The following is a 61,860-nucleotide window of genomic DNA, read 5'->3' as shown; positions in this document are numbered from 1 at the left end:
CCTAACCACTACTCCACACTACAGCAACAACAACAACAACAATAATAATAATAATTCTCATGCTAGCCAATCAGTCAATTTCAGGCACAACTGAAAGTCTTTGGTTTAGGAGGTCTTTGATGACAGAGACAGGTGTACTTAAATGGTGCTGTAAACAGGGAAGATTTATTTATTTTTTTTAAGAAAAAACGTGAATTTAGTTTTTAAAACTCAACTAAGTAAGGTTTTGGTAGTTTCAAATGTGTCATCGTAACAAAGAAGTCCCAAGTCCCATGCAAGTTCATAACCCCTCAGCTCCAAGCTAGTGCCAGTGGAAGCACATACTGTTACTTTTTCCTCTAGATCAATCCTCAGAGAATGCAAAGTTGAATAGCCAGTTTGGACAGAACTATGTGGCACTTTAGCCTCACCAAGCAATGCTCGAATGCATGACAAATGCAACTTCAAAAATCTGCCAAAAATCCAAAATCCCTGGATACCATAATATTTTGCTTGATGCTTGTAGATCCCATCAACATCTATCCAAACACATCTTTGAGTGATTTTTTGGAGTCCCCCCACGCAAGTTATTATGGCCTAAACTTGGTACAAATAGCAAAAATTCAAATTTCAAGGACGTTTAATGACCAGTGGTGGGACTTTAAACCAAAGTTTTTTCACAGAATTTGGAAGACTGGTACCTAAGGGTCTTACAGCAATTAGGACCGACATCCCCTACAGGGTAAAGGGTTAGGCTGAAGTTTGAATAAAACTTGTCAGTTACTCCTCGTCTTGCAATTTTCCAGGAGTGAGTAGGATGCTCCTAGTATTTTTCTCTGAAAAGCCCTATTCAATACGAGTAGAACGAGGTGCTACACATGATGGTAGCATCTACACTGCGTCCAGGGTGATCTTTCTGGTCAAGGTCACATTCTCACTTTAGGTTGACATTTACAAGGTCACAGGTCGAAGGGAAAATTAAAAAAAAAATGATGGCTATCATTTCTGTGTGTCAGAAAACTCCCAGGTGAATTTTTCTAGGAAAATCTGAGACGGACGAGCAATGAAATGTCCCTTTTCTGGTTGAGTTGGCTTGGAATGACCCTATACAAGCTTTGCTTAACTCAATCAGATATTTTAAATACAGGGTTCTGTTACAAACAGTTTTTCTGATACAAATTTCAAGGACTTTTCAGGAACCTTCAAGAACCATTTTGACCATTTCAAAGACCTAATTTAAGGAGTTAGACATAATTTTCAATGTTGATAACTAATCACCAACTGTAAAAATAAAGCTTTTGCATTACCGTTTATTTTACTGTGTAATAACAAAAATGTAACTTATACCTCTTATTCAGTAACATTGAGTCAGTTTTGGTACAGGTGAGTGTTTCATTCTAAAAGCAGTACAACAATTCAGTGCTTTAATCAATGTCAGAAGCAATAGTCCAAGAATTTTGTGTCTTAAGCATAGGTGTCTAACTTGTGGGGGCAACCTGAAGGACTAACTGCAGAGCGTAGAGAGGCAAATTACTATTATTATTATTATTATTATTATTATTATTATTATTATTATTATTATTATTATTTTTTTTTTTTTTAATGGACTAACACTAACCTTTTTGTGTTCAATATCTTATTGATGGCAATGCATCAAAATCATGGTTAATATAAGGGCAGAAATGATTGACTTCATTGCTATAATTCTGGGTAAATCAGTGCAGGCATCAAGGATTATGTTCCTGGGTCTTGCGACGATTTTATCACGTGATGCGGTAACCTAATGGATGGATCAGTTCAGAGAAAGATATAAACATTTTATTAGTAACTGTCAATATTCAATAATGCTACCATATTACTGAATGATACTACAAAGACAGCCCTGACTCCCCCTTCTGCAACTGTGCAGTACTGTATGCCTCACCCTGCCTTAACTTAACATGCTTTTCTGTGCTCATGCTTTCACTAATCGTTACTACACTTAATTGCTATACTTTTAGCATTGTGTACTGCTGTATGGATGCTAATTTAAATCAGTCAGTTTAATGATATGACACAATTCAGATCATTAACAATCAAAACATCTCACTTGGTTTTGTGTCCCCTTTTAGCTCAATTTATAGAATCGATTTTTCTAAAAAATACGTTTTAAACACGTAAAGGACCAAGCTATGCCATGTATGTTGGAACAGTATATATTTTTTTTTAGGTATATTGTAATTATCATGAAATACTAGGTGCTCGAAACGATATTGATTTTTTAAAAATAAAATATTATGGGTAATTGAATCAAAATAATTGAAAGCACACTATTTTTTGGTTTTTCATATATTGTAATGGCGAGACGTAACGGACTGTAAAATGTGTGCGTAGGTTGTTAATAATATCAGCATACTGTAATATATTTTTGTCCCACTTCAATCTAACTATAGCCCTTTACGATACAAACAAAATATACATTTTAGTCTAGCGATGGCTGTCATTTCATTTACTTACGTACTATATTCAAACAACAATTTATAAATAAAGCTGTTTCTTTCCCAGTTGTCAAGAAGCCTGCGTGTAACACAGGAAGTGAAAGGAAGAGCAGGACTGATCCGGTTGTTGGCTTGTGGTAACCAGGAAACAAGGACTCGGCTTCTCCTACCGAAATCCACGCATCCAAACATAAACAAAGCGAGTGGGTTGCTACACAACGCATTTGTTTCAGTTAAATTGAAGTCGTATTTATGTAATTTTATTTAATGTGAACTGTTTAATGATCCTTCTTTACGCTGAACTTCCACGATGTTTATTTATCTCAGTAAAAAGGTGAGTTTGCAACAACTACAACTGTCTGCACCATTTCAGTTCAATAGGGTTACTCTAGGGTCACCCTTTTTACAATTTATCATGTGTAGAACTATAATTTACAGTATCTGGATTTACTGTCGCTAGTGGTGGTGACACCATGGTATTAGCTGCTGTTTTATTTATTTATTTATTTATTTATTTATTTATTTATTTATTTATTTAAAGTTTAACTAATTTCAGAAAATGCATTTAGGTAGATACGTAGACAATCAGCATAGTCACAGGTATGTTTGAGGCATGTTCACAAGAAACTACAGAAGGTATGCTCTTTAGAAAGTTTGTACCAGCATTCTAAATTTTGTTTTAAGTCTCTTTTGATGGGTTAAATAAAGCGTGGCATTCATGACTTTGGATTTATGCTCGGTTTAGAGGTCATGAGGAAGCAGGTCCAAAAGTGAGGTGCATATGTACGGACAATTTTGGAGAGCATACTGTATATTACCATCAAAGACTGGTCACTTATCCCTTCAGGACAATAAACAGCTTGCAAACTTAGTCAGACTTAGTGTTTCTAGATCCTAATGACGGTGTTATGGCAAGTGTCTAATTTTTGTCTAGTATTTAAAGTTAATGTTTATACCCTACGCACATTTTTCTTCTATTGAAGTGCAGGGGGTGCCCACATAATGTTAATTGTTAGATTTGCAGATACGACTGTGGTATTTTTCATCATATGAAGGCAACAGGTCAGTACAGTTCACAGTATGTGTCACTCCTCAGGATTGTACTGCAGTACTATTTAATTTTAAAGAGTTCAAAAATGCAGTTCACCATACTTTAATTAGACTTTATTGCAAACATGCACATACTGTGGCCTGGTTTTCTTTATTATTTATTTTCATGAATGGAAGTTTTCAATTCCCCAAATTTACAAATTCAACTTACAGAGGGACCTTCTGCTTTCCATCTCTGTTTACTCCTATAGCTCTTTGGATACAATTCAAACAAATAATATACAGTCCATGTGGATTACTTGAGAGAGTGACACATAAGCAGATAAAGCAAGGAAGTTGCTTGTGAAGTTTGTGGGTGGCTCTAGTCACATACATTGAGCTTGAGTTGTTTAGGACTTTTAATATCACAAATTACAAAAAAAATGACTCAAGAATTGTTTATGATTGTTGAATGATTATTTATGTGTACAGTAGCTTAATACCTTTCACCTAGGATTTTATGATTAAAAAGGATTAAAAAAGAACCTGTTTGAACATAATTTAGATATTTTGTTTAACATCATATAACCAAAGAAACTACCAAGTGATAAACTCGCAAAAGTCTACCAGAAGCCAGAATAGCAGTACAGTATTTCATGTTAGATTTCAAAATATCACATTTTTCAGTTGTCAGTTTTTTGTTAAGTGGAAAACTACAAAGCAGTATGTAATTCAGTATGTTAACGTAACATTATTCAGCAGGTTTGATTTGACTTTAGGAAGCAAAATGTGTTAATTCTATAGGGTGATGCAAAACCTTTGGCTATAGCTGTACACCTAAACCCTGGGTAAATGTGTTTCCAAGATTTTATTTTAGTAGAACCCTTGTATAATCTACTTTCATCCTATGAGTAATTTATTATAGTTTTATTTTGCTCTCATGTTTTCAGATTGCAATTCCCAATAACATAAATCTGAGATGTGTTTCATGGAACAAAGACCAGGGATTCATTGCATGTGGAGGAGAAGAAGGACTTCTTAAGGTTCTTAAACTTGAAACACAAGCTGGTATATCTCCTCTTATTTTCTTGTAAAGTAAAAATCAACGTGTGTTTTCTTTTTTTGTTTTTTTTTAAATCAAAATCAAATCTTCAGTGTGGAAAACCAGAAATGTGAGAAACAGTAGGCTACTATGGTTGGGAGCTTGGTTGTTGAATGGCACAACATATCATGAAACTTGATTACTAGTCATGAAATGTATATATTTAAAAACCTTGATTAAACCTTGTTATCAATGTTTATTCTTAAAACTAAAAACAAAGTGAAAATCATTGCAAATAATTATTTCCAGTTTTTCTGGTAAATATCGGGGGTAAGATTGGGGGAGAGGAGGATAGAATAAAGTTAACAGAAAATGAAACACAGTACCCCGATATAGTCAACGAAGAGCAACTTGTAGAGAGCAAATTGGAAGAACCGCAAGAGGGGGCAGTGATTAAAATAAAATACATTGTGATAGTGTGTATGATGTCATGAGGGGGAAAATGGAAATGCTTTTTGTACCGCAAGGAATTGGCAGCAGTGTGGAGTAGTGGTTAGGACTCTTGACCGGAGGGTCGTGGGTTCAATCCCAGGTGGAGGACACTGCTGCTGTACCCTTGAGCAAGGTACTTTACCTAGATTGCTCCTGTAAAAAAATCCAACTGTATAAATGGGTAATTGTGTGTAAAAATAATATGATGTCTTGTAACAATGGTAAGTCGCCCTGGATAAGGGCGTCTGCTAAGAAATAAATAATAATAAAATAATAATTGGGTGGTATGATGTGCCAGAAACACAAAAAGAATTGCAAAGGATCAGGGGGTAAATGGAGCAGTGTAGCCTGGGTATGAATTAGGGTGGATTATTATTCATAATTCAATTTCTTATTATTATTCAAATTCTATGTATTTTTATGTATATTTATGGTAAGGCAATTTTATTTTTATGTTAAAAGTGCTCCCGGCTATAATGCTTTGCCACCCAGCTATACAGAATTCCTGGGGAAAGACCTGAATCTGGACTGTGTAATATGGCCTATAGTTCTGAACATGCGTATGAGGTTTTAACAGCCGATACACTCACCAACAGAAACTTTAAGAACATATCAGTGTACTCAATAGGAGTTTCTCGTGACAGTGCTAAACACACAGGGATGTTGGCTACATTTCCCAGTGATGCGTATGTAGACCTTACATAGGTACAATATGTCAGTCATAATGAAAGTAAGAACTAGCACCATCTAGTGGACACCTACTGTGGATCAAGTTTCCTTTTGTATTGCTTTTGAATGTACCAGGCAGTTGTACTATAGATTTCTTGCCTGAAACCTTGCAAGCTTTCTATTATTTATTTTTAAATAACGGCTACTTATTTTATCTTTTTGGCAAGAAACTATATCTGCACAATAACTGTAGATAAAGCATCCCGTATTGGAAGCCACAAGGTTATTATTATTATTAATGGATCACAGAATTATCACTGACATAAACCCAACAGGATGTTGTTATGTTGTTTTCTTCGCGATTTAGTTCCTGAAAAGAATAGTCGCCGCATTTATTATTGAGCTGTACTTGCCGCGAATGCAAAGCTTGTTTTAACACTGTCTTTATTACACCGGCCAGAGACCCACACTTACAACAGCACTGTCATATTTTCCACATTTTCTTTAAATTCTCATGCCGACCTTTAGTCTGTATTAAGGTTTAACTGAGTTCAGAAACTACTCTTCAGACCTCTAAAACTAGAGAAAGGAAACAATATTTGAGTAACTGTGGTAAGAGCCACTTGGAATGATTTGTAAACACCATTACAGGGTACAATACAAATACAATATAAAAACATGATCCAATTGTAATTTGAAGCTACTTAATAATGCTTATTGTTTTATATTGACTACTAATGTTTTGAAATCTCCAGATGATGCCAAGCTGAAGGGACTGGCAGCTCCCAGCAATCTGTCAATGAATCAGACACTAGAAGGGCATAGTGGTAAGTTATATATGCAATGGAAGTATATTTTTGTCTACCCTGCTTACTGTTGACAGATCTATCATTGATGAAATTTTACTGTGACTATAGTTAAAGGTTTTTACACATTAGACTACAGTCTCTGCATTTCATTTTAAATGGATTATGCACATCTGTTCACAAAGCATAAATCCTACATTAGGTCTGAGTAGTGAACTACCCCATATGTGTTTATACAGGTGCTGTGCAGGTGGTGACTTGGAATGAACAGTACCAGAAACTGACGACAAGTGACCAAAATGGCCTCATTATTGTGTGGATGCTTTATAAAGGTACTGACTGGTGTGGCTTTTGTTCCAGCTAATTACAGGACAGTCCACCTGAATATTATTTTTGTTTTCACAGCGAACCAAAAATATGATCGTCCTGTAATTTTGTATATGAGAAGCAGAGACATTGACATTTATTTAAGTGCAACCATTTGCAACGCAACCACTTACTGTTTTTATTGTAGTATTTTTTATATTTGGGATATTTGTTTCATGCTTGTGACATTTGTGTCACCTTAGTAAAACTGTTTTCGTATTGTTTTGTAAATTAAATTAATTTAAAACAAATTTTCTTAAAGCAGCATTTTCAACACTAACACCATCAACAACGTATACAGTTATTTCATGATGCCCCAGCTGTAACTGCCTCAATCAACTGGTTCCCCTTGCGACTGTAGTTTGAATTGCACTTTTACGGGCATTGTGTTTAGTGATATTTATTTTGACAGGTTCCTGGTATGAGGAGATGATAAACAATAGGAACAAATCAGTTGTTCGAAGCATGAGCTGGAATGCGGATGGGCAGAAGATCTGCATTGTCTATGAAGATGGAGCTGTTATTGTTGGATCAGTAGATGGTAAATATTATGATACAGAGATTGTTGTGGTTTCTATAAAAAAAAAAAAAAAGTGTATTGATTTTTATTTATTACAGTTAAATTCTCTAGCAGTATCTGAGTCATAGATGCTCATTTACTGTGGTATAGAACGGTATTCAAACCATGCTCAGGTTTTTACTAGGTGAGCCAATTGGGAACCTTCAAACTTACATTTGTGCATTCAGTGGATGAAGGTCATGATACCGATGGCCTAAATCTGTACATAAAACATATTTACATATATCAAACTACAGTTTTTCATATATTGTAAATCTGAAAAGGTTATTGAGTGTATCATCATCTGGGGGCATATGGTGGCTGCCTATCTCTGACACATATCTAGAGGACTGTGTATCTAATTATGATTAAGCTTGAAAAGGACATTTATTTTTTTCTTAATTTCTAAAAAGAGTTCCAGTATCTAGGGGTAAGCACTGTATTTCCTTCCATAAGTCCATGTGTCATACAAGGTCAGGACATTCAGAAGTTACAGGGATATGTGGAGGCATCTATTTCTTGTGTTCAGAGCTGTGGTGGGAGGTGTACCGGTACAGTATAACAGTGACATTCTTGTTTGTAAATGATAACAGTAGCCTGTGATTTCTGATTAGACTGAAAATTAAGTCATGCTTTCATGATATATGCTTATTTTATAGGTAACCGGATTTGGGGGAAAGAACTAAAAGGTATCCAACTGTGTCATGTTGCTTGGTCACCTGATAGCAAGATTCTTCTTTTTGGCATGGCTAATGGAGAAATCCATATATATGACAATCAAGGGAATTTCATTGTAAGTCAAATCAAACATTTAAGCTAATAGACTTTACACAACAACATTTGTTCGGTTTAGAATAGCAATAATATCCAGCACAGAATTCATTACCTGTTAGATAATTGACCTTGTCTTTCATTAAGTTTCCTTGGCTTGCGACACCTAACGCTTGTAGTCAGTTTCAACCCTGCGGTGGACATTAATGCTTAATTAAAATATCTGAATGTACAGGTTTGTTATGGTGTCTGTTTCCAGTAAAATTACTGCTGTTGTTATTTTAGTGAAATGTATTACGATTGAACATTAACAATGCTGGTATTCTTTTATAAGATCAACAGGTCTTAGTATATTTTGTGAAAACAGTATTATTTTTAAACTTTGAAATGTACGTTGTGTTATATGTGGTGGTCATGTTTCCTACGCAGGTAAAGATGGCTATGAACTGCTTTGCCAATGTGACGGGTGCAATCAGTATTGCTGGAATACATTGGTATCCTGGAACAGAAGGCTATGTTGAACCAGACTGCCCTTGCTTGGCAATCTGCTTTGATAATGGAAGATGTCAAATAATGCGCCATGAGAATGATGAAAGTAAGTATATGAAACAGATTTTATATATAAATAAACATATATAGATATACAGTTGCAGACAAAAGTATTTGGGCAGTTCTGTTATTTCTAATTGTTCTATTGAAAGATATAAATTAGGGATTCAGCTTTATAATAAAACAACAAAGTATTGCATAACATGCATAAAATGAAAAATAACATGCAAAAACTTATTTCATACTTTGACAAAAGTATGTGGGCAATCAACATATTTCGTATGAAACCCATTAGTTGCTAATTATTGACAATTATCATGATTGAAAGACAGCACCTGATGATAATTATAGAATAAATAAATACATAATCATCAAGTGCTGAAAATAAACTGGAAATCTGTGATTCAGAAAAGCAACAAAAATGGTTAAAACTAAAGAGTACAGCAATGATCTCAAAATTGCAGTGATACAACTAAACGAAAAAGGAGAAACTACCAGAAAAATAGCAGAAAGACTCGGTTTACCGAAAAACACCCTGCCAGCTATTATTTACCTATTTACAAACGCAGGAGAACAGGAACTACTGCAACTAGCTCCAGGTGTGGAAGACTAAAAAATATTTCTGCAAAATCTGGAAGAAGAATCGTTCAAGCAGCCCGGCAAAATCCTCGGATTACTGCAAAAGATTTGATACAAGAATTGAGAGAATATGGTCAAGAAATTCACTAGTGAACAATTAAATGATAACTTAACAAGGTGAATGTCCATGGGCAAAAAACAAGATTGTTAAAAACAATACACAAAAGAAAGCGATTGGAGTTTTCCATTGAATACTTGAAGAAGCCTGATGATTTCTTCAACCAAATTTTATGGTCAGACAAATCCAAAATATAACTTTTCACCAAGAACGCAACGATATGTTTGCAGGAAGAGAGAGAGAGAGAGAGAGAGAGAGAGAGAGAGAGAGAGAGAGAGAGAATAATTTAAAGAAAAGTTCATCATGCCCAGTGTTAGACATGGTGGAGGTTGTGTGATGGTATGGGCTTGTTTTTCTTTCTCAGGCACTGGTGACCTTTGTATTGTAGAAGGATCAATGAATGCTGCATAATATCAAGAAATGTTGCACTCTCATTTGTTACCCAGTGCTAGAAGGCTTATTGGACAGAAGTTTGTATGACCCTGTATAATGACCCTAAGCATTCTGCAAAGTCTAGAAAGGAATTTCTGAAAAAAGGAAGATTACAGTTATGGATTGTCCAGTCCCCAGACTTGAATCCCATTGAGATGTTGTGGATTGACTTGAAGGCTGCTGTTGCAAAAAGGAAACAAAAGTCAATTGCAGAACTCAAAGCTGTATGTCCTAAAGAATGGGCAAAAATATCTACGGAAAGATGCCAGGAACTGGTTTCAAAATACAAAAAATGTCTGCAAGCTGTATGAAATTTGTTTTTGCATATTATTGTTCATTTTATGCATGTTATGTAATATGTTTTATTATAAAGCTGAATCTCTCATTTATATCTTTAAATAGAACAATTAGAAATGTAGAAATCACTTAGTGTTTTTCTCATTCTTTAAAAACTGCCCAAATACTTTTGTCTGCGACTGTGTATGTCCAAAACATTCTGAAATAAAACATGTTTTAATCATTTCAACCTTTTGTGTACATACAGTGCAGTTCTACCTCCTTTAAAAAAATGTTTTAGTGATTGTCATCCACTGCTGCCTCTTCTCTTTGTGTGATTTGTTTAAATAATGTTCCTTTAGGTCCTGTAATGATTGATACTGGAATGACTGTGGTAAGCATCCAGTGGAATTACTGTGGGAGTGTTCTAGCCATGGGAGGCTCGCAGAAGGTAGCATCCCAGGATAAGGATGTCAACGTTGTACAGTTTTACACACCTTTTGGAGAGGTAAGAACTGTTCTTTATGATTCTGTAGAATTTGTATTTACTTCCTCCACTTTAAAATTATTTCTCACATAGCCATTTGCTCTATTCTGGAAATGCTATTCACCTTACTACAGCACTGAGGATTCGTTGTTTTTGTTCATCAAAACACTAATGTCTACTTTTAATGCATGAAATAAACATAAGCTTGCTTGTGTACTATACATTATTTATTGATTCATTAATGTTGTGTTTTTTTGTTTTTTTAAACAGCATTTGCGTACATTAAAGGTCCCTGGTAAACAGATGTCTGCAGTATCATGGGAAGGAGGAGGCCTAAGGATTGCACTAGCTGTAGATTCTTTTATATATTTTGCCAACATCAGACCAGATTACAAGGTGATTTACTTGTTTGACAGCTGGTACAGTAGTGTTTCACAGCAGTATCTGGAACAGGAAAAAAAAAAAAAAACAGTTGTAATTTTAAGCATAACATTATCAGCAGTATGCTGTAAAATCATACAGATAGGATTACGAATATATTTAACAATTTCTATTTGATTTCAGATGGTTAATAACCAAGCCTTTAAAAAGTGTGGGGACATTTTCCTGTTTATTTTTACAACTGTTTTTCAAAAGAAGAAAACATGTAAATTCTCCTTTTAATTAAGATGTGGCAAAACATCAGTCTTACAAGGCCCTTATACTTGTACTATAGAATTAGGTTTAGTTTTCCAGGCTTTATTTTATTTTTTTTTCACTTTGACTCAAGTGAAGCCAGTTCATCCTGCCACCACACTTGACCGTCACAAACATTATGAACCCACCTGACCCCATCTGTATTATGCTGTGTTTCCATATGTGTGAGGCACTGCACAAGTGGTGTCCTCATATCTGCTGCACAAGAACTGCATTTAACTGTGGTGGCAGCATAAATCCAAGTTTGAGTCAAAGTGGAAATGATATGGGATTTGTGAGACTGTTAAACTATTGAGAGCTATGACAATACATTTTACAGCCTTGGTTATTATTACCCATTTAAGGCACTATCAAGTAAATTGTACTAGAATAAGCTTGACATACTGCCAAAGAGAATGAATACATCTCATTAACGGTTTGTTACATTGCTCAGGCAAGTGACACATGTACATTCTACTTTTTCAGCTTTAACATGAAGCAAACAGAATGAATGGGCATATTCTGCTAATGCCATCTCTGGTAGATAGTTTAGAAGTCTACTGTGGCAATTTGTCCTGTCCTAAAAATAACAAATGCACTTCCATTATATCCTTTTAGGACTAACCCATTTCTGAAAAGACTCCAAAAACAACAGTAAAAAAAAAAAAAAAAAAAAAAAAAAATCCTAAGTGAATATGTGAATATCAAGAAAAAGGTACAGTGCCTTGCAAAAGTATTCAGACCCCTGACCAATTCTCTCATATTACTGAATTACAAATGGTACATTGAAATTTCGCTCTGTGTGACATTTTATTTTAAAACACTGAAACTCAAAATCAATTATTGTAAGGTGACATTGGTTTTATGTTGGGAAATATTTTTAAGAAAAATAGAAAACTGAAATATCTTGCTTGCATAAGTATTCAACCCCTGTGCTGTGGAAGCTCCCAGTTTACACCGATGAAAGAAATTGCCCTAACGAGGACACAATTACCTTACCATTGGCCTCCACCTGTGAACCATTAAAGTTGCTGTCGCATTTTCTGGATAAAAAACCCACTGTTGAAGGATCATTGGTCAGGCTGTGAATCTGAAGGAAAATGAAGACCAAAGAGCATTCTACAGAAGTTAGAGATAAAGTAATACAAATGCATAGATTAGGGAAAGGGCACAAAATAATATCCAAGTGTTTGGATATCCCAGTGAGCACAGTTGGATCAATAATCAGGAAGTGGAAGCTACATCACACCACCCAGGCACTGCCAAGAAAAGGCTGTCACTCAAAACTCAGCGCTCAGACAAGAAGGAGACTTGTGAGAGAAGCCACAGAGAGGCCAACAATCACTTTGAAGGAGCTACAGAGTTCAGTGGCTGGGAGTGGAGTAATGGTGCACCAGTCAACCATATCAAGGGCTCTGCATAACACTGGCCTGTATGGGAGGGTGGCAAGAAAGAAGCCGTTACTCAAAAAGTACCATCTGAAAGCACGTCTGGAGTTTGCCAGAAAGCATGAGAGTGACCCAGCTGCGATGTGGGAAAAGGTTTTGTGGTCAGATTAGACCAAGATAGAGCTTTTTGGCCAAAACTCAAAGCGCTATGTGTGGCGCAAACCTAACACTGCCCATGCCTCAAGACACACCATCCTTACAGTGAAGTATGGTGGTGGCAGCATCATGCTGTGGGGATGCTTCTCATCAGCAGGGACTGGGCATCTTGTTAAAATTGAAGGAAGAATGGATGGAGCAAAATACAGGGAAATACTGCAAGAGAACCTCCTTCAGTCCGCTAAAAAACTGAAGCTTGGGAGGAAATTCACCTTTCAGCAGGACAATGATCCCAAGCACAAGACCAAAGCAACATTGGAGTGGCTCAAGAACAAAAAGGTGAATGTCCTACAGTGGCCCAGTCAAAGTCCTGATCTCAATCCCATTGAGAATCTGTGGCACTATTTGAAAAGTGCGGTCCACAAGCGTCATCCAACCAACCTGAACAACCTGGAGCAAATCTGCCAAGAAGAATGGGCCAAAATCACTCCGACACTGTGTGCAAAGCTGGTACATACTTACCCCAAAAGACTTAAAGCTGTTATTGCAGCGAAAGGTGGCTCTACCAAATATTAATATGTGGGGGTTGAATACTTATGCAAGCAAGATATTTCAGTTTTTTATTTTTCTTAAAAAATTTTCCCAACATTAAAACCAATGCCACCTTACAATAATTGATTTTGAGTTTCAGTGTTTTAAAATAAAATATCAAACAGAATGAAATTTCAATGTACCATTTGTAATTCAGTAATATGAGAGAATTGGTCAGGGGTCTGAATACTTTTGCAAGGCACTGTAATTCGAATAAAGTCTTGCAGCACTTAAAATATCCAGCACTATTACTATTTATTTATTTATTTATTTATTTATTTTAACCAGAACTACTCGGAATGTGGCTCCATAGTGCTTTCGTCACTGACACCCACTTCCTTAGAGATTGTTGTAACGTTTCAGGCATTCTAAGTATTGTAACTTGGTGTCTTAAAATATCTCTACGGGATTTTCCCGCACTGAAAGTTGCAGATATGCGGGAGCAACTTGGAAAATGCGCGATTCCCGCAATCCCGTGCTGAAATTCAAGCCCTGATATAATATATATATATATATATATATATATACCTACCTACATACAGTGCTACCCCGTTATAACGCGAACTGTTATAGTGTGGAATCGGTTATAACATGGTAAGGTTGTGGCTCCCATTTCCTCCATAATGCAATTTGACAAGTATAATTTGAAAAACAAGAAAACCTACCACACTGTGTTGTGTTTTATTGGTGTTTTTACATTAAGTTAAAACTGAAACATATAGTACTTATAAAGCTCCTGTGCTTGCACTGTTTTTTTTTTTTCTAAAAGTAAAAACAAACTGTTAATGTTATAAAACAAGTATGAAACAATACAAGTGTGTATAAACGTCCTTGGATCCTGTGTTATTTATTTACCATTTACAATATTTATTATAAAAAATATACAATTTAAATAAGAGTGGTGTAAACTTTAAACTGGTGGAATAGCAGTTTCTATTATACTGTATATATTGTAAAACCCAGGATTTATACTGTTACACAACTGGTCTATGGACCCTGTTATTTGTTTGCGTGTGTGTGAGCATGTGTGTTTGTTAGCTGGGAAGCGGTAAGTTTGCCTCAGCTGGGATTGGTGGGTGGTGGGGACATGAAAGCATATAGGGGGGTGCCCACATCAGCATGGGCAGAGCCAAGTGAGACAAGCTTAATTTGGCTTGTGGATTGTAAATCATTTCAGGAATAAAAATGCCAATATGCGGTATAAGGCGAAACACAAATAACATGGTCTCCTAATAATGGACCCGACAACCACATTTTAATGGGGTAGCACTGTATATACTAGCTGCAGTAATTCATTTTTTGTTTCAATTTAGGCTAGTTACATTTAATACATTACATATATCAGAAAACAGTGGTATATAGTATGTAGTATTATACAACAACAGAGCAATCTGATTCATTAGAAAACTTGTGATGGTTTTTAATAATAAATTATCTTTTTCATTCCAGTGGGGCTATTGCTCCAACACTGTTGTCTATGCACATACCAGACCAGACCGCACAGAGTACTGTGTTGTCTTCTGGGATACCAAGAACAATGAGAAGTATATCAAATACGTCAAGAGCCTAATGTCCATAACCACCTGTGGGGACTTTTGTATACTGGCAACCAAGGCAGATGATTCACATCCTCAGGTAAACTTTCTACTAGAGTAATTAATAGACACATCATTTTAAGATGTATTTTACATAAATAATTTACAGGCCATTAAAACAGACCCCCGTAGACTTGAATACATTATATAGAGTGCTGAATTATTCGATAGCCCATAAATGAATTGTTTCCATTAGTCTTGTTTATAATGTGCTTTATCAATGGTTAACATTTGTACTTGTTTATATATTGCTACCAAAGGAAGACAATGAGGCGGCGTCTGTGAGTGCATCGGTAAAGTATCTTTTAAAGTGAAAATTAGAAGTGTTTGTACTGTAATTGCATGTGGTGGTGGTGAAGAATTATATTTTAAAGTTAACTTTAGGCTTAGTGTTTGGGAATTTAAATTTGATACCTTATTTGTACTATAGGGTTTGTGGTCAATTTATTAGGAAAAGGTTTATTTGTTGTTTCCATGGACAGCCAACTTGAGTCGACGCAAGTGTTCTTGAGTTGGCCTGAATTCTCCCAGAACTCTAGTTGATGGGTAATTCGAGTAAAAGGTGCGTTTCCATGTTTTTCCGAGTTACAAGAGTTCTCATGTGAGTTGGGCAGGTAATACTACCGATTTTCCCCAGAAATACTTGCGAGATAAACGTCAAGATGCAAATTAGTTGCAGACGGTATTATAATGAAATTGTTAATGATTTAAAAGATAAATCCATCTAGATATTTTTTCACATTTGTTTCTTGCAGTACATATACATACATTGCTCTATCACTACATAATCATATATATATATATATATATATATATATATATATATATATATAATGATATTATTGCATCTGACAAAGAAAAGCCTTATACTTGTACTAATGTTTTCAAATCTTTTTATTCAGTAAAAATGGCTGGATGTATAATAAACCCGAATGTATAATTATGTTCCAGCCCCTACAACATTTTTAATTGACATTTAGTGATGTAATTGACAGTTAGTCATGTGCTAATCATTTCCAACAGCAGAACAAATCACACACAAGGATACCTAACACTCTTGTCTGACATACTCCTAAAAATGTAATTTTCATGTACTTTTGAGTCTATGGCAATCACAGATTGATGCGTACATGGTGTAGGTCTATGTGCGCTGGGATAAGAAGACCAACATGTCAGAGACGTGTTACACCAGATTTGTCCTTTTCATATGCCAGTTCTCCTGTTTAGTTGTGGTTAGAGAGGTTGATAAAAGGAAGGCTGTGGTGTGAGTTTATTGTCCTAACACCACTATGACAACTTCTCTGAACATAAAATAAAATAATTATGCTGTGTCAGTAGTTTCTTTAGTGTTCGCATTTACATGTCTGTGTTTATAAATTAATAAAATAGGTATTTTATCTATTGTCTTATAGTATATGCTTGTCCTTTGTAATTCTATTGGAACTCCTTTGGACTCAAAATACATTGATATTGGTAAGTAAGATGAGTATATGTTTTTATTTTTTTTAATTACATTTTTTTTTAATTCGAAAACTTTCTAAAGTGGATTTGCAAAATGTCTGCTGTTGATTTTGTCCATAGTATTCTTAGTATTTGTGCTACCCATGTCCATGAACATTCAATTTATTAAAATAAGTTTATAAAAATAATTTAGAAATGTAAATTAGTTGTCATGTTTAATATGTTTTAGAAATATTATTCATGACCTGTCCCAACAATAAATTTCTGATCAATAATATGATAAATATTTAACATAAACATTTGCTTGGATATTTTCCTCATGGTAGGCAGCCGGTTAGTATCCACATAGTAAACTTTTCTAATGTTTTTTAGTAGCATACAGCGTTAATATAGGTTTCCAAAATGATTAGTCATATTTTAGATTGAGGAGGTTATGGTATATTCACAGACAATTAATTAATACAGTTGTAACACAAAGTGCATTGCACTTTTTTTTCTCAGAGTTTTTCAATGCATTCTTTAATTTATGTTCCCTGTAGGGACAAGTGATCTTCTGTAATGCCCACCAATGCAGGCAGATCATCATTTATCTTTGGAAAGTTAAACATTTAATACTTTTGCCATCGTAGAAATGCAAACAGCTAGGGTTAGCAGTGTTTGCATTCTCTGACTGAATGAGCGTTGTAGTCTCCCTGGCTTAAATTGCAACAGTCAGGCCTTTCATCAACCTATAGCAAACACAGCCATGACGGAACATCAGTATGTGCTATAGACATCCTGCAAAATTCCTTTTCAGTATGGTACACCAGGGTCTATGATGTAGTACAAATGTGTCTCGTTACACAGTGCTGGAAGTGAAAGCAAGCTATATATTTTAAGGCTTTCAACTGAAGCTCTTGCAGAAGTGTATTTGTATGAGTGTATGTTAAATATATACCTTCCTAAACCACTTCCCAAAAAGGTTTAATCTTGTCATAACTGCTATATTAGAGATGTGAATTACTTTCCATTGTCATTTGGATTAAATTATTTTCACTGGTAAACAGTAATTGTAAATGCATAGTACATGTCATTGTTCCACAGTTATACATCATGTAATAACTTGCATGGTAAAGCTTTTGATAATAGAAAGAAAGAGTTTATTCAGTTTGAAAACACATTCTTTGAGTATCTTAACAGCACAGAAAATATTGTCCTCCACTATGTTTGCACAAGAGCTGAGAACATTAAGTTTGTTGTGTGCTTTTGTGGACCTTATTAGAACTACTTGTTTTTATTGCAGATCCACTGTTTGTGACAATGACCAAGACCCATGTGATTGCGGCCTCCAAAGAAGCCTTCTATACTTGGCAGTACCGGGTGGCAAAGAAACTAACAGCAATGGAGATCAATCAGGTTTCAAGGACAAGAAAAGAAGGCAGAGAAAGGTTATTACAATATTTGCTTTTAAAAAGGAAATAGCCCTACTATTGCTTATTGCTAGTCTGACTCAATTCTCCTTATTGGGCTGGCTATAGTTGTTGAGGTACTCAAGTAAGGCTAAATCCATACAATCTCTGAGCTTATTGAACCTGTTTTGACCCTGCTTAGTTCACCTTATTGTTTCAGTTCTACTTTAACAGTTCTTAAGTTATTTAGTGAGTCATCTGTTCTTCTTAAAACTAATAAACATGAAAGATGACATTTTCCATCTGTCAAATCTGTGTGAAATGTTATACTGAAACACTTAGACCACTGTTTTGATAACATCCAGACAGTCAAAAATGAAGAACATGCTGCTGCTGAATTGGCTCAGAAACCTTTGTTCTACCAAATATATTTCTGTCCCCTTGCCCATTAAAAGACTTGTTGTTCTGAGCCTAAAAATTAAACAGACCTCTCCTAATTTCCCTGCAGGGTTTATCATATTGATGATACCCCTACCGGAGCTGCTGATGGAATGCCTGACTTCACAAAAGCCTTCACTGTGAGTGCTGTCGCGCAAGTGTTACCCCAGTGGGTCATGTTACAAATGTGTCTAAATCAGCTTCTTGAACTACTTTTGCATATGAGGAAAGCTAATTTATATTTTTAAAGAGGAGACAATTGCTGCATATCAGGTATGCCAAGATTTAGTAATAAAAATGTCTGGGCACAGCTGCCAACAAATCATACATCCTTAGTCATTCTACATTTATTTCCACTGTATCTGATGGTGGGTAGTGTATGTATATGTGTATATAGCTTGAGACAATGCAGAATTAATTCTGATGTCTGTGTTTAGAAGATTAACAAAACCTGAAATGAATAAAAAATACCCTTTTTTTCTGTCCTTACCGACTTTTTAACTTGCGTTGCTGTGAATCCAAATATGTTAATTAAACATGCATGTATTTTATCTTAGGCTACGAGAGATTCTATTTGCTGCATCACAGCCACTGACAAGACTCTGATAGTGGTATGTATTAAACAGTGTTTAATGAATTGTGGTGTCGTTTGATACCTATAATACATTGTAGACCTGGACAATGTGTCAGTTGGTAAATGCTATTTGTTGTCTGACCCTACTAATGATGTTAGCAGTGTAAAAGTCTCAATGCAATGTGAATAATTCAAATGTGCGAGGCACTACTTTTTATCTTTAACTTCAAAACTGCTCTCATCTTTCATTGCGACTTTACTGAATTAGATATATGATGGTTACCAAAAGTAATTCATTTTATGCATCAGGGTTCTACAGTCTTCCCTGTTATTTGTTTTCTATGCATAGTAACTGATAACTGATGTCTCGATACAACCCTTCACCTTCACTATGCTAAAACCAATGTGTTTGATCTTTTCTCAGGGCCGTGAATCTGGCACTCTCCAAAGATACAGTCTGCCTAATGTTGGCTTGGTCCAGAAATATGTCTTAAACTGCAGGGCCTATCAGCTCTCACTTAATTGCAATTCCAGGTTAGTTACATGATTATGTGGCCTGTTCATTTTACCAGAAATACCATACAGTTCTGCAAATAGCGTGTTATCTAGAAAACTAAATTGTGTTCAAAATAACTGAAATATTCTTTGCATAGAAAGGTTTTAAAACAGAAATAATAGTAAAACGGAATTATTATCAATATTTGTTGTGTGTTCTTTATTTACAGCCGTCTTGCCATCATTGATATCACAGGAGTTCTGACATTTTTTGATATTGAAGCCCGTGTGACAGACGGCTCAGTGCATTCAACAGTGGGTGAGCTGCTGAAGTTTGAGCGCAAAGATGTGTGGGATATGAAGTGGGCCAATGATAATCCAGATCTCTTTGCAATGATGGAGAAGACCAGAATGTATGTCTTTAGAAACTTGGACCCTGAGGTAAGATATTTCAAATAACTTGCTCGTTATATTATTTTTTTAAAACAAACTTTGTATTTGTTACTGGTGATAGGTGTGATATTTTTTAAGATTTTTAAACTGTCCCGTTTCATGAATTTCTAGGAACCTATCCAGACTTCTGGGTACATATGCAACTTTGAAGACTTAGAAATAAAGTCTGTTCTGCTGGATGAAATCCTAAAGGTAACATATGAAATCACAAAAGTATTAAAGCGTAATAATAAGGGTATCAAAATAGTACACATATATTCAAAAAAGAAGTCCTCTGTTCTACAAGTACACTACCTTTGCAATAGTAATAAATGGTATATCAAACATGTCTCTAATAATGACTGTCCTGTCTCTTGCAGGAACCTGACATACCCAATAAAGATTATCTCATCAATTTTGAGATCCGGTCTCTACGTGATAGTCGGGCACTTATTGAGAAGGTTGGAATTGAGGATGCATCCCAGTTTATTGAAGATAACCCACATCCTAGACTATGGTAATTGTAATTTAAAATGAAATCCACTTGAAACACATTTAAGACCCACAAGTATAAATACAGATTTTCTAAGGCAGTCATTAATTTGACTGTTGAATGACTCTGAAATCTTTAAATTGAATAGACCTGTATAAATTCCCCTGGTCCTGCTCTGTAATAAATGTCTGTTCAGGGCAAGGAGACAAGAGCTTGATTGAAAACCATGAATTAAATTGTCGGTTGTCAGCAGAAGAGTACCATTATCTTACTGACTCATTGCACTTGGTTTTGTAAATTCTGGGTGAATTACTTTTAACTTGCAATTAAAAGGCTAATTACAGTTAACTATATTCAGTTTCAAATGTGTAAGCTGCCATTGGAGAATATTACGTAACATGGTGAGGTTTGACATGTGAAACACACACTTACTTACAAATCACAACTTACTGATTGGTTACGGTTTCTTTAAGTTCACTTCCTAAGAAAGCCACAGGAGAGGCACACTTTTTTTTTTTTTTTTTTACTTTTTAAAAAAATTTAGTAATCGCTAATTATTTTATTATTTTCTCCCAAATTGGCTATCCAATTATTTTTTAGGCTCAGCTCACCGCTATCATCCCCACGCTGACTCGGGAGCAGCGAAGATGAGCACATGCTGTCCTCCGAAGGGTGTGCCATCAGCCAACCGCTTTTTTTTCACACTGCAGACTTACCGTGCAGCCGCCTCAGAGCTACAGCGTCGGAGGACAACGCAGCTCTGGGCAGCTTACAGGCAAGCCCGCAGGTGCCCGGCCAGACTACAGGGGTTGCTGGTGCACGGTGAGCCGAGGGCACCCTGGCCGACCTAAGCCCTCCCCGGGCGGTGCTCGGCCAATTGTGCGCAGCCACTTGGGACCTCCCGTCTACGGTTGGCAATAGAATAGCCTGGACTCGGAGTGCCTTTACCAGATGTGCCACTCGGGAGCCCTGGAGATGCACACTCTTAACGGCTGATGTGTTTCTGTCACAATCCTATAGATTACTTGTGAAAAAATTATAGATTCACATTTTTCACATTTGAATGTGAACTTTGTACAGGGCTAGCTCTCTGACTGTACAATTGGCAGACATGACATAACAGTGTAAATTTGAGATTGTCTTTCATAAAATTTGTAGGAAGTTTGTATTGCCGCTCCAGTAATTAAACGTACAGGTAAAGTGTACTACATATGTGATCTAATATGTAAACTCATAAGAGAAAAGAATGGTGTCAAAACCTATGCGATTTTATATTTGAGAAAGGAAGCCTAATAAAATCAAACTTCTTTTTGGCAAAATCAAGTAAAGACAGACTGGTGCAGCAGGACTGCTTGAAGACTGTTCATCGCCCCCTGTGCTAGTGTCATGCTCTGTGGCAGGGGTAGAGGAAATTTATTGACTTGTTTTGGAACTACTGAAATGATTGATGCCCCTGCGTGGACTTAAACTCCCTGTGTCAGTTCTCACAGCAGAAGGGGGAATTTGGGACTTTTTCAGGTTCTGGCTGAGACCTCCCTTTGGTGCAGTGTAAGCCACTGAGAGAAGGCTGATACTGTCTGAAGAGGCAAAAATAAGCTAGCGACACCAACTTAAAAAAATATTGACACTTGCCATTTTCAGAAGATTAGCAGATAAAAGTAATAATTGGAAAAAAATTAACCATTAGTAGAGGACTTTTAATGGCTAAAAAGCAATGACTTTAAATTATTACTCTAGTTATTTATGCACCTATTTTACATTTTGATATTAGGTTACATAATTCTATATTTTTTTTAATCAATCTGATTGTTCTGTTTAAAAACTGCCTCTTATTGGGTAAGGTCACGGACTGCGATTGACGGGACTGTTCAAATTTGTTTAGTTTTAATAGCTCTTTTTGTAATACATTACATTCGTGTTTTTGTTTTTTCCCCCCAGTTTATACTGTTGTACTCCTTTATAAGAAAGTGTTCCATTGAACTACTTTCCATGCCTTAGATGGGTGGAAACATCAGGCAGTAAAGGATTTCTGGAAACAAAACGTTTCTTATAATAGGTTGGAGGTGGATCAAAGGTCACAAAGATCAGTGCTTCTGATCTCGTCGATGAACTTCAGCTTCTCTATTAACTTTGTGTGAAATGTTCACTAACATTGTATATAAATAGTACCAGACAGTCAATGGTAAACAGCAATGCCATTCCGTTTGTGCAGCTTTGAACTGTGAAGTGTACAGCATATCCGCTTGCAATCACAAATACTATCCATACTTTTTACAGCTATTTTCATGTTTTAACTGCTGTACTACAGGGCTTGTGTTGCATGCAACATGACGGTACAAACCAGGGTATAGGAAAGCCAGGGTAGAGATTAAAACTTGGTAAATCTAATTTAGTTGCGTTCTCGTGGTTTCAGCTGGTCAAGTCCTAAATCAGATTTTTGAACGTTTTCACTAATTGGGTTATCAGGATCCAATACTTTTCAATGTGCCTTATACCCTATAGGATGAGACACTAATAACACTATGTAACACAATTTTTGTTCCTGGGTAGTAAGTGTTATTTCCTAATTGCTTATGCCTCAAAAGTATAGAAAATTGCTATTATTCCCCACAAACTTTTGTGACCAGGACAGTGATGTTTTGAAATTTACCTATTTCCAATGAGAAAACGGGCGAATTTGTGTCTTTTCGTTCACATAAAGTCAGAAAAAAACAACATATGAATCCAAATTATTATACTAAAGTAATACAAAAATGACTACAAAAGATTTAGAAGTGAGTAGTTTTTCGAGATTTACGATTATACTGTAAATCACTTTCACGAATCAGCCCCCAAATGTAGTCTCCCATCATGTTCTCGTTATACTGTCCTTGGTAGCGGCGTTCAAAGTCCAGTATATCCTGGTGGAAGCGCTCGCCTTGCTCCTTCGAGTACGCTCCCATGTTCTCCTTGAATTTATCAAGATGAGCATCAAGGATATGGACTTTGAGGGACATCCTACAGCCCATTGTGCCGTAGTTCTTCACCTCAACCAGTCTCTTTTTTTTTTTTTTTTTTTTTTTTTAATAAATTTAGTCGTCGGCAATTATTTTTACCCCGGTTTTCACCCCAATTTAGCATGCCCAATTATTATCTGTATCCCCGGCTCACCGCTCGCAACCCCCCCGCCGACTCAGGAAACGGAGGCTGGAACACGCGTCCTCCGAAACGTGCTCCTTCCAAGCCGTCATTTTTCGCACTGCAGATCCACAGCAATGCTACCAGACCTATAGTGCCGGAGGACAACACAGATCTGGCGGCTCCGCTGCAGAGCCACAGGCGCCCTATCGGCCACAGGGGTCGCTGATGCGCGGTGAGCCGTGGATTCCCCTGCCGACCTAAGCCCTCCCTACCCGGGCAGCTTTTTAAAAAAAAGTAGTGAGCTTCTTGGGGAATTCATTGCACTCCAGGATCTTCTTTATCTGTGGTCCGATGAAGACACCGGCTTTGACCTTTGCCTCAGACAGCTTGGGGAAGAAGTCTTGAAGGTACTTGAAGGCTGCCGACTCCTTATCTAGAGCTCTGACAAATTGTTTCATAAGGCCCAATTTGATGTACAGTGGTGGCATCAGCACCTTACGGGGGTCCACCAGTGGCTCCCACTTGACGTTGTTCCTCCCCACAGAGAACTCGGTCCACTGTGGCCAGTCCCGCCTGTGGTAGTGCGCCTTGGTGTCCCTGCTGTCCCAAAGGCAAAGATAGCAGGGAAACTTGGTAAAACCGCCTTAGAGACCCATCAGGAATGCCACCATTTTGAAGTCTCCTATGACCTTGATGCCATCTCAGAAAAATGCAGATATGTATCCACTTAGGCAGCTGGAACTAAACTGAACTGGTGGGCTTAAGGCCCCTGTATTTATACTACTATTTATATTACTGGAAAGTTCTAGAAAGTTCTAGAAGTTACTCCAAGTTTACTCAGCACTGAATCTATCTGGAATGTTCTGGAAAATAGGTACATTTCAAAATATCACTGTCCTGGTCACAAAAGCAAAGTTTGTGGGGAATAATAGCCATTTTCTATACTTTTGAGGCATAAGCAATTAGGAAATAACACTTACTACCCAGGAACCAAAAAAAAAAAAAAAAATTGTTACACGGTGTAATTAGTGTATATGCTCAATATAGTGCTCAGTGTTGACTGTCTGCCCATATTCATACTGGCGCCCATATTAACCTGGCCAAAGTTTAATAAGCACCCACGCTCTCCAAAGCCCATCCATCCCCCCCCCCTTAATTTTCTTTCAATATCAAAGTCAAAAACTTTTTTTTCTTATACAAAATGAAACAATAAGTATTATTGACATATATTTTGCTAACTGTTTATTTCTAATAAAATAACTTTTTTTAAAAAGTATTTTGCCATGGTGAATCAAGCCCACAAGCAACCTTGTCTTCTACGGTATGTAAAAAAACGTTCCCTTTTGATGGTGAAAACAACAGGTGCTAGAGGGTTTAAGCTCAAAGGAAAGAGGGTTTGGGGAATGAAGTAACCCCCGCTGTGTATATTTTGTGATTATAGCAGATGTACAAACTTAAGCAAATTGTTAGTTATTTTATGACACTGCATTACAAAAAAAAAAGAGTATTCTATTAAATTCGGTAATTCCCCCCTTCCACTTCGTTTGCAGCTCACAGACAAGCTTCCGGCAGTGTCCTTTAATTTACCATTTCGACAGTGTTTCATTTCAACCATGCCTTGTAATACCTCATTTATTTTAAATGCCTAATGACAAATGCTGCATTATGACAAATAAGTAATAATGCAATCAATATTAATTTCAAAGGGACATGTTTGTTATACAGTACTTGCAGCACTTTTAATAATAAAACAGCGAGCTTAGCTAGAATCCCACACTGCATCAATAAAGTATAAAGTACACTGCTCTATTGTGTCTTGAAAGCGATTTAATCAAGAAACAAAATCTACATTTAAAGCTGAGTGCATGTATTGTGCATCTTACTTAAGTGTAATCCTGTATTTTTACTTGACTTATGCCGGAGTGTATACGACAGAAATATCAATAACAATTTGCTTATACAACCACACTAGTGACTAGGAAATTCTCTTTTGATGCTGAGGTAGCCTACAAAAAGGGTTTTGAGCATTTTAAATCCAGCGCTTAACACTGCGGTGTTCTGTCTTCACTTCAATATAAACTACTGTCACCAGCCAACACCTGCAATAAACTTGGAATGCTTAAAAGGTTTGCTAATATTGCTATGAACATGTTCAACAGAGCAGTTTCCTAATTAAAACATAAAACGTAAAGAGAAGATTGAGAAAACAAGCACCCGGGTGCTATTTCGAGTAGATACGGTATTTCAGCACAAGTATAACCGAGATATTATTCTTAATGAATTACAATACAAGTAGGCATACATGTTGATAAAACGAACTAAAGCACTGCATTAGCAACATTACAATTTGGATAGGAAGTTCTGTATTACTCTGCTTCTGTCAGAACTATGTATTTATTAAAAAATCTTGTCTTTCTTTAGGCGCTTACTGGCTGAAGCGGCTCTTGTGAAGTTGGACCTTAAGACAGCTGAGCAGGCATTTGTGCGCTGTAAAACCTACCAGGGCATTGAGTTTGTGAAACGTCTCAGTAACCTACAGAGCGAGTCCATGAAGCAAGCTGAGGTTGCAGCTTATTTTGGGAGGTTTGAGGAAGCTGAAAGAATGTATTTGGATATGGACAGGAGGCAAGTGTGTTGTCTATTAGTTGTTTTTCAAGACAGATGGAATATATAGCTTCTTCTCTGGCTACTAGTTGCTGTTCTATTATGAATAAATCAATACACTAGTAATATCTACTCCTGCAGTTTCATCTTCTTTTATTCTTCTATATAAACTCTTTTTATTTTAGTGCCGGGACAAATATCCAAATATTCCAACAAATATTTTTTGACATGTATTCAGATAGAAAAATCAGATCAGATGTTCGTATTTGCTAGAAATGACAAAAATACCTTACACTTTTATTTACTGCCTCACCAGAAGTTGCGCGACAGTTTCAAAAATGGCAAATGAAAAAGAGCTCTGTGTGATATGTGATATTTAATATATATATAAAAAAAACACAGGATCAACACAGCAGCTCTTGAGCCTATATTCCAAAGTTTTAGACAGCAAAAAGTAAACAAACCAGATTATGCGCGCGCACGCATAGTGATCTCTATGGAAAGCCATCTGGGACAAAAACACGTTGTGGTGCTTTAGAGTGAGTCAGAATCTCATGGGAATGTCATTCTGAAATACCTTGCTTAAACAGTGCCCAACTTGCTGGAAGTGTGTAGTGATTTTTATATAGATTGTATATATTATATATGTTTTGTTGCGACTTTCTGTTATGTGGAATGTAATAAACAAGAACTAAAATTAGTTTTTTTCCCCTTCATTTTACAACGCCATTTCCACATTTGTTTTATTTGAAATGTTTAAAGTTATTTTCAGTTTTTGTTTGCTTGTTCAGCTACAAAAAGGCACAAGTAAACCTCATGTTATTACTTTATGAAAACGTGTCGATGGCCACTGTTTACTGTGAAGAAACGGCAATGGCAAGGAATAAAAAAAAAAAGGAAAAAAAGAAATAAAATGCAGTGTCAACGTTATGTACTATTTATTTTGGGAATAAACAAACGTTTAACTTGAACTGCTATTCGGCATCCTTTGTTTTGTAGTTAATTCACTGGGTTAAAGTAAGGCCTACACAGCGTATTCTTTAGTCCTGGGATATTTTTACATTACATATTGTAACGTCTTGCTGTAAAGGCACACACATAAGGGCCACGCCCCCCTGCTGCTATACTGTCTCTGCCTGCCTTCCAAGAAATATGACTTTATACTTTTTGAAAACGAACGAATATCCAAACAAATATTTAAATTATGAGCGAATATTTGAACATGAAAATCCTGTGTTCGTCCCAGCACTATTTTATTTATTGTTTTAGTGTGGACTAGCCTTGCTTAGCCTAGACTATGCTTTTAAAACCCCCATGTGGGTCAGAAATGTGCTCTTTTAACAGGAATTGTTTTCATCTGTTTGCAGAGACCTTGCAATCAGTCTGAGAATAAAGCTAGGGGATTGGTTCCGGGTACTCCAGCTACTGAAAACAGGCTCTGGTGATGCTGATGATACCCTTCTTGAACAAGCGTACAATGCCATTGGGGACTACTTTGCTGATAGACAAAAGTGGTAGGTTTGTTCATTCAAGGATGGCTTTACATTATTGGTCTGTGCTTCAAACATTAACTTTCCTTAACAACAATCTGTCTGACCAACTTTTTTTCCTTTTTGTATGTATTATGTCACAAAACACTTTTCTGTAGTACTGTACATCATCCATGCCTTTAAACACCCAATCATAAAAACTATAAGGCAAAACAATACCATGTTTAACCATATGTTATGGGAAATGTAAATGTTTTGTGTTTTATACTTTCAGTATTTTAGAACAGTATGTTATTAGCCTTTTAAACAGAGGTACTTACTGACAGTAGTTTTTCTGATGTGTATTTGATTGTACCTATTATCACTGTGATGTGCTTCTAGGGTGAATGCTGTTCAGTATTACCTGCAAGGCCGAAACCAGGAACGCCTGGCTGAATGTTACTATATGCTTGAGGATTATGATGGATTGGAAAGACTTGCAAATTCCCTTCCAGAAAATCACAAATTGCTCCCTGTAAGTAATTTGACATACACACTGTTGCATGAAAAACAATATTCACAGGGACATTAGTGATTTATTTCATACTGCTGGTTTGCACTTCCATTCAAGTCTGCTAACGTTTTTTTTTTTGCTGTTTTGATTCTTGAATATGTAGTTTGCAGTCACTTGTAAAACAATAATAAACGTGTCTAGTCACCAAGCCAGAGATGAATTCACATGTGTGTGAGTTTAGAGGGTCACTGCACACTGCTGGTATGGGTTATTCCCTGAACCGGAGGCTGAGCAGCAAAAGTATGTGTGGCTTGTCATCACACAGTGTTTGTAACCCACCGTTTTATTCCCATTGTCCCGTCTCAAAAATCAAGTGTTGGGTTTCCTCTTATTTGTTAACATAGCTTTTTTAATACAGTACTTCTCTAGTAACACTTGCATTTCAATTTTGTTTTGTATTTATAGGATATTGGCCACATGTTTGTGACTGTAGGCATGTGTGAACAGGCAGTGAGTGCATATCTGAAATGCAACAAACCTAAAGCTGCTGTTGATGCCTGTGTGCATCTTAATCAGGTAAAAGTTGGCGTGTGTGTGTGTGTATGTATATATGTATATATATATATATATATGTATATATGTATGTATGTGTGTGTGTGTGTATATATATATATATACAGTGCCTATAGAAAGTCTACACCCCCTTTAAAATTTTTCACCTTTTGTTGCCTTATAGCCTGGAATTAAAATGCATTAAAATAGTTGTTTTTTTTTCATTTATGTACACATCCTACCCCACAACTTCCAAGTGAAAAAAATATTCTAGAAATTTGTAGAAAATTAATTAAAAATAAAAACTGAAATAGCTTGGTTCGATAAGTTTCCACCCCCCCATGTAATAGCAATCCTAAATTAGCTCAGGTGTAACCAATCGCCTTCCAAATCACACAAGAAGTTAAGTTCAGGATAAATTCAGCAGTTCCTGTAGGTTCCCTCTGCTGGGTAGTGCATTTCAAAGCAAAGACTCAACCATGAGTACCAAGGCGCTTTCTAAAGAACTCCGGGACAAAGTTGTTGAAAGGCACAGATCAGGAGATGGGTATAAAAAATATCAAAGGCCTTGAATATCCCTTGGAGCACGGTCAAGACGATTATTAAGAAGTGGAAGGTGTACGGCACCACAAAGACCCTGCCTAGATCAGGCCGTCCCTCCAAACTGGATGACCGAGCAAGAATGAGACTGATCAGAGAGGCTACCAAGAGGCCAATGGCAACTTTGCAAGAGCTACAGGCTTTCATGGCCAAGACTGGTCAAAGTGTGCATGTGACAACAATATCCCAAGCACTCCACAAATCTGGCCTGTATGGTAGGGTGGCAAGGAGGAAGCCATTACTCAAGAAAGCCCACCTTGAATCCCGTTTGAAGTATGCAAAAAACACTCAGGAGATTCTGTAGCCATGTGGCAAAAAGGTTTGTGGTCTGACGAAACTAAAATTGAACTTTTTGGCCTAAATGCAAAGCGTTATGTTTGGCACAAACCCAACACAGCGCATCACCCAAATAACACCATCCCTACTGAGAAGCACGGTGGTGGCAGCATCATGTTATGGGGATGTTTCTCATCGGCAGGGACTGGGGCACTTAGAAGGGAAAATGAATGGAGCAAAGTACAGAGAAGTCCTTGAGGAAAACCTGCTGTCTTCTGCAAGAAAGATGCAGTAAAAAATGCATAATACATGAAATACAAGGCTAGGATGTAAAAAGAAATCTTTCCCAACCCTGTAGTTGAACTTGTGTTTAGTCTAGGTCTCCAATTGGAGGCTTTTGTTTTATTTTGTTTATTTTTGTTGAGTAAAAGTGTGCAACCGCGCTGAAACTTACAGTTCTTGTGTTTGGGTCACAAATTAAAATGTGGACTGGGACGCTTTGCTATATCTATCTATCTATATATATCTATCTATCTCTCTCTCTCTCTCTCTCTCTCTCTCTCTCTCTCTCTCTCTCTCTCTCTCTCTATATATATATATATATATATATATATATATATATTAAAAAATCACTTTTTTGTTAATTTTTTTTTGTTAAATATTAAACTGTAAATGCTAAATCATGTCACTAAGGTCATGCTAATAATAAGAGTAATTGCTACTGGTACATACTGTAAAGCAGCAGTGGCGGGTTAATTGTTACGGTTACCTAAAATAATAGACAACAGTAATTACTGTCTGTCAGAAAATACAGTGCTTAGGGATTATAAATAGAGGACTCTTTATAGCTGTAAGCAGTTTTCTCCAACGTGACCAAGATCATTTTGATATGTAAATGGTCACAAGGTTGTACGGTGGCTTTAAAATCTATAGTCCGATATGACCAGCAACATTTTAGTATTTGGTCACAAGGTTGTCCGGCGGCAGTGTAAAGGTCCCTCATATACCTTTAGAATGTTCAGCAGCCAATTGGAAAAATCCTCTTTCACATTTCCATGTATAAGAAAGTTGCTTCAATGTGGCATTCTCTGTTCCACGTTCAATCATCCCTGGGCTTCACTTTTCCTCAGGAACTATTCTCTAGTTTCACTGTTCATGCAGTATAATGCTGATATTTTAACAGTATGCCAGCGTCCGTTGCTGTAATTTCACATTATTCCCATTGCTTTCTTTACCGGGCTGCAGACGAGTCGATCCATCAAGCCCTTCATGGATAGCCAAATTTTTCTAGATTCAAACCTACATGGAACAGGAGCTTTAATGTAATCTGGCTGTCTGGAAAAGTCTGTCGGGGACTAAATAAACAAAACAAATCATTAATATTGTGATGAGTTATGAGACATGCAGATAGCAATAGTCAATATTCAGAAAGACAAGTATTACTTCAGAATTGTGCCTCTTCAGAATATATTGGAAGTGCCAATGGTGGGGATGACATTTCTGTTTACACCAGAACATTTAATTCTTTCTGTTTAAAAATCTTTTCTTCAGGGAGGCTAATAAACACTTGGGTGGTCCTACTCTGTTTATAACAAGCTGGTTCTAGTCAGGAATGACTCCATGCAAGGCTCATTTAAAATTGTTGTATGTTTAGATTAGTTATGTACCCCAGTGCTTTAAGGGTGTGTCGGAAGTAAAATCTATTACTCAAAAATCAAGTTAGCCAACACATGTGTTTATAGCTGTTAGCTGGTTTTCATAAGTGATTTTGCACAAAAATGGCATTCTTGTGCTAGGTATAAAATAAATATCATTGTACTAATATCCATTCAGCAAATACTAAAATATAAGTGATATTTAAGAAATGAAATACAAAGAGCTAATGTTTTTTTTTTTTTCGGCTTCAGTTTTAAACTCTTGTGTTCCAGTGAGCTGAATTATCAAAAATTGCAATACCCACCATGCAAAGGCGCTAACCTGTACTGTCTTTATTGTAGTGGAATAAAGGTGTTGAGCTGGCGAAGAACCACAACATGAAAGAGATTGGATCCCTTTTATCAAAATATGCATCCCATCTATTAGAGAAGAATAAAACCCTGGATGCTATTGAGCTGTACAGAAAAGCCCATTATTTCCTCGATGCAGCCAAACTGATGTTCAAGGTACTTCTGTTTTGGTTGTGGTTTTGGGTAGCCAATGGTTATGAAACTCCACTTGACCTTGCTATGTTTTTATTATGACATGGGTTTACAACAAACTTCACAGTGCTGTGACAGTGAGTGTCAATTTTGCTAATTAAGGAGGGGCCATGTTAATATTTTGGATGCCGCTCATCATAAGAGCTGTACTATGAATTAAATGTTTATTGCATTAAAATGTGTGTTTACCATATCTTTGTAAGATTTCAGAATGATGTTACAGAAGTGATACCATTTTACATACCTAATCGTGGCTGTCTGTGTTTACAACAGGTGTAACTGGATGATTCCTGTGCTGTGCTGTGCTACACATGTGGCAATCGGCTATTGCTACTACAAATTCCATTACATTTTACATTTTTGAACTACATACCAATAATGTGTTTCATGCGTTACCTTTCCTCAGTCAGCAATGCAATCATCAGTATCAATAACTTCACTGTAATATGAATTTCAAGTTTAAATAAAATGTCTGGTAAAATTATATAGGATTCTTAACTCCAAGTCAACACATTTTTCAAGGAGAGGTCTAACTATAATTTTAAGAAAAAAAGTACCTTTGTATTAAAAAAAAACAAACAAAAAAAAAACAACCTTTAAACTGTTTTCATTTCTGTCCATGAATATAAATCGGTTGTAGTTTCATGTTCCCAGTTAGTATTTTTGTTTTTGCTTGTTTTCAGATTGCTGATGAAGAAGCAAAAAAGAGAAATAAGCCACTGCGTGTTAAGAAACTGTATGTGCTGGCAGCATTACTTGTGGAAAATTATCACAAACAGATTAAAACTACTCAACAGGAAAAGGGTAAAGGGAAAATATCTGAGGTACAGTATAACCACAATATAGTGCAATTAGGGCTTGAACTTTTCGGCTTTTATTTTCCAAATCTCTACCTCCCTTTTAAATGTTAATTAAAAGTTGTTAAGTTATCTCTGCATCCTAATAAAGAGAAAACGAAACAATTAAGACTGGGTTTAAGATTATATTTTTGTTTTGCTACAAATCAAAGAGTACTGGGTATTTTATGCTGAAAAGAAAATCTGTCAGGACAACTCTGTCTGTTTGAAATAAAAATTAAACAAAACAGAATCAAGCTCAGTCAGGATAAGAAGGTAAAAACAAGTGACATAGTTTTGGAATTAACAGCTTTTTCTGAGTTTAATTAGGAAACAGAATCGGCTCAAAATAAGTTTAAAGGACGTCATGTGATCAAAAATAAAACCTGAAAACTTCAAGCCCTAAGTATAATGTATAATATAAAGTGAATTCCATATGAGAGAATATAGCAGACATTTTCCACAATGTGGAATTAACTTTTTGTGCTTATGAAAGGATTGTGCCATTAGTCACACTGTATATAAACTGTATGATAACCTGAGCCATATTCACAAAATGTTTCTTTATGGATTGAATACAGTTTTGAGTGTATGGAACTTTTCTACAATGTTGTTTAAATAAACAAATAACCTAGAACAGTTCTAGGGACTAAAAAAAATTGTCTGACATTTACCCACAAATTCTTAAGAAGCAGTGATGCACTTGAATAATGTATACAATATACTGCATACAGCTACTGTATTAACTGAATTTTCTTTACAACAAAATTTGTGTACTGTGTAATGGTTTTGTACTGTAAGTGAGAGAAATGTAAAACACAACATCAAGGAAATCTGTGTTGTGCAAACTGGGCTTGATTCTCAAAACTATATCTAAATTATGTTCCTAACTGAAATGTAATACGGAAGGAATACTTTACCTTATTTTCTGTTTGTATTAAGTCAAGTGCAATGATATGCTATCAAAGGTATATTACATTATTGTTCTAAAAGGTGAATTATGTTTGTACAATGTTATATTGTTTTACTAAATTGTATGGAACTGTTGCTTATGTGTTTTTTTAATGATTGTAGGAGTAAATGTTGCAGTCACTTCACTGAAACAGTATAACTAATCAGTTTCAAACAATGATGGTCATAAATTCAACCTGTGTGTGTGTGAAAGAAAAGTAAAATTAAAATGTATTTTCAAAACCTTTTTTTTTTTAATCTTTAAAAAATAAATAAGTAGTTCTAATAATACTTTTAATTTCTCGCTCATTTTAAATGCATCTCTGCAAACCCACAACTACAAACGTATCGATAAGGTTGACCTCAGTTAGTGCATTGTATACAAATGTAATTTAAAGTTAGGAGAGAAGAGTTTGTGAATGAGATGTGAATGCTTAATTAACTGACCAATATCGTAAAACAATATGAATAAAGACTTGCTAATTTACATTCCTAAAGTTTGTCAAAAACTTAAAATACAGAAAAGGTTTTCAAGAGAAATAGTTTGAGAATCAAGCCCATCATGGTTAACCGTGACAGACCCTCAATACTTCAAACTAGCATCATGCCTATTTTCATTCAGGCGACATCAGCGCTAGCAGGTTTGCTGGAGGAAGATGCCACCTCATCAGATAATCGAATTATTGACACCGCTTGGCGTGGAGCTGAAGCTTATCACTTTTTCCTGCTTGCTCAAAGGCAGCTTTATGAAGGTTATGCTGATGCAGCCATGAGAACAGGTACATTTTACTCATGTTATCAATAACTTCTCGCATAGCAAAGTAGCATGTAATGAAAAGGATCAACTGGTACAGTAATTACTGTGTGACTACTGGTGCTTCAGAAAAGCTGCAGTTTCTAACCCTGAATAATTGTAAGGCAAACGTAGCCGCTAGTACAATTACCCATTATATCTTGCACAGATTGCAGAAATTAAAATGCTTTAACAGCCCAGGTGGATGTCTGTAGACCTGTTAAATGAACCAGTCTAGACTTTTGCTGGGGTCAAAGGGAACATTTAAACCCTGCTTGGAAAACTGGAGACAACGTGGTAATGTCTTGTGATCCAACTGAATGGGAGTAGTTACGGGCCTTCTAGGTTAAAGTGTGCCATGCTTCCTTAAAGGGATACTGTATACCATTTACACTTTTTCTAATATTAATTTTCTGTATGATTCACTATTGATATTTCTGCATATATAATTATTCTTCATGTTTACCAACTACTCAAATAAAAAAAAAAAAATGGTATGCTAGTGTTTCCTTTGTCTATTATGTAGCCCTTCACCTGCGTGATTATGAAGACATCATTCCGGCAGTGGAGATCTACTCCCTCCTGGCTGTTTGTGCCTGTGCCAACCGAGCGTTCGGGACCTGCTCCAAGGCTTTCATCAAATTGGAATCCATGGACACCCTATCTGCTGAGCAAAGGCAGCAATATGAGGACCTGGCTTTGGAGATCTTTATAAAACACAGCCCTAAAGATAACAGGAAATTTGAACTGGACAGCCTTCAAGAAGTGTATGTTTATTAACATAACTTTAAACTTTCTAAGTAGATAGTAGTTCTAACAAGACAAACATTTAAAAACAAGACGACCATATCAAGCTCTCCCCCCTCACACTGGGGACAGTTCACCTCATGTTTGACCTGATTTATTACGTCTAAAAATTTGAAAATATGAAAAACTTACAGCTAAAGAAATCATAGCCAGCCTTAATTAAGCATCACAATGTTTAATTCTAGTCTTTTGAAAAGAATATAAATTTAAAGTGATATCACTGGACAAGGCACTTGTACCTAAAAGCAGCACAACCCACACAATCCCTGTCCATATTTTTTGTTTTCACTCAGAGATCAGCAGGGCACACAAATAGAGGTTTTAAATGTATATTTATTTAAAACACTGTTTGCAAGAACATCATTTATGTATAGTTCAAGCAAAACAACAGATGTTTTAGTTCACTCTACTATTTAAGGTTTGTGGAGATCTACTGTTTGCCCAGCTTTTTATTTAGTTCACTCAGCCACCGCACACATGGTTTGTACATCAGGGAATACTACCTGTATAACGTTATGGGCAGCAGTGATATTTTTATTTTGGTTTGCTTTTTAGGTCCTACATGAAATCCCATTCATGCAAAAAGAGAAAAAAAATGTGTTTGTTATTTTGACAGCTTCTACAAATGGATTTTAAATTAGTGTAATGTAAACTTGAAGTGATTCACCTGACATTGGAAATCTTGTTTTTTCAGGGAAGAAGGGAAGCAGACAACCTGCATTGTAACAGGGCGGATCATTTCAGAATACCACTTCTGGATCTGCAATGTCTGCAAACACTGTGCCCTGGAACAAGAGATAAGCAATCGGAATTTCTGCCCACTTTGCCACAGCAGTGTAGAATAGGCTGTACAACTAAACGTGAAAGAGAGTTTTCAAGCTTATTGATATTTGTTTTCTTGTGTCTAGATATATTTTTGTTAACTGTAAAACAATTTTTGTATTTAAGTAGATTCATTTTTTACTTGTATAATGTATTCTCCATTGCTTTGTGTTAATGTAATTCCAAAACATACATACATAAATAAGAGAAACTTCAATAATTCTGTTTTTCTTTTTTCTTTTTTTTTTAAATTGTAACTTGGATTGACATTTTAATATTTGTCTGTCAAATATACTAGCTGTAAGAAATACAGTATATAAGTGAGAATGTTAATGAGTTCCTAACTAATACATCAAGACTTGTCCTCCAATGTGATACTGCAAATGCTAGTACTGGTGGAATTGGCAGCTTATGGGTATGTTTGAAGGCTTGAATTGTAATAGAACAATTGAAATATGTCATCAAATGTGCTGTGTGTACTCCATCCTAATGTTTTTTTTTTAAAACAGTGTTTTTACAATGCCTCGGAGAAGGAACAGTGAAATGTCACTGGTCGGTTTCAAAAAAAAAAAAATCACAGCAATTCACTGTAGTGTGTAGATAAGGTACCTGTCTTGATAATATACCTGTCTTAACAAGACTGGCACACATGCACATAAGACATCAGCAATTCCTAGTGACTCTTGTAGATTTCTCTCTTTGTACCAAGCATAGCTCACTATAACAAGGAGCTCCAATATACAGACTGGTACCTGTAGATCTTCTTGCTACATACCACAGGACCACAAAGGACATAAGATAGCATATCATATATCTAGTGGTGTAGTGCTATATTTATAAGTGAGGAGTCGCTATTATCTACACCCGCCCCACGCTCTCTCAACCCTACCATGCCTCCTGCAGTCCCTGTTTCCCCATAAACTCAACAGAACCGCAGTTTATCACTAGTAGGTACGGTATTTGAAACAGAAGTGCATCCGTTTGCAAAGTAAGATGTGTAAGGCCACAGGCACCCTTTATTTGTTTGTTGCGATTGAGTTTTATCTTTTAAATAAATGTTTAGCTTATTTTATCTACATTATTTCTTATATATGGGTCTAAAATAAGAACTGTCCCAATTATTACATCTAATTGTAAAGTGTTAATACAGGTTCCCTTCTTATTCACACCTGTTGTTCCAGACCAGGCACGCTATATTCAAACTGTTTTCATCATTTATCTCTCAAGTGTTTCTTATGGTTATTGTATTCTTTGCTTATGTGTATTGGTTATACACATGTATATCTCCATATATTAATAGGAGCAAAACAGTTCAATATTCTACATGTGAAGTATGGAAGCGGTGCTCTCCCTGCCGAAGAGAAGTGGGGGGCGGCGCTCCATCGCGACCCACCAGCACTACACCCCTGAATATATCTCCGAAGAATTTCTGCTCTTGGATCAATCACTAGTGTTTATTTATTGTTTGTAGGGGAGCACCGATAATCGTTAGCTTATCGTCATGGCACCAATATATGGAACAAAATCACAATCAGCTATCAGCAGTTTTTGTTATTTTAGCAGATAATGTACACCGATATTCATGCTTGAATATCGGTGTACATATTTTGTAACCGGAAATGTAATATTTTTATGGCATTTTTTTTGTTTTTTTGGTTAAGTGAACAATTTCAGTTTTGCATTTTTAAGCAGTGCATGTTTAAAATAAGAATTTAACAAAAGTTGTTGTAGTTGACATTACATGCTACATTTTCTGTCCCCTACTGTACAGTATAGGTAAAAGTTATAATACGCAATGTTTGACAGCAAGTGGCTATAAAAGTCACATTATATATTTCTTTCTACAGAAGTGTTTTACTAGTACAAATGCAAAATGTTATTTTTGTGTGACTACGTTGTGAATCAAATGTATAAATAATGCTGTCAAGCACACAATATAAGACTACGTTATTCTTTGTATTAATAATTTTCTGAAGTAAATGCAACAACAATACCTTTTCATTTTTGTCATAAATTCAAGAAGTAAACGATATCTGTTCATTTAACATCTATAATTATAAAACCGTTTAAATATAGGCCCTATGTCTTGTTCTAGTAGTTTGCAGTCGCTTACCTGCACTGTTTATTATTATCGGTATTCAATTGGTATCGGACGATATGGGCAGATAGTCATTGGCTGTCAGTATCGTCCAAGAAGATCGTTGTCAGTGCAGCCCTAATTGTTTGCGTAGGATTACTCATGAACTAGTTCAGGGGCCCGTTTCCCAAATGCAACTTTAACCCAACCAGCATCGCCCCAAAGAAGATTCAAAGCCTAACAATGCACGTGAACATCATGAATAAGCTGCACTTTCACGTGGGGTTTTGAGAAATGCACATCAAGAGAGACTGGAAGCAGCCCCACGTTAATCGTGACAATAATCGTGAGCTCCACAAGTACTTCTGTTATCGGGAAACGAGACCCTGATTTGTCAACTTTCGTTCTAAAGGGGTAATTCCACTAAAGGTATTGTAGCGTTTTACAGGAGGCAGGAAACTTGAGAGACACTTGTTTCTCTTCAATATTTCACCAGAGTCCACCGCTCTGTCAACTTCTCAGGATAAAACAGTCACACAAATTTCTGGGAACAGCCCGTTTTATATATTTAGCCCCTTCCCTTATTCAGATCAGGGTACTGTGAACTCACGCATATCCCAATAGCCCTCACCCGCACACTAGGACCAATGGGCACAGACAAACAGCCAATGGGGACAGACTCTGTGGTCTGCAAGGGCTGCACCTCCCTTACGGTCACTGCGTACCCGTCTTCTCCCAGTGCCTCTCTCTCTCTCATATTTCCTGCCGGTGGTTTGCTCCTGGCCGATGTTGTATGTCCAGCTCGTAAGATTGGAGCATCTCTAACCAGCGGGCTACCTGCCCCTCGGGTTCCCTGAAGCTCAGTAACCACTGCAGGGTGGCGTAATCAGTGTGGAGCTCAAACCACCGACCACAGCGGCGTAATACAGCATGGAAACATATTCACAGCTGGAAATACAGAGCAGATATTGCATTACATGGATTGCTACAGTATCAATAAAGGATAAATCATTCCAGTCTCACAGCCATGTTATTTGTTCTACTTTGTTACATAGGATAATACTGTAGGTCCTGAACTTGCATTTAATTGATCTAATTAAAGGAGTACAAGATCTAACACTTTCCTTTAATTCCACATAGAACATGTAAGATTTATTATGAGTGATCCATTGACATCCTATTATCATTTATAAATAAATACAAACAGAGGAAAGAAGTCCACACAATGGAACAGGATTACAAGTTTCAGATCTATATAAGCAGTCCTCCCCTGTGTTGGAAGGGATATTTGTCCACCCCTGCGCTAGGTTAAAAGGTTAATTTAAGGCAAGTCGTGTTCTGAGTTTGAATACCTCGTGTTTAATACTATTTTCTAGGAGTTTATTTATTTATTTATTTTTTTTGTATTAATTTTGTATAGGAGTGGAACAAGAAATGCATGTAAATGTGGCTTTAGCATTGCCATGTACAATGCTGTCCTTTAAAATAAATAAATAAGACCATGAATGAAAAATGTCAGACAATAGTGTGAGAGCTGCAATAGCTCTACATATTATAATTGATGGTTTGCTGATTAATGTCATGAGGTTTTAAATCAGTTTAAAGTCACTTTGAACATTGATATGCAGCTTTAAGATTTTAAAAAAGAAGAAATTAAAAAAAAAAGCCTCCTTTTAACTCTGCACTGTAAACTTCAAGCAGTCTCTCGATAGCACGGTACAGTATGTGCTTTCTTGAATACAATGAATAATATTGTACTACACTGCCATCTGCCGGAATTTAATGTTAACTGTCCCAAGGGAAGTAACTATGGTATAGTCCCCACCCATTCAAAGAAAGGACCAATAAAAAACCTTTTGCCAGCCATCACTTCCGCAAACATGAACATGGTAGAATGTTGTTAGTTTGGGTTTTGCTGTATGAGACATGGATAAAGAAATGTTGAGTATTTTACAAGAAGCTGATAGCGAATTCCACAGACAGCATTTCAAAGAAGCAGAACGCTTATACTCGCAGTTTATCACGGCCTGTGCCGAGAGCAGGTACTGGTATTTTTTTATTTTTAAGAATGAGGAATACTCTCTACTGAACTGCAGTGATTGTGTTTCTATCTCTTTTTTTTTTTTTTTTTTTTTTTTTTTTTTTTTTGTTCTTGCGTCAAAAACTATCTGCCCAAAAACTCCAGTTTCAACACCTCGATGTATTTTATTATACGTACATAAAACTCGTGTTTGCAGTATGTTTAAACTGTTTTTCCCCAGCGTGTTGCTTCCGTTTAATAAACAATTGGACATATACATACAGTATTCTGTTTTACATTCTATTTACGACAACTAGGTTTTGCCATTACTTGTTATTATACATCGGTTAAATATCTATTGGTAAGACCCAGATATACTGGCTGTACACCCTTAGCCTAGCATTTTTGTTTCAAAATCTGTTCAAACGTTGTGACACTTTACGTATTTTTATTTTTAGGGACTGCAGTACAGATGATCTTGCTGTTGCATACAACAACAGAGGACAGGTGAAGTACCTGAGAGTAGACTTCTATGACGCCATGGAAGATTATACTTCAGCCATCCGGGCAAAAAAAGATTTTGCGATACCTTACTACAACAGAGGTCTGATACGGTATAGGCTAGGTAATTATTTATTTACGTCTAGGCTAGGAAGGGGGCGGGGGGCAACGACGACGGGTATGTATGGCATATAACTAATCTTCACTTTAGTAAGCAGAGTGAAATATTGGCAGCAGAGGATCCACAGAACAAGCTTAATCTGTTAACAGAAGTTGCCTACAGTATATTTAAGTAGAAATATGAGGTTGCTTTATAGGGAGCAAAAAATAATCGGCATTGTGTGTCAGATGTTTAATTTCCATTAAGCTAGATAAAATATTTATTATATCCCTGATAACATTTTAAACATTGCTTGTAGACAGTGCGATCCATAAGGTGGACATCAGCATCACCCGTTTTCTAATGTGCAGTTGTTATCTGGACAGCACACCTCAAACAATTAAACCTACATACTGAGGTCTTACTTAAATGTGTAAATTACAGTTTATTGTAGATATTTTTTGGCAGCATTTGCATTTCACTTTTGCAGGTTTTTTTGAGGATGCAGAGAGAGACTTCAGGAAGGCACTGAATCTGAATCCTAGCTTTGAAGATGCAAAAATGAGTTTAACACAGACCACAACAGATAAAGAAAACAAGTTAAGGCGGGGATATTAAAAGGCTTTTCAAATGACAAATAAACTGATTTAATATGTAATGTGATTAAAGTACTGCTGCACAGTAAATAATTTACTTCAATGCTGGTTGTGTTGTATCATTTATATTTAATTCCCTTTTACTGTGTCAATTTCCAACACTATTTGCTGCTTTTGTAATTTCTGTACTATGACTAAAGTTAATTAAATTGATAGTTGTGGTGGGGGATTGCTTCACTTCACCATGCTGTAACTGCACCTACTGGCACATACCCCTGTGGGTATCCATACAATTGTCAAAATTTAGAAGTCTCCACTGAAAAAAATGATTGACATAGCAGGGGAAAATGTCCAACCTTAAGTTTCCAGCAGGTATATTGTCCTTCTGTAAGTGACACTGGTGGATCGGAGAAAGGTGATCCAATGGCCACTCAGAGCAGGGTTTTTAGACCAATAGCAAAAAAACTTGTGGATTATTGCAAGTAGAATCCATCTATTTAGAAGCATGAAGTCTATAATTTAGGGGCAGCAGTGTGGAGTAGTGGTTAGGGCTCTGGACTCTTGATTGGAGGGTTGTGGGTTCAATCCCCAGTGGGGGACACTGCTGTTGTACCCTTGAGCAAGGTACTTTACCTAGATTGCTCCAGTAAAAACCCAACTGTATAAATGGGTAATTGTATGTAAAAATAATGTGATATCTGTATAATGTGAAATAATGTATAATGTGATATCTTGTAACAATTGTAAGTCGCCCTGGATAAGGGCGTCTGTTAAGAAATAAATAATAAAATAATAATAATAGTAGCAAGATTTACTGATTAATTTAAGCATTTAAGAAACTGAGACAGATATAATTGTAATTAATTTTATTCAGATTTACACTTTTACGAGCAGTGATTGCAAAGAGTACAGCAGCCGATCCCATTATCAACCACATCCAGATGCTACAGGAATTATTACCTGAAGAATGAAATAAAAAAAAAATCGATTCGTTCTTGTATTTTGGCAATACAATCCAAATGGAAAAAAAATAAAAATAAAAAATAACATTTGGGGTTGGAGCAAAATAGGTTTACCAACTTGAGCCTACTTTATTTTTCCTAGTCAGTAATAGCAGGGATAAGAGTCAAAGGGCAACATGGAGCAGGTTCAGTATATGGCCTACCAGACAAAATCATGAAGACAAGAGTCACTGCTGGTCTTTACCTTGCTCTGTTATACTTAATTCAGGAGCTGATGCAGTTGGTTGGGCCAACAGTACAGGTCCAGTTGACACATACACCTGAAGGTTAAAATACTGTTTGAATTCATAACCTGCAAGAGTGTTAAAAAAGCACTATTAGCATTAACTGTGGTATTTTAAAACCAAGAGTTTAGGGCAGCAGTGTGGAGTAGTGGTTAGGGCTCTGGACTCTTGACCGGAAGGTTGTAGGTTCAGTCCCCAGTGGGGGACACTGTTGTTGTACCCTTGAGCAAGGTACTTTATCTAGATTGCTCCAGTAAAAAAAAAAAAAAAAACAACTGTATAAATGGGTAATTGTATGTAAAATAATGTGATGTCTGTATAATGTGAAATAATGTATAATGTGATATCTTGTAACAATTGTAAGTCGCCCTGGATAAGGGCGTCTGCTAAGAAATAAATAATAATAATAAAAGAGTTGTACTCTTAAGACAAAAATGCACCATAAAATGTTTACTTTCTTCATATTCAAGTCTAACTTTGTACTGTATATAACGAGTATATAAAATCTGAAACAAAAACACGAAAAACGCCAAGTTATCAAACGTGCCTAGCCATTTAAAGTAGAGATATCAAAAACACAAGTCAAGTTTCAAGAAACCATTGGGACAACCTTGCCCAGCACAAAGCAAATAGGCACAACTGTAAAACCAATGGGGGCCAAGGTTACCCCAATTGTTTCTTCTAACTTGTATCAAAAACACAAGCTAAGTTAGAAGAAACAATTGGGGCAACCTTGGCCAGCACCAAGCAAATAGGCACAACTGTAAAACTGATGGGGCCAAGCTTGCCCCAATTGTTTTTCAGCACAATAAAAGCGGACCAGAATGCATGAAAAACACAAGCCAAGTGTGTTACTGTGAGGCGTGTGAGTAACAATGGAATGTCCAGACAGTAATTTGCGTGTAACAAAATAAAAGTTTTTATTAATATTGTTCGTTACACGATAAAAGTAAAACAAAACAAAAAAAGAATGTCGTGAGGGTGGGGTTGCTGGAATAATGGTAAACAGAAGGGTTTGGAAACTTCTTTAGTCTTCTTCACGGTAAACCCGGACATAAAAAAAGGGATAAAACAGAAAAGAAAATGTTAATGAATATTCCGCCCCCATGCCGACAAAATAAAAACAAACAAGCCAAACTCTTCATCTCTCCCTCCGCCTATTCACCCCGCCTATGCTTTCCAGGACCAACCCCGAACACAGCAGTACGTTTCCTTTAGTATGCAACGCCCCGCCCCTGTAGTCAGTGGAACACCAATCCCCAACTGACAAGTATCCTTACAACTCACTTGACTCCAGTGGCTGGAATTTACATCTCGTACTTCCGCCCCTCACCAAGGTGCCGCCCCTCATAAAGATGACTTTCGTCATGGTCATGAGACCTTGGTAAGGGAAGTCCCAAGTTGGTTTGATGCCTTCTACTGTCGGGAGGCTGAATTACAGCGCGAAACCCATTTGACACATAACAGTCACTTTTTATCTTTTATTTATTTTATTTCTTTTTACCTAATCTTACCCCAAAAATGTCCTACGCAGCATTTTACTACCAAAAATCTCCAGCGTTCACTACCGCTACCGCTACCACAAAACAAATCACACACGCAAACACAACAGAGGTGTCGTGAGGTTTTTAAACTGATGCGTAAATTACACCTAACAATGTATTACTGGTCCAATCCGAGAAGCGTCCACCATCAAGCTACATAATAATAGACGTGTAAAATAACCAAGGCCATTTATTTACCTTACAGATAGACTATTTTTACAAAAGTGATGTTTACAAAAATGTGAAGGGAATTATTGAATATTATGGTAAAACCTGGAATATGGGCAGCTTTGCAAAGCGTTTCTTGTCAACAATGCAATGCACATTATTTTATTATACACCAAATATTTATGAAAATCTTATCTAAAGATGTACTGTAAATCTAGGTTTATTGCCCTGACAATTTCAGCATTAAAACAAGCAGGTAGCAACAATACGAATATGGATAAGTGGACGGTATGGTTGAACAATCTGTCATTGAAGGATCTATGTCCTAATGTACATTTCAGTAACCATCCTTATTAAATATGTAATGTAAACTGATTTTATTGTGAGTTTAGTACATTTTAGAAAGTACAGTACATATCAGTAACTACTACCAAATAATAAATCAAACGTGTTACAGGTACTGTAAGTGCACTGACTTCCTTAAGGTGGCACTATCAGACAAGAAATACAGACATGCTGAGCAAATATAAAAAGGCACAATATCTGCTGTACTTGTGGTCACCTAAGGTTGTTCTTTTTTAATGTTAATAAAGTTGTAGCTGTCAAGACCCCCATAGCTAAGTGGTTCAAATATATGTTAAGAAATGATATTTAGTGCCAGACCCTGTGCAGCTCCCCAATATGAACTGTCTATAGTTACATATCAAAGGTTTTACATAACACGTCTGTAAATAAATTTCTGAGGAAGGGTGAAAGGTGACTGTTTAAAACTATTAAATCATATGTTATGTGTTTTCTGTGACAACCATCGTTTTCTTACAGAATTTGGATTATGACACTATTTTTCTTGGAGCTAATTACTGATAAATAATTGCCCTTTCTGTTATTTTGACAATTCCTGTTCCATTGTACAGAAGCTTCTCTTTTAACAGTTAGTATATAAACACATCATTTTGATTAACGTGGACTTGGAAATCCAGTAATTCACAAGCGCAAAACATTTTGCATACTGGTTAGTAAAGTTGCACCCCGATTAAATAAAACTTACTGTCGTTCTCCCCGTATCTTAGTGCTTGAGCCAAACTAGAGAATCTACTGTGTGCATATCTACTGTACAGGACCTAACATTTTAAAACTGTGTTACTGCCATGACAATTCCTATTGCTAGACCACCTTATATTCATGTAAAAGAAAAAGAAAATCAGGTTCTTATGCTGTATTTGCTAGTTTCAGAGCACCAAAAATGTGAGACAATTGTTGTTCTTCAGAAAGAAGGCACTGTCCTGAACAAGGCTCATGTTTCTACTGGCTTCATGCCACACTGTGCTGGTTCAATAAATATCCACAGGGTGCTTAATGATTTTCTATGAATGACAATGAGAGGGTCTCCTTCTGTAACATTTGCAACATTCAGCAAAATGTGTTTTACTGGTCTGCCTCTAGTTTAGATGATTGAGGGGTTCAGGTCACATTGTGGTGGCTGTTTTATTTTGATTCTTCATCCTGCCTCCTAAATCCAAAAGCCTTCTGAAATCCAATTTCAGATTCTGAAACAGATACAGATGTACTACCTCTGCAGTGGAATTTGTTTATTATGACCAAGACAGGTGTAAAACAATGAAAATAGTTTCGAGATCTGGTCATAATAAAGGGAACGCTACAGATTTATATTTAGCAGAAATCACCCAATCAACTAAATGAACTTTATCTGTGGCCAGTCTGAGTTAATGAGGATTATTTTTAGTCTCACTATTTAGGTTCTGTATTTATGGATTTAACAATATAACTTGTGGTTTCTTTGCTGAAAATGAAAAACATCTGTTTGAATATATATATATATATATATATATATATATATATATATATATATATATATATATATATATATATGCAATTACCTTTTTATGCCATATGCTAACTTGATCTAAGCAAATGCTGCAGTTAGGAAAGCCAACGCTATGCTTGTGATTAAAACTGCTATTAATATTTCTTAAAGGCAGTGATCCAGGGAAAATAGCTAAAGCTGGAGTAAATGGAGCACATATTTTATTGCTTTAAGGTGATTCATAAACACCCAAAGGTTACAAAAACAAAATTTGGTGCCAGCCCAGTAACAGTTGCAGTTTTCCGTTATTGGAAATATGATGCGAGTACCAAGGTTTCAGATGGCATAGCAAGAAAGAGTGGAGGGTCAATGTTGGTGGTTTGAAGCTTTAGTTTGCAGATGGTTTGGGTTAGCATTCTAAATGTTAAAACCAGCTAGTAGCTAGGCTTTAAAGAACAATTTAAATACATGTTATATCAGATCCTCTTCCCCACAGAATTGCTAATCCTGATTTGTGCTGGTTTTGAGTTTAAAGTTAAATTGTAAGCGCTGAAGTTGTATATGTATCTAGGGAAGCTGTCAAACAATGACTATTCTAACAATTTGGCTTGTTGACTATCTGACGAACACCTTGTGTAGAAGAGGTTAACACTACAATTACATTTTAAATTACTAAACAATAAAACATACAGCAGTTGTGATACAGATAACTGCTAATATAACAGTTTATTTGTCATATTATGCAGTGTTAGAATTAACTACTTAACTAACTAATTATTTTTTAGTTTTTTGGTACTTTTTAAAACTCCTATAAATATGCCAGTGTCAGAGAATATATGTTTCCTCCGAATAATTGTTCACACGGTAACAAATATTTGTTCCCCATAGGAACTAATATTCAGGATATTTGAGTCTATATCCATGCATTTCAACTAAACTTGTACCATACTAAACTTGTACCATACAGTCCCCTCTGACAGGTCCAGTCTTACCTACAATAATACATGATATCAGCCTGCAAACATAGCGCATTATAATTTACTTAAAAATAGGACAAATTACAAACATGCATGTAGAGGGGAGCAAATGTTTGCTGGTGGGAACAAATATTCATTCCCCTGGGGGTACAAATATTCCGGGGAACCAATATTTGTTTACACCAGCACTATAACAATCCTAGGCTAAAACTCATACTGAAGTTTGATATTATTTTACAACAATGCCTCCTTTTGTGGAAAGTTACACATGCTTCACGCTAGAGCATTGTTACACCTATTAACCTAGTCGTTTAGCTCCACTGCACAATAAAGACAGTAATGTTGGAACAGGGAAGTAATTGACAGTTAACCTACACAGCTGGGTTGCATATGTTAAGTTTTTTTTTTCTTTTTTAGTGGTTTCCAAGTAATTAAAAAAGAGCAACCTGTCCCCCTAAAGGAAAAAAAAGAAATCTTTATGACTTGCTTATTAAATTGTCTGCATTAAAATCAAGGAAAATCAACTAGAAAATATAAAGGGGCTTGTTGCGGAGACAGAATGAGTCTTGGTGATAAATATCTACCTCCCGACCTGTGAGGACACAGTGTAAAGGGAACAGAGTGCCCTGGACTGGATGGCCTGACAATTCATTCCCATGGTTAGGTGGAAGTCAGCCATTTAGAAAGGGGGCTCAGCTGTGGTACATTAAGATATCGCTCCAGAGGGAAAATGATGTGGCAACCGTGGATTGGAGGAGAAACGGTTGCACTCGCTAACCAAGGGAGCGTGACTGAAGGTACAAAAGGGGACGTGGCTAGGTGATCTGTTCCTTTGTTTATGGTTAAGAGAAATGCTGAAGGACGAAAGTATACACATTGCTGTGTATTGCCGGGGTATTATTGTTTATGGTCACAAACGACCTGGATTACAAACCCTCCCCCAAATAAAACATTGTTTGGACATTGCAATCACTTGTTTGCCATTACTTGTGCACTACGTCATGTCTACACCTGCGCACTACAGACACTTTGTCACAGGGCTGTTTATGTATCTATTTAAAAATTAGGTTAATTGTATTACTGACGTGACTTTTTTGTTTTGCACCATGGCGTCCTCAAAGCTAAGGGTCTGGTTTATGAAGTGTTTTCAGATGGTTTTCTTCCCCAATGTTTCTTCTCTGTTATTTCATTTTGCATTAAGTACATACACAGCTCCCTCATTCTTTCACGGTTTGACAATGCAATAATCACGGTTAATTCAGACTTACTATATAAGTGTTCTTCCCACACATTATTCTACATCATTTTAATTGTAAAAAAAAGTATAGTATCCAATTCAGAATGCATCAACCATAAATTTAGCAAGATTCATGGAAAGAGTGGTGCCCCTAAATTGGGGTTGTTATTTCTATATTCTGACGTAAACTTTCACACGCACTAAAAGAACCAAGTTTGTAGAAAGGGATCTGCCGTAAGGAGGATGTAATGTACAAAATGTTAGAAATAATTTGCAACATAATCACTCATCTTGTTTGGATGTCAGATTTGTATTTCATATTTTAAATGCTCTTACTATACCATGTCATTTACTGTGCTTTATAATACCGGGGTGTTTACACATCTATTTGTCATTTACTATGCTTACATCTGCTTAAGCCAGATTTCAGTATGCTTTTACATTGCTTTAGTACATGTTGCTGTGCACTGAACCAGATCATGTTATGACTGCAGGATCGCCAGGGAATACACACCACAGGAGTTAGTGCCCAATCAGAGTCAGAACAAATATAACATGTTACACTAAAGTGGGTGATTTATTTCAAGCCCTAATTATAATGTAAATAGGATGTCTCCTTTCCCCCCTCCCCCCTCCTTGTTATAGGTCAGAATTAATCTCTTACCTTGGCATGTTATGGGGCTCTACTAATTTCTCATACTTTGTTGTGATAAATCCACACATCATGTTCCGATATTGCTTGTTCCTGTTTCAACTGTTTATTGAAAACCACAAGAGGAAATGTATGTACGATATGATTACTTTGTCTGTATACAGTAAATCTACCATGTCCCCTGAAGCAAAGTTTTCACACCAACATAGCTACGTAGTTTCCCATCGCACAAGTGTAACGGGCAGTGTTGTGTAAAACACTGCCATTACGGATTCTGTCCAGTCCCCTGTCGGTTAGATGAGAGGAGTTTAAAAGCTCAAAAACCACGGATGCAAACATGGCTCTTTTGTATTGTGGTTTAGATGCTTGCTTGCGTTGCACAGGGTCACCGGTGCACAACCAGCCTCCACCCTTTTACACAAGCAACAATAATATTAGGACTCTCCTGCCCTGCCTGGCGAAATATTTATGTGCTAAAGAGGTGCCTACATAGCTCCTGGCACTGTAGGTTAGTTAGAACCAACCAAAGGCAGTATCGCACAAGAGGACTTTATGAGCTCACCCTTAAAGTTCCGTTACAGCTGCCTGCAACTTGAGCTATAACTATCCATGTTCATTAAAGTGATTGCAGAAATATTCACAATACATTTTTAAACAGCTAATTGTAATTCGTAGTGTCCACTTTAACTAAATGTACACACAAAACATAAAGCTTGGTGAAAAAAAGCAGAATGCAGAGACTTATCCAACTGCATAAATAATTATTTTAATACTGTTCTTCTGTGATAGAGCCAGAAAAATCAACATGTGCTTATATGTACTTTTTTTTTTTTTCCAACCCTGGCCATTTTCCAAAAATGCGCAAGTTTCCATATGTAAGCTTCATAAATGTTTCCATGTATTCCTTTCATATATAAATGATGTCCAATGATGTAAAACTTGTTAATCATAAGATCCATGGAGCTAAAAAAACATGCTAACCTCAATTTTCTCTCAATATATCATTTTTCCACTGCATCCAAAAAAGGTTGAAAATATTTTGAAACCATAACAAAATCTGAGACAATACACTAACTTTGCATCAAACAGTCAGGCTACTGTTAACATTATGGGGTCTGTTCAACTGACCGAAACGATGGCGGAGAGTAAATAACACCACTGAGATAACTAAAATATTAAATGTGAATCTTTCAATTGCATTTCAGTTCATCAGCCTCAAAGATTAATAATATTGTTTGAAGAACCCATACAGTACAGTGTTATAGAGCAGAACATATTCTGTTTTGAATCATTAAACTCCAAAAGATGTAAATTCTCATGTGTAAGAATCTTCATTTTTATAGATCTACCTGTGAGTCAACATTAACTTTGATTCTTCAACATCTCTTAGTACCATTGTATGAACCCAGCAGTGGCTGTCTCCTTACCACCTCAAGTTTGCAGTGACGTGACTGCAAGCATTGAACTCAGTCACTCAATTTCTCCAGCTTTGGGACGATTATTGGAGTATGTTTTGATTGCTGAAATATTAAGACAGTAATGATAAGAAACAAACTATATTATATTCAAATTGTGTTAAATACCCAGATGGCAAAAGAACATGACTCACATGTTACACTTGAGAATGCCTCAAACTAACCTAAAAGTCACTTCTGGTATGTTTTCATAGTGGCGTTTTCATAGTGGTGCCTGCACAAGGTGATTTGAGATGTTATTGCAAGATAGCATTGTTATCACTTCCTTATTAAAAATGAATTGGACTACTTATAATGTCTTTTGGAATTTCATTTCAGCTTAATAATGAAACAATAATTACTAGCAGGGGAAGGTAGGACATAATGAAACCTATAACTTTGCCTATCTGCTGCAACCATACTAAAGTATTAGCTTTTGCAATGTTGCCCTCCTCCTCCACTGATAATCCAGCGTTTTCACTATTAATTGCTAATGCCATTGGTAGCAGACATCCTGTTTACTTTAATTAATGCTTGCCCAAAAATAAAACACAGCAATGCCCTTGCTGAATTTAAAATTATTTTTGAAAATGCAATGCCTATCACACATTAATCACCAATGGTTGCTCCAAACATCATCTGTCTTTTGCAATATCTTATGTGTCCATTTTATTCAGTAACATACAGTAATTTAGGTGCCTAAATAGCTGATCTGTAGAATGGAATGGGTATCCATTATTCCCCACAATAGTGAGGTCCGGTCATACTTGTAAGCTACATATATGTAGTGACTGTGGCCATTAGCCTCCACAAATAAACACTTGTAATGTACAATTTGAAGCAAGTGTAAAGGCAATACAGCAACTGTAATGACATCAAACTAGCATGCAAGTTGCAGGAAGGAAAAGTTGTTCTGTTTCTTGTTTTATACAGTTGAAATTATTTTATTCCTCACTAAACATTTTCTCTCCACAGTTTCAAAGTTCTCTTTCTTCACTTCATGGTGAACACAAGCATTTTCATCTCTCCATCTACCGCTGACCTGGAAGGTCAGGTTAATTCTCTCATATGAAAGCTATTGGAGGGCAACAGCTTTCTCGACAGAGGCCGAGATAATTCTTTTTTTTCTTCTTCTTTTTACCACAGGTCTTTATTAAACCTCTCAGCACAATTTTCCTATATTTACAATGTTTTAAAAGTAATGTGATCTCCAACCATACTATAATGCAGTAATAGCACGCAAAACCGGCATGTTGTTCTGATACTATCGTATACCAGTCTTGGATATGATTTAGGCAGAACTAAATTACCTGACAATAAAGCTGACAGCTCTGATGTGACACTGAAATAATGTTGATGAATACAACATTATCTTTTGTAAGGAAGATTTCTTTAAAACCCGATGATGCTTCCTGATCTCTTACATGCAAAAGACCTAACGTACTGAATTAGAGCATGGGGTGTGAATGTATCTTTGGCTGGCTCAAACAGAATGTCTCTGATTGTGAGCTGAGGCTTCCTTGTGTAAGTACATTTCAGGCATATGTATATGGAGGAACTTGAGTCCTCCTGCATATTTTTAACTATAAGACTTCATCCCACAATTTGACACAATTGCATTTCTCACGTTTTAGATGGCAGCTAAGGAATTGAAAAACAAAATGCATTTAACCTATACATTAACTGTGAACTGATCAAATCCTGGGGCATTTTCCATTGTTTCATTATTGCTCATGTTGCTTTCCTCAGTGTCTGGATAAGTCATGATCATCTTTTCCAACATCTTTTGTATTGCATCTCCTCCCAGAGACTGATGAGTTAATAACACAGTATACTGGCATCAGAGTAAGATGCACTTGCCTCTCGACTACATAACTTGAGCTTTGAATAGCAAGATGTTTATCTTTGAACCATGAGGTTAGAGATTTGTGTCCCACCCTTTCCTTTCCATCCAATTTAATGGGCTTTGAATTGCAATTTCACTGTATCAGCTAGTGATCACATACAACAAATTACTCTTATAGCCAAGGCATCCTCCCAGTGAGGCAACTGTGAAATTTTCAATAAGTTTCATATTTAAAAAGTGTAAATGGGCAACATAACTTTATCATGTGACATTCGTTTTAAAATATAATCAAACCTTTTCACTTTAAAGGGACGAAGCAAAAATGTTTGACTTTATCAGGAGTTGACATGGCAAGCATTAAAACACAGAAGAAATATGAATACAAAAATATATCTGATTTGCACATGTTAAGTTTTTAATTTGATGTTTTTATTTCCCAAAGTGAAATTAGTCTGGCTGGAAATCATGTGTGTATGACAAGTAAATGTGAGTGATATTAACCGGAGTGTGAAAATAACTGTTGTGAGTTATTCCAATGTGGTGTACCATTAACAGGTGTGATATTAAGCAGGCTTGACTGAACATGCATTTAATAAATAAACAGAAATATTAGAAAATTGGCAAAAAATACATCTTGCAAAATCAAGATGTCTATATTTAAGATTATTGTGAGCCTTTTCTTGGACTAAAATGTGAGGTTAAACCTGATATGCAGTTAACACAGCAGAAGTCTTGAGAAACAGATAGATGGAGTTGTTCCAAAACTGTACAGTAGGCTCTATTGTTCTAATGTCTGTTGTTGTTTTACTAAAGGCTAGAGAGTAGACCTGATGCCCTAAAAGTAATTATTTTGATATTGAATGTACAAATTCAGCTGTGGTGAACTAGCGTGTCAATGGCAAAAAACAATGTTGTTCTAATATAAATAGACAAGAGATTATAAGGTTTCAGTAACTAGACTTTATTTTATTAGATTGCCAGTAACTGGGAACTGTGTTTTTACAACAAAGATTACATGGGCCTCTTTAATACAACAGATAAATATTGAAAGGACAAGAGACAGCTTTTTAAGTCGCATTGACCCAGGAAGCACTTGCTCGATAGCTGGCAATACTGGAGTGTGCAAGTGGGGTAGCACCCTACAAGGCAGGACAGGAGATGAAGCTCATTCTCCAAACCGTGGTCAGGTTGATTGATCAGTGGCTGTCATTATTAAAATAAAATCCAAAATCAAAGACATGATATTGGAGGGTGCTCGATACAGGGAACGCATTATTTACATACAGTGAATCCACAGCAGAACCACAGCGAATTGACTGTAATAGAGTCATGTGCTGCCACCTGATCAAATTCCACCGGTTATGTTTTAAGAAACTAAATTACTGTGTCAGAAATACGATGCTCTACTCATTTTTCAAGTTAATGGTCTTGGTAAATGCTTATATCTGCTAGGATCTATATATTATTACATATGTGGCAATAATTATTATTTGTAGTACTAAAACAACATGTAAAATCTCTGATGAATGCTGGTGTGATGCTGAATGCATGCTCCCATAAAAAAAATGCTATTGATGTTTCAAACAGCCTTTTTTGAAAACCAGTTTATTTCAATCGTTTTTCACCAGTTCACATGCTACTGATAGATAAAGTATTAATTAACTGTGTCAACAGTGAAAAACAGATTTCTGATTTTCAACTTCTTTGGGGGCTGTCCCAGAAGTGACGAATTTCTGTTGACTTGCCAACGTTTTATCTATGCTGGCCTTTCTGATTGTCAAAATAAATCCCAGCAATCTGATAATCACATATCCACAGAGGACACTGATTACATATTTAAAGTGAAATAAATAGTATATATTGCTAAAGAGCACTGGGTTTATTCTGGGTACATATGATGTTTTTTAAATGTAAATAAAGTTATATAAACAAAAGCATTTGGGGACATGCAAGTACTGAAGTACTACACCTTTAACTTTTGAGTTTTGGCCAATTTCACCCCATCCCCCTCCCCTCCCTCTTCGTCAACCATCATCACAAGCTGGATTCCCCCCCATTACATCAGAGTTGCTTTGTCCTTGGCCCAAAACATGCATCTTGTATAATGACCCTAATATGATAGTATGTAGCTTCATAATACAAATGATGAAAACATATTATAAATATATGAAGCATGTCATATAACTTAACTACAATAAATAAAAATAAAAAAGCACAGTTTCCTTATGAAAATCCCTCACTTCAGCAAATCATCCATTGGTTCCTGACTTGATTGTTAGCCCATACAACTTGCAGTATAGTTTATATGTTGTCACTCAACATGTGTGGTAAATATAATATACTTACAAAAGAGTCCAAGTGTTTACCTACCCTCTGCAACAGGATTAAGGCTTTCTTAATTGTCCCTTATTTGAACCTAAAGTAACGTGTTGATGTATGCAGTAAAATAATAATGAAAGCATGAAGAAATCAGTGGCAGAATCTACAGAGATTTGCCTAATTACAAGTAAAATTGTTCCCACATTGGAAATTACATGCATATAATGCCTTTCGGGGACCAGAGTATCAGAAACGTATCAAGGTCAGCCAAATCTCTGCAGAACAAGCTCCTATTTGAAAGTAATTTTATACAGTATCCTTACAGTCCCTTGATGCAGGCTGAACATATCTCATTGTTTTACAAGCTGTTCCTTTCCTTTCTCCTAATTTTTGGTACCTTTTTAATTTGTATTCCAGTAAAGTGTATCTGTTATTTGATCCTAACATGGAAATGTTTTTACATCAGTGTTGGTAGGTGGCAGGACTCAGAGAACCTTTAAAAGTGAACTAGTTGGGGGAAAAGATTGTTGCTTCAAGGTTGTCAGGAGTAAACCAGAATCAATCCTTGACTGGTCATTCATGTAAGCCAGTCATGTATGTAGACATGGATAAAGCTGCTACAAGATTCCTGTTCATGTGGCACACTATATTCCATTGTGCCTTGGTTCTGCCATGTCATTAAAATGTATGCCTTGTTTCAATCTGCCACTGGGATTGAGTTGAAACAAGTTGAAAGCACTTTGACATGGATGCTGACTGTTTCCAGTAATACTTTGAGATTTCACTCCGGCCTAGGCTCCTGATAGAGTAAGTTACTTGACGAGTGTCCAACAGCCCCGGTTCCATATGCAGTGGAAAGAGATAAGATTGAGTTTCAAGTTGAAGATGGAATCATGACATTAGAAGTAGGACTCAGTTAGACAATCCAATGTAAAAGAAAAAAATAATAATAATATGCATTCAAGAACCACCTTCACCTCCTTACGATGTCACAACAACCATGCATTAAACTATTATACATCAATCATGCAAACAAAAGACAGGTGATGTGCAGTCAGCTTCTGTTCGAAACAGCGGTGCTATTTTGGCCTTGCAAAATAAATAAATAAATAAATAAATAAATAAAAATAATAATAATAATAATACAGCCATTGTGAGGTGAATTTTTCAATCGATTTTTGTCATGTGAGGAATATTCAGATCTGTGAAACAACTGCAGCCCAGATACAGCATGAGTATAGCCAGATTGCATAATGCTCCATTAGACAAAGACAGAAAGAGAAAGGAACCCTGTCTTTAGGACACATGAAATTCAAATAAAAGGTTGAAATGGAAAATACTGAGAACATTGAGAAATACCAGGCTATACTGCTTGTTCTAGTTGGATAATCTTACCATGAATGTGCTGTGCTATTTTTATGAATGATATGCTGTGTAACAATGCAATTACCGTATCTCACTTAAAGTAGGAAGTCAGAAATTTCAATTCCAAACTAATGAAATTGCATAGTTTGATTCACATCAGCAGTTGACACATATTTAATCAGATTGACTGATTCCATGCAGAGTGTACAGTTTATGCATTACCCAATGAAATTCAAAACCCATATACTCACACTGTAGCTTTTGGTAGCTCTCCAGAAACACAGGGCCTGATAAAGAAGGGTGAACAAGTCCCTGTTTATTTATTCCAAAAACAGAAACATTGAAAGCCAAGTTCCTGAGTAAGTGCCAGCATTGCACTAGTTAAGCAAACATGCTTGGTGTGCTCCAGACATTTCTGAAGGCTATCAACTGTTATTGTTTCCCTAAACTAACCAGCAAATGATTCCAAGCTACTGCTAATGCTAGCAATTTTCAAATCCTTATCATCTAAGATAATCAGGCTTGGTAGTAGGAACATTTTTCACAACAAATCTTGGACTGGCTCACTGCAAAATAACAGAAGTGATTAAGTTGCAATCTAAACTATCTCTAAAGATAAGATGCTTGCCAGCACCTTCTGCATGCTCCTGTGAAATTATAATTGTGACAATTATGCTGTGCTTTTTAAAATGATGTCATTTTGGATTCATTCTTTCAGTGACTGTGGTGCGTATAAGACTTTAGCATTTTTTTTGTTCTGTGTGCATTTGCAGATTATGATAAGTATATATTTTATTCAATTTTATAATCTTTAGTTTTGTGAAAGAGGCTACATAGGCAATGGAATATTTCCATAGTCAAGCACTTTCATAGGTCTCACTTCTGTAGTTTAAAAAAAAACACAGTGTAGCAAATAGGTTTTCATTTTAAAAACAATGTGTTGTCCCACACTAGGTCAAATAAAGCTCTGTTTACATTACTTTCAGTCTTTTCACCAAGAGAGAGATAAATTGTCCCCATTTCTCAATGCCTATTTTTCCTGTCATTAACCAATCAGTTGCAACCCCTATCAGGTGTTCATGGTGACTATCTTAAAATGGGTCCTGTGATCAAAGGGTAGCCCATCCAGATTTAAAGTATGATACATTTTTTTCCCTCTCAGCTTCGTGTCAGTTAGGATTAATGGTAAAATTCAGTATGTATCTGGTGTGCATTAATAATACTATACATGTCAATTGAACAGTCTCAGTAATTAAAAAGCAGTTGTTAAAAGTTATAAAGAACCTTAATATAAAAACCTATTCAGATGGCTTCACAGACCCTGATTAGCACTAATCAATCAGCACCCAGCCACCTGACATAAAAGGAGGCCTCAGCCCCTCATTAGAGAGAGGTAGCTGTTAGTAAGTCGTTTAATTAGAAATGCTTGTCAAGCGCAGGATTGAATCCCTGCTCCTCCGAGGAAGTGTTTGTGTAGAGTACTTGTTTTAGATTAAAAAAAAAAAAAAAAAGAGAAAGAAATAATAAATGCTTCCTTCCAGGGGTAATCTAGGCTATATTTCAACAAAGCATTGTATTGATTCTGGTTCAGTCAGATCACGTGATGTGTTGCTTCATATGGTTCGAAGCGGGTTACGTCATTTGTTTGCTTCACATGAAGCAGTGGTCATTTGAATCACCTGAAGTAGTGAATCACTGAATCATGTGACTGATCCGAAGCCTCATTGAGGCAATGAACCCTGTGTATGATTTGAAGCCTCAATGAAGCAATGAACCCCGTGTATGATTTGAAGCCTCAATGAAGCAATGAACCTTGTGAATGATTTGAAGCTCCGCACTAATGTAGTTGAATCACTTGAAGTCCCTCTCCAAAACTCATAGGCATTCTAGTATTAGGCATAGCATTAATGGATCATTAGTTCAGTGTCTCATCGGTGTCTCTGATGGCTAGATTATTACAGATTATTTTTAAGCATACAACATACTTGAAGTGTAACCTCAAGTCAATTAAATTGTTTTTAAAGAGCATAATATATAGAAACATAACATAATAATAATGTTTATTTTATTACATTTCAGTAAAACATACTTGAATGCAAAGATTTCTACATATACATCCATATATATTTTTAAAAAAAAATGCATATTATATATATGACTTGTCGGACACGAACCCGGACTTCTGGATTGAGGTCGATTATTTCATCTCACTAAACTCATAGAGCCGCCACGGATCCCAGAGTCATAATACAAACATCAATATCATATGGTGCTTTAAGGTGTAATGGTGTGTTTTCAATAGTATAGCAATTTGATATTTATAAATTATATTTATTTTGTTGATGTATCACAATGAAATAATATTGAATTCAAGACTTCTTGACAAAGGTTTGAAAACACATTTTATAAACAATTATTTCTGGAAAACATCTCAAATAATCATTACATTTATTTTTATAATAATTAACAATAATTAAACTCCCCCAATTTCACATAGTAGTAGCCAGCATATATATATATATATATATATATATATATATATATATATATATATATATATATATAATTTAACAAAGATACATTCATTTAAAGATAACATTCATTTAAAATGTAATTTGACAAACAGTATATTCTTCCTTCCAGTTCTAACCTACATCAACGAAGCATTATTGATTTGAAGTAAAGCGTTGTATTAGTGGTTTGTGTCTTCTTTTGTAAATATACCATCAAAACGTTTCGATAGTGCACCTACGACACCGTCAGCAAGATTTTACTCCGTGAGCGTACATGACTGAACACCCCGAGCGTCTGCAGCTTCAGAGGATCCGTAGAACTGCTGGTGTTTGTGTCACGTGATGTATTGCTTCACGCGAACCAATTGAACCTTCGATTCACAACACTGTTGGCTTCTAATGGTTCGAAACGGGTCAAAGCGAGTGAAGCTTTGTACCCAGCACTAGCTCAGCTTGGAAGCCTTATTTTTGTAAGTTTTACTTTGTGTTTATTGTTTGTGTTTAAGAACCTTTTTGTTTGGCCCTCGTGCCTGTTTATTTTGTGTCTTTTATTTAATAAAAGTATTTTGTTTGAACGTATTTGCTTGCGTACAAAGCGCTTTGGGCCACTTGTGGGCGTGGGCATCGACGCCTAGTGGACCTCTGCAGCTGCGGAGGGAAAACAACAGGGGGCAATGGGTCATCTCTGCCATGGCAAAGAGATTGACTTGGGTTTCCCCAAAGCGTTCCCAAATGTGCTGCACCACCTGAGGATTTTCATCCACTCCGGCGGCGCTCGTCCTCGTTTGCATGCAGTTTCTTCGTTCTGCACGCACCAAAACACGTACTTAAACCAATTTTACTACTAAATTGCTAGCAGGGATCAATTGAATTCTTAAAGGGAAAGAAAACGTTGGTTAAAAACACAGAAAAGCAGCAAGCCTAAATATAATAATAATCAGAGATGGAGTCTCGAGACCTTGGTCTAAATATAGTCACTGTAGTCACATTAAAAATTGCAGCAAATCAAAAAAAAAATGTAGTTTAGTTTCGGTTTCTGCAATAAATTTGCCTTCTCAATTTTGAAATTGATGAGAAAATAATAAATGGACGGCAAAGTGCAAGCATTGCCACACAAAGGTGTCGGAAGTGTGGGGAACTTCTTCCTTTTTAAGGTAAGCCAGTTTTTTTACATGTGTGTAGCTTGTATGTAAAGCTAGCGAACACAATATTTCAACTCGCTTTGTCATTATTAGATAACCCTGATTAAATTAAGAAACAGTTTACAGTTTCAAAGACAAGCTCAGTGGTCAGATCTCATAAATAAATCCAGAGAAACATCAGCCTAATATGAAATTAATTTTTGTATTTTTATTTTATTATTATTTTTTAGTTTTAAAGATATGAAATAAATACTATTGCTTTTATTGAGAACTCTGTGTGGATATGGACTTGATTTCAACAGGAATTGCTGTCTTTTTATGATCAATGCAATGCATTCCATTTTTGAGCAATGAAATGTTTAAAGCAGCAATTCTAATAGTCCATTTCAAGCAGTATGTATACAATAATGTAATCTGGTTATACCAACATCTTCTGCAATCCACTGTGAAAACTGTATCAAGTAAACACAATTTTAAAACTGAATGCATTGTATTGCTTTATTATTTCTAAAAGTCTGATGTGAAAGATTAAGTCATTTTTGAAGTGCAATCCTATTTGTGTATGTGAAAACATGAGAATAGAATTATTGAAGCCTATGAGCCATTGAATAATACTTTCTATGTAGTTTACATATATACTGGTCTCGATCTCAGTCTCAACATATCCGGTCTCGGTCTTGGTCTCAACATATCTGGTCTCGGTCTCAACATATCCGGTCTTGGTCTTGGTCTCGGTCTCAACATATCCGGTCTTGGTCTCGGTCTCAACATATCCGGTCTCGGTCTTGGTCTTGGTCTCAACATATCCGGTCTCTGTCTTGGTCTCAACATATCCGGTCTCGGTCTCAACATATCCGGTCTCGGTCTTGGTCTTGGTCTCAAGATATCCGGTCTCGGTCTTGGTCTTGGTCTCAACATATCCGGTCCCGGTCTTGGTCGAGGTCTCAACATATCCGGTCTCGGTCTTGGTCTTGGTCTCAACATATCCGGTCTCTGTCTTGGTCTCAACATATCCGGTCTCTGTCTTGGTCTCAACATATCCGGTCTCGGTCTTGGTTTCGGTCTCAACATATCCGGTCTCGGTCTTGGTCTTGGTCTCAACATATCCGGTCCCGGTCTTGGTCTCTGTCTCAACATATCCGGTCTCGGTCTTGGTCTCAACATATCTGGTCTTGGTCTTGGTCTCGGTCTCAACATATCCGGTCTCGGTCTTGGTCTTGGTCTCAACATATCCGGTCTCTGTCTTGGTCTCAACATATCCGGTCTCGGTCTCAACATATCCGGTCCCGGTCTTGGTCTCTGTCTCAACATATCCGGTCTCGGTCTTGGTCTCAACATATCCGGTCTCGGTCTTGGTCTTGGTCTCAACATATCCGGTCCCGGTCTTGGTCTCGGTCTCAACATATCCGGTCTCGGTCTTGGTCTTGGTCTCAAGATATCCGGTCTCTGTCTTGGTCTCAACATATCCGGTCTCGGTCTCAACATATCCGGTCCTGGTCTTGGTCTCAGTCTCAACATATCCGGTCTCGGTCTCAACATATCCGGTCTCGGTCTTGGTCTTGGTCTCAACATATCCCGTCTCTGTCTTGGTCTCAACATATCCGGTCTCGGTCTCAGTCTCAACATATCCGGTCTCTGTCTTGGTCTCAACATATCCGGTCTCGGTCTCAACATATCTGGTCTCGGTCTTGGTCTCGGTCTCAACATATCCGGTCTCGGTCTTGGTCTTGGTCTCAACATGTCCGGTCTTGGTCTTGGTCTCAGTCTCAACATATCCGGTCTCGGTCTTGGTCTCGGTCTCAACATATCCGGTCTCAGTCTTGGTCTCGGTCTCAACATATCCGGTCTTGGTTTAGGTCTCGGTCTCAACATATCCGGTCTCAGTCTTGGTCTCGGTCTCAACATATCCGGTCTTGGTTTAGGTCTCGGTCTCAACATATCCGGTCTCGGTCTTGGTCTCGGTCTCAACATATCCGGTCTCGGTCTTGGTCTCGGTCTCAAAATCTTGGTCTTGACTACATCACTGATAATAATATTCAAGTTATATTTACTAATCCTTAAAAAGGAAATATTTAACATATTAGAAAGCTACTTGTTAACAGCTAATACACAAATTGAAACTACCATTTCTAGTGGCACATCACACCACCATTTCCACTGTGGATTGATTGTCTGAGACATTGTGAATGACACAAACTGCACTGATCTCAAAGACATCCAGCTACACAGAACTTAGTGCACAGCAGTGATAAATTCAGTCCTGGGGTCATGCTTTTTAATTAAGGTTTACTCTAAAAGTAGTTGGCAGCCCTGGTCAGCTGTCCTTCATTACAAATGCATGCATGGTTGAAAGGTCACTGCTATCTACAGGGCATTTGTAGCCCCTAATATTTATTGGCAAATGTTTACAGCACTTTAT

At 36.5% G+C, this 61,860-nt stretch overlaps 2 protein-coding genes across 3 annotated transcripts; both read left to right on the top strand.

Moving 5' to 3' along the window:
* The first annotated feature begins 2,522 nt into the window (after positions 1-2,522).
* On the top strand, positions 2,523-36,079 carry wdr35 (WD repeat domain 35). 2 transcript variants are annotated; one of them, XM_034005343.3, is made up of 28 exons: positions 2,523-2,790; positions 4,436-4,553; positions 6,444-6,515; positions 6,734-6,826; positions 7,273-7,401; positions 8,079-8,212; positions 8,620-8,785; positions 10,507-10,652; positions 10,902-11,027; positions 14,891-15,076; positions 15,297-15,329; positions 16,449-16,509; positions 17,780-17,924; positions 18,394-18,463; positions 18,881-18,934; positions 19,322-19,431; positions 19,623-19,833; positions 19,957-20,037; positions 20,205-20,341; positions 25,859-26,062; positions 27,409-27,555; positions 27,913-28,045; positions 28,490-28,600; positions 31,450-31,614; positions 32,334-32,474; positions 34,060-34,216; positions 34,757-34,997; positions 35,732-36,079. In XM_034005343.3, exons 1-28 carry the CDS (start codon positions 2,767-2,769, stop codon positions 35,880-35,882), a joined length of 3,546 nt encoding a protein of 1,181 aa, XP_033861234.1. In that variant the 5' UTR covers positions 2,523-2,766; the 3' UTR covers positions 35,883-36,079. The 2 variants fall into 2 exon arrangements, with proteins under 2 accessions (XP_033861234.1, XP_033861235.1); XM_034005344.3 differs by lacking the exon at positions 15,297-15,329.
* Positions 36,080-39,791: 3,712 nt separating this feature from the next.
* LOC131737094 (tetratricopeptide repeat protein 32-like) lies at positions 39,792-41,256 on the top strand. The gene is made up of 3 exons (XM_059023736.1): positions 39,792-39,978; positions 40,415-40,581; positions 41,048-41,256. Exons 1-3 carry the CDS (start codon positions 39,863-39,865, stop codon positions 41,173-41,175), a joined length of 411 nt encoding a protein of 136 aa, XP_058879719.1. The 5' UTR covers positions 39,792-39,862; the 3' UTR covers positions 41,176-41,256.
* The last annotated feature ends 20,604 nt before the right edge of the window (positions 41,257-61,860 follow it).

Source organism: Acipenser ruthenus, chromosome 5, assembly GCF_902713425.1.
Source record: "Acipenser ruthenus chromosome 5, fAciRut3.2 maternal haplotype, whole genome shotgun sequence".
NCBI lineage: Eukaryota > Metazoa > Chordata > Actinopteri > Acipenseriformes > Acipenseridae > Acipenser > Acipenser ruthenus.
The sequence above is the reverse complement of the archived record's forward strand: the minus strand, read 5'-3'. Positions and strand labels throughout refer to the sequence as shown.

Excerpts from the sequence above, each read along its gene's own strand:
- wdr35 (XM_034005343.3), top strand. The coding sequence starts at position 2,767 with ATGTTTATTTATCTCAGTAAAAAG. Across the intron at positions 6,827-7,272 it reads TGTGTGGATGCTTTATAAAG|GTTCCTGGTATGAGGAGATG; the intron begins GTACTGACTGGT and ends TTATTTTGACAG. Across the intron at positions 8,786-10,506 it reads GCGCCATGAGAATGATGAAA|GTCCTGTAATGATTGATACT; the intron begins GTAAGTATATGA and ends ATGTTCCTTTAG.
- LOC131737094 (XM_059023736.1), top strand. The coding sequence starts at position 39,863 with ATGGATAAAGAAATGTTGAGTATTTTACAAGAAGCTGATAGCGAATTC. Across the intron at positions 39,979-40,414 it reads ACGGCCTGTGCCGAGAGCAG|GGACTGCAGTACAGATGATC; the intron begins GTACTGGTATTT and ends TTTTATTTTTAG. Across the intron at positions 40,582-41,047 it reads TCTGATACGGTATAGGCTAG|GTTTTTTTGAGGATGCAGAG; the intron begins GTAATTATTTAT and ends TCACTTTTGCAG.